This window comes from Pristiophorus japonicus, chromosome 15 (assembly GCF_044704955.1).
Source record: "Pristiophorus japonicus isolate sPriJap1 chromosome 15, sPriJap1.hap1, whole genome shotgun sequence".
NCBI lineage: Eukaryota > Metazoa > Chordata > Chondrichthyes > Pristiophoridae > Pristiophorus > Pristiophorus japonicus.
The window spans coordinates 7,661,633-7,733,478 of NC_091991.1; the positions used below are offsets into that span (position 1 = coordinate 7,661,633).

At 50.3% G+C, this 71,846-nt stretch overlaps 1 long non-coding RNA gene across 1 annotated transcript; it reads left to right on the forward strand.

Moving 5' to 3' along the window:
• Nucleotides 1–17,053: 17,053 nt before the first annotated feature.
• LOC139281380 (uncharacterized) lies at nucleotides 17,054–35,976 on the forward strand. Its single transcript, XR_011596867.1, has 3 exons — nucleotides 17,054–17,084; nucleotides 26,486–26,562; nucleotides 34,693–35,976. It is a non-coding gene; the product is annotated as an uncharacterized lncRNA (long non-coding RNA).
• The last annotated feature ends 35,870 nt before the right edge of the window (nucleotides 35,977–71,846 follow it).

Below are 71,846 nucleotides of genomic sequence, written 5' to 3' on the forward strand. Positions count from 1 at the left end.
TGTCAGGCTGACCGGTCTATAATTCCCTGTTTTCTCTCTCCCTCCTTTTTTAAACCCAATATCAAATAGCTGAAAAAGACTTGAAAAAAACTATACAGAACCATTTAATAGTTTCATTGCTGTACAGTTTCTTAGTAAACTAAATAGCAAGCTCTCTACTCGGAACTCCTACATGGCAAGCGTTCCCCAGGTGGGCAGAGGAAACGTTACAGGGACACCCTCAAAGCCTCCCTGATAAAGTGCAACATCCCCACTGACACCTGGGGGTCCCTGGCCAAAGACCACCCTAAGTGGAGGAAGTGCATCCGGGAGGGCGCTGAGCACCTCGAGTCTCGTCGCCGAGAGCGTGCAGAAAACAAGCGCAGGCAGCAGAAGGAGCGAGCGACAAACCAGTCCCACCCACCCCTTCCCTCAACGACTATCTATCTGTCCCACCTGTGACAGGGACTGTGGCTCTCGTATTGGACTGTTCAGCCACCTGAGAACTCACTTTTAGAGTGGAAGCAAGTCTTCCTTGATTTCAGGGGACTGTCTATGATGATGAAACTGGAATCGCGCCATGTCCACCTGGGGGCGGGGGGGAGGGTTTGTGGGGGGGGGGAGGGTTTGTGGGCGGGGCCTCTTCCGGACGAATTGAATCTTGTGTCGGCCTAAAAGATCGCGGAAGACACGAACCTGAGTATTTTTGGACAAAATTCACCCACGGGTAAAATTCCCCGATCTTGTCGCGCTGGTTCAGCCGTGGCTCAGTGGGCAACGCTCTCGCCTTGGAGTCAGAAGGTTGTGGGTTCAAGTCCCAATCCAGGGACTTGAGCACAAAAATCTAGGCTGACACTCCAGTGCAGCACTGAGGGAGCGCTGCACTGTCAGAGGTGCCGTCTTTCGGATGGGACGTTAAACCCAGTCTATTCTCTCAGGTGGACGTAAAAGAGCCCATGGCCACTACTTCGAAGAAGAGCAGGGGAGTTATCCCCCGGTGTCCTGGCCCAATAGTTATCCCTCACTCAACATCACTAAAACAGATTATCTGGTCATTATCATGTTGCTGTTTGTGGAAGCTTGCTATGCACAAATTTGTTGCCGTGTTTCCCACATTACAACAGCCCCGGGCTGGAGTGTCTAGCATGAGGTGGCACAGTCTCAGGATAAGGGGTCGGCCATTTAAGACAGAAATGAGGAGGAATTACTTCACTCAGAGAATTATGAATCTTTGGAATTCTCTGACCCAGAGGGCTGTGGATGCTGAGTCTCTGAATATATTCAGGGCTGGGATCAATAGATTTTTGGAGTCTAGGGGAATCAAGTGGTATGGAAATCGGGCAAGAAAGTGGAGTTGAGGTCAATGATCAGTCATGATCTTATTGAATGGCAGAGCAGGTTCAGTGGGCCACAGGGCCTACTCCTGGTCCTATTATGTTCTTATGTTCTTATTACAACTTGCGGATTCCATCCACTAAGGGGTACAATGGATATAATCTTCACTGCGTGACAACTACAAGAGAAATGCAGAGAACAGCACTAACTATTGTATGTGGTCTTCTTTGACGTCACAAAGGCCTTTGACACTCTCAACTGTGAGGGACTATGGAGCGCCCTCCTCCATATCAGCTGCCCCCTAAAGTATGTCACCATCCTCCAGCTGCTCGACAATGACATGGAAACCGTGAACTTGACCAATGGATCCACCACAGACCCAATCCATATCTGGACCAATCAGCCTCCAGTGCGCCAGCGCAGCCTTCGGTCACCTGAGGAAGAGAGTGTTCGAGGATGAGGCCCTCCAATCTGGCACCAAGCTTATGGTCTACAGGGCTGTAGTGATACCCGCTCTCCTGTATGGCTCAGCGATGTGGACCATATACAGTAGCACCTCAAATCGCTGCAGAAATACCACCGACGATATCTCCTCAAGATTCTGCCAATCCCCTGGGAGGACAGACACAACAACACCAGTGTCCTCGATCAGGCCAACGTCCCCAGCATCGAAGCACTGACCACACTTGACCAGCTCCGTTGGGGGGGGCCACTTTGTTCGCATGTCCGACACGAGACTGCCAAAGCAAGCGTTCTACTCGGAACTCCTACACGGCAAGCGAGCCCCAGTTGGGCAGAGGAAATGGTTCAAGGACACCTCAAAGCCTCCCTGATAAAGTGCACCATCCCCACCGACACCTGGGAGTCCCTGGCCAAAGACCGCCCGAAGTGGAGGAAGAGCATCCGGGATAGCGCTGAGCACCTCAAGTCTCGTCGCCGAGAGCATGCAGAAATCAAGCGCAGGCAGCGGAAGGAGCGTGCGGCAAACCAGTCCCACCCTCCCTTTCCTTCAACCACTGTCTGCCCCACCTGTGACAGAGACTGTAATTCCCGTATTGGACTGTTCAGTCACCTGAGAACTCACTTTTAGAGTGGAAGCAAGTCTTCCTCGCTTTCGAGGGACTGCCTTTGATGATGACAACAGTGACTACACTCCACAAGTACTCAATTGGTTGTAAAGCTCTTTAGAATGTCTGGTGGCCATAAAAGGCGCTATATAAATGCAGTCTTTCAGTTTTTGATATTTCTATGGTTGGTGAAGTGGGATTTTTAGAAACCCACCATAGTGCAATAAGTGTTGCAGTCTGGGAAATGTGTTCAGAAAAGTGGACAAGCCAGTAAGCGGGGGCAGTCTGGGTAAAGTGTTCTTGCCTGGCAACAACTCGCAAGGCCAATCACAAAGCAGTTTATCTGCAAGAGGATGTGGTGGCAAGTTTAACAAAGATAAACATTGAATAACAGGAAACATGGCTTGTGCTTCATAGCGAAAATGTAAAAAGCCCCCAATGTAAAGGGATTGATGACACGTTTTGGTTTTTGCTTTAAATACTGAGAGCTGCTAGCCAAAAACCGAGGCAACATTAACGGGTTGCGTGAACTCTATCCAAACTGCCGTTCTCCCTCGGCCAAGCTATAGGTATTTGAAAATAAACATATTTTTATTCTTTATCAGACTTGTGTATTGAGCCTTATTTTGGTTCCACAACAGATGGTATATTTTCTTTGTACTGGTTAGATTGAAGGAAGTTAGACGCACTCTGCTGTGACCCGAATTGCTTGTATTTTGCTTCAAATCGCGTGGATGCACCCTGATCTTTTATTACTCATTCACGGGATGTGGACATCGCTGGCAAGGCCGGCATTTATTGCCCATCCCTAATTGCCCCTTGAGAAGGTGGTGGTGAGCTGCCTTCTTGAATCGTTGCAGTCCGTGTGGTGAAGGTGCTCCCACAGTGCTGTTAGGGAGGGAGTTCCAGGATTGTGACCCAGCGACGATGAAGGAACGGCCGATATATTTCCAAGTCAGGATGGTGTGTGACTGGGAGGGGAACGTGGAGGTGATGGTGTTCCCATGCGCCTGCTGCCCTTGTGCTTCTAGGTGGTAGAGGTCGCGGGTTTGGGAGATGCTGCCGAAGAAGCCTTGGCGAGTTGCTGCAGTGCATCTTGTAGATGGTGCACACTGCAGCCACGGTGCGCCGGTGGTGGAGGGAGTGAATGTTGAAGGTGGTGGATGGGGTGCCGATCAAGCGGGCTGCTTTGTCCTGGATGGTGTCGAGCTTCTTGAGTATTGTTGGAGCTGCACTCACCCAGGCAAGTGGAGAGTATTCCATCACACTCCCGACTTGTGCCTTGTAGATGGTAGAAAGGTTTTGGGGAGTCAGGAGGTGAGACACTCACCGCAAAATACCCAGCCTCTGACCTGCTCTTGTAGCCATGGTATTTATGTGGCTGGTCCAGTTAAGTTTCTGGTCAATGGTGACCCCCAGGATGCTGATGGTGGGGGATTCGGCGATGGTAATGCCGTTGAAAGTCAAGGGATGGTGGTTAAACTCTCGTTTGTTGCAGATGGTCATTGCCTGGCACTTGTGTGGCACGAATGTTACTTGGCACTTATCAGCCCAAGCCTGAATGTCATCCAGGTCTTGCTGCATGCGGGCATGGACTGTTTCATTATCTGAGGAGTTCCAAATGAAACTGAACACTGTGCAGTCATCAGCGAACATCCTCACTTTTGACCTTATGATGGAGGGAAGGTCATTGATGAAGCAGCTGAAGATGGTTGGGCCGAGGACACTGTCCTGAGGAACTCTTGCAGCGATGTCCTGGGGCTGTGATGATTGACTTCCAACCACCACCACCATCTTCCTGTGTGCCAGGTTTGACTCTAGCCAGTGGAGAATTTCCCCATGATTCTCACTGACTTCAGTTTTACTAGGGCTCCTTAATACCACACTTGGTCAAATACTGCCTTGATGTCAAGGGCAGTCACTCTCACCTCACCTCTGGAATTCAGCTCTTGTGTCCATGTTTGGACCAAGGCTGTAATGAGGTCTGGAGCCGAGTGGTCCTGGCGGTACCCAAACTGAGCATCGGTGAGCAGGTTATTGGTGAGCAGGTTATTGGTGAGCAGGTTATTGGTGAGTAGGTTATTGGTGAGCAAGTGCTGCTTGATAGCACTGTTGACGATACCTTCCATTACTTTGTTGATGATTGAGAGTAGACTGATGGGGTGGTAATTGGCCGGATTGGATTTGTCCTGCTTTTTGTGGACAGAACATACCTGGGCAGTTTTTCACTTTGTCGGATAGATGCCAGTGTTGTAGCTGTACTGGAACAGCTTGGCTAGAGTCGGGGCTAATTCTGGAGCACAAGTCTTCAACACAACAGCCGGGATGTTGTTGGAGCCCATAGCCTTTGCTGTATCCAGTGCACTCAGCCGTTTCTTGATATCTCGTGGAGTGGATCGAATTGGCTGAAAACTCTCTTCTGTGATCGTGGGAACCTCAGGAGGAGGCCGTTATGGATCATCCACTCAGCGCTTCTGGCTCAAGATGGTTGCAAACCCTTCAGTCTGTTCTTTGGCACTCACGTGCTGGGCCCTGCCATCATTGAGGAGGAGATAGTTATGGAGCCTCCTCTTCCCGTTAGTTTAATTGTCCACCACCATTCACGACTGGATGTGGGCAGGACTGCAGAGCTATGACCTGATCCGTTGGTTGTGGGATCGCTTAGCTCTGTCTATAGCATGCTGCTTCTGCTGTTTAGCATGCATGTAGTCCTGTGTTGCAGCTTCCCCCAGGTTGGCACCTCATTTTTAGTTACGCCTGGTGCTGCTCCTGGCATGTTCCTCATTGAACCCGGGTTGGTCCCCCGGTTTGATGGTAAAGGTAGAGTGAGGGATATGCCGGTCCATGAGGTTACAGATTGTGGTGGAAAACAATTCTGCTGCTGCTGATGGCCCACAGCGCCTCATGGATGCCCAGTTTTGAGCTGCTAGATCTGTTCTGAATCTATCCCATTTAGCACGGTGGTAGTGCCACACAACATGATGGAGGGTGTCCTTAATGTGAAGATGGGACTTGGTCTCCACAATGACTGTACAGTGGTCACTGCTACCAATGCTGTCATGGACAGATGTGTCTGCGACAAGTAGATTGGAGAGGACGAGGTCAAGTCAGTTTTTCCCTCGTGTTGGTTCTCTCACCACCTGCTGCAGGCCCAGTCTGGCAGCTATGTCCGTCAGGACTCGGCCAGCTCGGTCAGTTGTGGTGCTGCCCAGCCACTCTTGGGGCTGGACATTGACGTCCCCCACCCAGAGTACATTCTGTGCCCTTGCTACTCTCAATGCTTCTTCCAAATGGTGTTCAACATGGAGGAGTACTGATTGATCAGCTGAGGGAGGGCAGTAGGTGGCAATCAGCAGGAGGTTTCCTTGCCCATGTTTGACCTAAAGCCATGAGACTTCATGGGGTCCAGAGTCATTGTTGAGGACTCCCAGGGCCACTCCCTCCCGACTGCATACCACTGTGCAGCCACCTCTGGACATACCCAGTGATGGTGATGGAGGAGTCTGGGACATTGCCTGACAGGTATGATTCTGAGAGTATGACAACGTCGGGCTGTTGCTTGACCAGTCTGTGGGACAGCTCTCCCAATTTTGGCACAAGTCCCCAGCTGTTGGTGAGGAGGACTTTGCCGGGTCGACTGGGCTGGGTGTGCCGTTGTCGTGTCTGCAGACGGTGCCGAGGTCAATGCCGGGTGGTCCGTCCGGTTTTATTATTCTTACTGCTCCTCGTAGCGGTCGTTTACAACTGAATGTCTCGCTGGACCATGTCAGAGGGCAGTTGAGAGTCAACCACATTGCTGTGGGTCTGGAGTCACCTATAGGCCAGACCGGGTAAGGCCATTAGTAAATCAGATGGGTTTTTACGACAATCCGATAGTTTCATGGTCACTGTTACTGATCCTAGCTTTTTATTCCAGATTTTTATTTCATTAACGGAATTTAAATTCTCTGTGCTGCTGTGGTGGGTATTGGTCCAGGCCTCTGGATTACTCGTCCCGTAACTTAACCACACTGCTACTGTTCCCGTTTTTTGGTGTCTTTATTTTAAACAGCGTCCCTGACAAACTTTGCTTGGAACTGTAGTTTGAAGCTCTGGCAAGGCTTCATGTAATTCAGCTGGGAGTCAGTGCCAATGTCAAGGTCTTGTGCTGCCTTATTTTTTTTTACAGCTTTCAGTTTGATAGACTGCCGTCATTACAAAGTAATCCTTAGCTGCGGGTTTCCGCCATTGATCCCAGTAGACCCATGTTTCATCAGAGTGAAAGGGAGACAGCCATAAATCACTGGCTTCAGGCCACTGAGACTTGAGTTGAGCATACGCATTGTAAATCTTTACAGTTCGCCCAAGAGTAGCGTAGTCTTCTTTCGGATGAGACGTTAAACCTGATAAAGTGCAACATCCCCACCGACACCTGGGAAGTCCCTGGCCCAAGACCGCCCTAAGTGGAGGAAGTGCATCCAGGAGGGCGCTGAGCACCTCGAGTCTCATCACCGAGAGCATGCAGAAATCAAATGCAGGCAGCGGAAGGAGCCTGCGGCAAACCAGTCCCACCCACCCCTTCCCTCAACAACTATCTGTCCCACCTGTGACAGGGACTGTGGTGTTCAGCCACCTGAGAACTCACTTCAGGACTGGAAGCCTCGATTCCAAGAGACTGCCTATGATGATGATGATAAACCCAGGCCCCCGTCTCCTCTCTCAGGTGGACGGGAAAGATCCCAACTATTTCAAAGAAGAAAAGTAAAGTTCGCCCCGGTGTCCTGGGGCCAATATTTATCCCTAAATTAGCATCACTAAAAACAGATTATCTGGCCATTATCACATTGCTGTCTGTGGGAGCTTGCTGTGCGCAAGTTGGTTGCTGCGTTTCCCACATTACAACAGTGACTGCACTCCAAAAAATACTTCATTAGCTGTAAAGTGCTTTGAGACCTCCGGTGGTCATGAAAGGTGATGCACGACATGATAAAAGTATATGGGATCTTTGGTGTTATTAATAGAGGCATTGAGAAACTTCTTCACCCAGAGAGTGGTGAAACTGTGGAATTCTCTACCACAGAAAGTTGTTGAGACCAATTCACTAAATATATTCAAAAAGGAGTTAGATGTAGCCCTTACTACTAGGGGGATCAAGGGGTATGGCGAGAAAGCAGGACTGAGGTACTGAAGTTGCATGTTCAGCCATGAACTCATTGAATGGTGGTGCAGGCTCGAAGGGCCGAATGGCCTACTCCTGCACCTATTTTCTATGTTTCTATGTTTCTATGAATACAACAGTAAGGAAGTTATGCTGAACCTTTATGAAACACTGGATAAACCCTAGCTTGGAGTATTGTGTCCAATTCTGGACACCATACTTTTAGAAGGATGTCAAGGCCTTAGAGAGGGTGCGGAAGAGATTTACTCGAATGGTACCAGGGATGAGGGTCTTCAGGTACGTGGAGAGACTGGAGAAGCTGGGGTTGTTCTCCCTGGAGCAGAGAAGATTAAGGGGAGAGTTAATCGAGGTGTTCAAAATTATGAGGTGTTTTGATAGAGTAGATCGGGAGAAACTGTTTCCAGTGGCAGGAGGGTCGGTAACCAGAGAGCTAAGATTTAAGATAATCGGCAAAAGAACCAGAGGGGGAGATGAGGAGAAATTATTTTACGCAGCGAATTGTTGTGATCGGGAACGCGCTGCCTGAAAGGGAGCAGATTCAATAGTAACTTTCAAAAGGGGAATTAGATAAATAGAAACTTTTACATTGACTATGGTGAAAGAACAGGGGAGTGGGACTAATGGGATCGCTCGTTCAAAGAGCTGGCATAGGCACGATGGGCCGAATGGCCTCCTTCTCTCCTGAATCATTCTCTGATTTTCCTGCAGCGGGGAGCTAGAGAAACCAGCCGGATTCCCCAAGTCCCAGTCCCCGCCGTCATTTCAACACAACGGGATGGTCAGCGAGACCGGCATCCCTGCTGGAGGAGGGCTGGGGATTTTCTATGGCCGTTTGAGAGGCAGGTACCTAGTGGTAGGACACCCCGCCCATCCTCATCCCCTTCCTCCCTCTTCCCCACTCCCTCCCCTCCCCGCCCTATCCCCCTATTCTCTTCCCCGTCCTCCCCTCACGGACCTTCCCGCCCTGTCCCATCCTCACTCATCCCCTCTCTGCGCCCCCACCCACCCTCCCCGCCCTGACCCATCTTCCCCACCACCGCCTCCCCACCTCCCATCCTCTTCCCTTCCCTCTCCCTTCCCTTCCCTTCCCCTCCTCCCCCTTCTAACCGCCTCCCCTTCCCCCCGCTCCCTGTTCCATCGCTGCTCACCTGACCCCGATTTCAAATGTTGCAAAAGCGGAAAATCAAGGCCTGCACCGGGCTCAAAGTGCCATGATACCCACATGTATAACTAGGCTCGAGGTGCATGATACCCACATGTATAACCAGGCACGAGGTGCATGATAGCCACATGTATAACCGGGCTCGGGGTGCATGATACCCACATGTATAACCAGGCTCGAGGTGCATGATACCCACATGTATAACCAGGCTCGAGGTGCCATGATACACACATGTATAACCCATGCGGTCAAAAGATTGGACACCTGCTTTAGCATATGGTTGTGGAGACTTATTAAATGATGATCCTGGAGAAGGGATGAGAGAGGGCGGCCAAGAAGGGCTGAGCGAGGCAGGGAGTCTGAGAGAGTGAGTGAGACAGGAGGGACTACTCTCTCTTCATGACCCAAGTGAAGCAAAGTACAACTGTGAGTGAGTGCAGGCTGGACTGCTTCTGTGACAGGTCTCTCAGATAGCGTTCCATCACATTACAGCAGACTCTTTATATACTCCCCTCCGCTTCATGTTGTATCCCAGAGCAATGTATCAATATTCATTCCACACAAGAGAAATGTAGAGTTGGAAAGCGAGGGCTAGATTTTCCACTTCACATCGCTGGGCTAGTGCCCATGTGTCGCCCAAAAAGGCCTGCTATCGCCCATTTTAACTGAAAAGTGGAAAGTTGGGTTGGCACATTGCTGGAAAATTGCTGGCACAACTTTCGGCTCACATCGCCGAGATCATCGCCCACACATCGCCCAGCGCAACTCTCGGCACATCGCCGGCACATCGCCGGGCTGATCGCTCACCGAGAACATCGCTGGAGAATAGTTGCTTTTCCCTGGCCTTCTGCACAGAACGCGGCACTGCCTTTGAAGATTGCCTGGTGATTTATAGTGAAGTTCTCTGCATCCATTACAGTTCAAATCAGTGGGGTCTATACCCTTGGAGCTGATCCACCCACATAGCAATAAAGTGGAGCAGGCAGGACCCGACACTCCCACTGCGCAAGCTGTATTGAAGGAGAGTGTAAGTTTTATAATATCGCCCTGATCGTCCCGGTCTAGTGACCTTTTCAAAGATCGCAGATATGGAATCACACTGTGTTTGGTGCGCTAGATCGCACTGAATGAAATATCCTCGACTTGATGATTCAGTGTGTGAGAAGCAAAAGAGTTTCTGTTTCCTATTGTAGTCACGTGTGTAATAATTGGTCAAACACATTAAACCACATGGAGGGTGGGGGTGGAATTCTGGGAGCGCCGCGTTTGGGGGCAGTAACCCTCACGGGGCGGGACTTTCTGCGCCCGGCGACCCGAATTGGGGTCACCGCCCCTGGAGACTAAGTGGAAGGCAATGTTGGGCGCTCCGCTTCCTCTAGGGGGGGCGCTACCCGGGCGAAGGTCAGAGCGCTACGCACGGCGCCATTGCTTTCCAAGGGCCCTCCCCTTCCGTTAACGGCTAATGTCGGAGCGCTACGCGTAGTGCTGCCGTGTTCCAAAGCCCCTCCCCTTCCGTTAGGGCCTTTGGCGAGCCTGCAATGTATCCCCCCCCCCCCCCCCACACCCCCCGGGAAGCAGGGTGCTGAGGCGGAGTCAATGGCACCGAAGGGGAGTGTCGGGCTCCACCATCGCAGCAAGCGTCCCGGCGGAAATGGACTCCGAGTCCGGCCCGGTCAGTCGGAGGGAGGCGCTGAATGGCATCGTGCACCTCCCCCTTTACGTTCTCTCCCCCCCCCCCGCCCCCCGCCGGCGGATTGTGGCCTGGTCACCGTCCCGCGAGTCCGGTGCTGCCATCGCACCGCGGACACCTCACGGGGCGCAGCCTAATTTCTGCCGCGGGGCGAAAGCGGGTGGCCGCGCACGGCAAGGGGAACATCGCCACCGGCTCAGCGGCCCAGGGCGCGACGTTTAATGGATTCCGGGAAAGGGCCAATTTCCCGCGGGGCAATCCCGGGAAGGGGTCCCCGCTGGTCGGTAAGGGGTCGGCGCATGTGCACCGCGGCGGAAAACGGGAGTAGCGGTCCCTGGGCACCGCTCCAAAACTGAGGAAGGTCAATTTCAAACTGGCGGCCTCTCCGCGGAAACTCGACGGCCAGTCCGTACCGGCCCACAGGCCTTACAGAAAGAGGCAATATCTGCCCCTTGTTTTCCAAGGGGTATGTGGCCTCCTTATTCTTCCTACAACAATTTACTAACTCACAGTTAGCGATAATGAAGTTAATTTGCCAATTTCATGCCCATTCTGCAAGTTTATAATGTCTTCTTGTTATTTGCCGTAGTCCTTCTCTGCATTAACTACATTCCCTTCCCCACCAATTTGGTATCATCCGTAAATATTGAAATTGTACTTCTGATTCTCGAGTCCAAATCATTCATGTAAATGATGAATAAGGGGTGGTCCCAGCACCGATCCCGATGCAGCACCTTTTGCCAGTCTGAGTAACTACCTTTAACCCCAACTCTATGGTTTCTGTTTTGTAGTCAGCAATGTAGTAAACATGGCTGCCAATTTGTGCACCATAAGCAGCAATGCAATAATGACTACCTGTTTCCGTTATGTTGATTGAGGGGAAAATATTGACCAGGACATCAGGGATAACTCTCCTGCTCTTCTTCAAAATAGTGCCGTGAGAACAGACGGGGCCTCGGTTTAACGTCTCATCCGAACGATGGCACATCCAACAGTGCGGCACTCCCTCAGTACTGCCCCTCCGACAGTGCGGCGCTCCCTCAGTACTGCCCCTCCGACAGTGCGGCGCTCCCTCAGTACTGCCCCTCCGACAGTGCGGCACTCCCTCAGTACTGCCCCTCCGACAGTGCGGCGCTCCCTCAGTACTGCCCCTCCGACAGTGCGGCGCTCCCTCAGTACTGCCCCCTCCGACAGTGCGGCACTCCCTCAATATTGCCCCTCTGACAGTGCGGCGCTCCCTCAGTACTGCCCCTCCGACAGTGCGGCGCTCCCTCAGTACTGCCCCTCCGACAGTGCGGCACTCCCTCAGTACTGCCCCTCCGACAGTGCGGCGCTCCCTCAGTACTGCCCCTCCGACAGTGCGGCGCTCCCTCAGCACTGCCCCCTCCGACAGTGCGGCGCTCCCTCAGTACTGCCCCCTCCGACAGTGCGGCGCTCCCTCAGTACTGCCCCCTCCGACAGTGCGGCGCTCCCTCAGTACTGCCCCTCCGACAGTGCGGCGCTCCCTCAGTACTGCCCCTCCGACAGTGCGGCGCTCCCTCAGTACTGCCCCTCCGACAGTGCGGCGCTCCCTCAGTACTGCCCCTCCGACAGTGCGGCGCTCCCTCAGTACTGCCCCTCCGACAGTGCGGCGCTCCCTCAGTACTGCCCCTCCGACAGTGCGGCGCTCCCTCAGCACTGCACTGGAGTCTCAGCCTAGGTTTTTGTGCTCAAGTCCCTGGAGTGGGACTTGAACCCAGAGGCGAGAGTGCCACCCACTGAGCCACGGCTGACACTTTGATAGACGATAAAGGAAGGGGACGCAGTGAGATCAAACAGACAAGAAACCAATAAGCAGAGGGGATGGAGAAGGGAAGATGAGATCCTGAGACCGAGAGAGTAGAGAGAGTAGAGAGAGGAGAGGGAGAATGAGCGCACAATAGGGCAGGCAACCACCTCACGGTAACAGACCTATCAGGTAGGACAAATGGTACATACAGGAAGTGGGGTATAGGTCACCTTGGGTGATAGGAACTCGGTGCAGCGCGATGGGCCGAATGGCCTCCTCCTGTGCTGTACTATTCTATGATTCTATGAAACATAGGAACAGGAGGAGGCCATTTTAGCCCCTCGAGCCTGTTCCGCCATTCAATGGGATCGTGGCTGATCTGTGACCTAACTCAATATACCCACCTTTATCCCATAACCCTTAATACCTTTGGTTAACAGAACTCTCTCAATCACAGATACACAATTAACAATTGATCAATTGCCGTTTGCGGAAGAGAGTTCCAAACTTCTGCCACCCTTTGTGTGTAGAAGTGTTTCCTAACTTCACCCCTGAAAGGCCTGGCTCTAATGTTTAGGCTCTGTCCCCTAGTCCGAGATCCAGGAATGATCTTGGAATCACACCCAGCCCCATGGGTTATCGGGCAGGTAACTGCAGAAGGTGCTTATTACACTGCAGCTCAATCCTGTTCAAATAGCTTTTAATATTTTTAGGCCTAGTTCCAATTAGAAACAAGTTTTTTTTAAATGGGACCAGCAATCCAAACCTTATCTCATACGAGGGTGTCATTGTATTGAAACCCATTTAATCGCGGTCTTTAAAATCCATAGGGCAGATACAAAGCAAAACTATTTCCTCTGGTGGGGGGAGTCTAGAACTAGGAGATGTAATCTTAAAATTAAAGCTAGGCTGTTCAAGAGTGAAATCAGGATACAACTCTTTATTGTATTTGTTCCTGGGATGTGGGCGTTGCTGGCAAGGCTGGCATTTATTGCCCATCCCTAATTGCCCCTTGAGAAGGTGGTGGTGAGCTGCCTTCTTGAACCGCTGCAGTCCGTGTGGTGAAGGTGCTGTTAGGGAGGGAGTTCCAGGATTGTGACCCAGCGACGATGAAGGAACGGCCGATATATTTCCAGGTCAGGATGGTGTGTGACTGGGAGGGGAACGTGGAGGTGGTGGTGTTCCCATGCGCCTGCTGCCCTTGTCCTTCTAGGTGGTAGAGGTCGCGGGTTTGGGAGGTGCTGCCGAAGAAGCCTTGGCGAGTTGCTGCAGTGCATCTTGTAGATGGTACACACTGCAGCCAGGGGGCGCCGGTGGTGGAGGGAGTGAATGTTGAAGGTGGTGGATGGGATGCCAATCAAGCGGCTGCTTTGTCCTGGATGGTGTCGAGCTTCTTGAGTGTTGTTGGAACTGCAACTCATCCAGGCAACTGGAGAGTATTCCATCACACTCCTGACTTGTGCCTTGTGGATGGTGGGAAGGCTTTGGGGAGTCAGGAGGTGAGACACTCGGCGCAGAATGGCGGAACAGGTTTGAGGGGCTGAATGGCCTCCTGTTCCTATGTACTGTGGCACCACCTTTAAACGTGTGCGAGACGCAAATCGAGCTAATGGAAGGTGGGGCACCCCTGCCAACTGGGGTATTGGGCTGTCCGTCTCTGCTGCAAAAACACAAAATACTGGCAACACTCAGCGGGTCTGGCAGCATCGGTCGGGACCGGAGGAGTTCATGTTTCGCGCGTGGACCTTTCATCAGAACTGGAGCTACAGGTTTTTGCTCTCAGTTCCTGTTTTTAGACCCGCCGCTCTGCGAGAATGTGAATTAATACAAAGGGACGATTCAGGAAACAACCCGAGAGCACTAAAGGCCCTGAGGGGGGAAAGAGAGAGAGAGGGTGGTTGGGGGGTGGGGGAAGGGTGGAGAAGAGAGAGGGGGCGGGGAGGGAGGAAGGGGGACGAGGGAAGGGGGAAGAGGGGGGGGAAGGGGAAGAGAGATGGTGGGGAAAGAGAGGGGGCGGAGGGAAGAGAGAGAGAGGGAGAGGGGAAGGAGGGGAGAGGGGAAGGAGAGGAGAGGGGGGAGGGGAGAGGAGGGGGTGGAGGGGTGGGGTGTGGGGGATGGGTGGAGAAGAGAGAGGGGGGGAGGGAGGAAGGGGGAAGAGGGAAGGGGGGAGCGAAGAAGGGGGAAGGAGGGGAGAGTGGAAGGAGGGGAGAGTGGAAGGAGGGGAGAGTGGAAGGAGAGAGGGGGAGGGGATGGAGGGGCAGGATGTGGGGGATGGGAGAGGGGAAGGGAGAGGGGAGGGTCGGGGGAGGAGGGAAAGGGGGGGGGGGTTACCCTTTTCCGCTCCATTGACGTCCAAGGCCTGTCTGATGCAGCTGTCAGTTGGGCCTGTAATTGGGCAACCAGCTTGCCCCTCCCTCACCTCCATTTCACTACCCATGGCGAGTCCGGTGCGGCTGGAGTGGGCTCAAAACCCCGCACTCGTCTTCATTCCACCTCCTCCAGGTGAATTTGCTCCGATTGGGCTGGCTAAGCCCGCCCTCCGAGGTTCCCGGCCAATTAAAAGGATGCGGGTCAGCCGGTTTCCTTAAAGGGGCCATGTCCACATTCACTTTGGCCGTTGCGCTGACAGTGTTCTACAGGATTGAGGTGCCGCAAACAGACACGCACTGCACAGAGGCTGCACCCAGGCTCTCCCATGGCTCCCTCCATATGCTAATAGACCTTGTATGCTTAAAGCCTTTACAGACCCTAGAGAGAGAGTGGGGGAAGGAGGGAAAATGGGTCAGAGGGTCGGTCGTTTTTTGTTTTGTATCTGAGCTCAGATTACATCCGTGTCCCAGGGCTGAGAGGCCGTTTGAGGATGTAACTGGTAGAGTGGACAAGGGAGAACCGGTGGATGTGGTGTATTTGGACTTTCAAAAGGTCCCACACAAGAGATTAGTGTGCAAAATTAAAGCTCATGGTATTGGGGGTAATGTACTGACGTGGATAGAGAACTGGTTGGCAGACAGGAAGCAGAGAGTCGGGATAAACGGGTCCTTTTCAGAATGGCAGGCAATGACTAGTGGGGTACCGCAGGGCTCAGTGCTGGGACCCCAGCTATTTACAATATACATTAATGATTTGGATGAAGGAATTGAGTGTAATATCTCCAAGTTTGCAGACAACACTAAGCTGGGTGGCGGTGTGAGCTGTGAGGAGGATGCTAAAAGGCTGCACAGTGACTTGGACAGGTTAGGCGAGTGGGCAAATACATGGCAGATGCAGTATAATGTGGATAAATGTGAGGTTATCCACTTTGAGGACAAAAACACGAAGGCAGAATATTATCTGAATGGCGGCAGATTAGGAAAAGGGGAGGGGCAGCGAGACCTGGGTGTCATGGTACATCAGTCATTGAAGGTTGGCATGCAGGTACAGCAGGCGGTGAAGAAGGCAAATGGTATGTTGGCCTTCATAGCTAGAGGATTTGAGTATAAGAGCAGGGAGGTCTTAATGCAGTTGTACAGGGCCTTGGTGAGGCCTCACCTGGAATATTGTGTTCAGTTTTGGTCTCCGAATCTGAGGAAGGACGTTCTTGCTATTGAGGGAGTGCAGCGAAGGTTCACCAGACTGATTCCAGGGATGGCAGGACTGACATATGAGGAGAGACTGGATCGACTGGGCCTGTATTCACTGGAGTTTAGAAGGATGAGAGGGGGTCTCATAGAAACATATAAAATTCTGACGGGACTGGACAGGTTAGATGCGGGAAGAATGTTCCCGCTGTTGGGTAAGTCCAGAACCAGGGGACATAGTCTAAGGATAAGGGGTAAGCCATTTAGGACTGAGATGAGGAGAAATTTCTTCATTCAGAGAGTTGTTAACCTGTGGAATTCCCTGCCGCAGAGAGTTGTTAATGCCAGTTCATTGGATGTATTCAAGAGGGAGTTAGATATGGCCCTTATTGCTAACGGGATCAAGGGGTATGGAGAGAAATCAGGAAAGGGGTACTGAGGTGAATGATCAGCCATGATCTTATTGAATGTTGGTGCAGGCTCGAAGAGCCAAATGGCCTACTCCTGCACCTATTTTCTATGTTTCTATGTTTCTATATTTTCGTGAAGCTAATGCCAGAACGATGCTACTCGCTCACCAGCTCTTGGATTTCCACAGATTTGCCCCACGCCTGAAGTTGGGCACTGTTTACCCGTAAATACCATCATCATCGGCAGTCCCTCGGAATCGAGGAAGACTTGCTTCCACTCTAAAAGTGAGTTCTTAGGTGGCTGAACAGTCCAATACAGGAATTACAGTCTCTGTCACAGGTGGGACAGACAGTGGTTGAGGGAAGGGGAGGGTGGGACTGGTTTGCCGCACGCTCCTTCCGCTGCCTGTGCTTGGTTTCTGCATGCTCTCGGTGACGAGACTCGAGGTGCTCAGCGCCCTCCCGGATGCATTTCCCCCACTTAGGGCGATCTTTGGCCAGTAAATAACCCGTAAATAACGTGAGTGCCAATTACCCTCACTGTTATTTCAGCACCAAAACCTGGCCTGTTAGAATGGAATTGTTATTTTTATACTGTGTGTCCAATTGGACGTGTATATTTATTTTGAACCCATTGTTTGATTATTGCACTGGCGGTGACCCAGGGCACTTATTACAATAATATACCCCGACTACTCAAATGGGAAAAAACCTTCCACACTCCAGAAATGCACCCTGACCTCTTAAACATGAGTCGCTTGTCCTCCCTAAACCGGAGCTCTCTGGTGACATCCCAGTGACGCTCAGCTCTCCGCCCTCGCAGGTTGGTTGGCTGCCAACTTTGATAAGACAGCTCACAGCTTGCAACAAGGAAGTAAAAGTTACTGAGAGGTTGTGCAGGGAGAAGGAGAGCGTGTGGGAGAGGTCGGGATGACTTCGCACAGAGAATCACAGTGTGGTGAGTGGAGTTTGGGGTTTGGGCAGGTGGGGTGGTTTGGGGAGGTGGGGTGATTGGGGTTTGGGGTTGGGGGAGGTGGGGTTTGGGCTGTTTGGGGGGGTGGGGTTTGGGGAGGTGGGGTTTGGGGAGTTGAGTTGGGGTTTGGGGAGGTGAGGTTTGGGGAGTTGGGGTTGGGGGAGGTGGGGTTTGGGGAGGTGGGGTGAGTGGGGTTTGGGGAGGTGGGGTGATTGGGATTTGGGGTTTGGGGAGGTGCAGTGAGTGGGGTTTGGTGGGGTGGGGTTTGGGGTTTGGGGGGGTGGGGTTTTGGGGGGTGGGGTTTGGGGAGGTGGGGGGGTTGGGGAGGCGGGTCGCTCCCCCCATTCTCACACGGGGCAATGGGGACCAAATCTGAGCTGATAATTCCGGGCCAGCGATCAGTGTCACTTTCCTCCTGCCCTGCCCTTGGGCGCCGAAGCTCATTTCAGGGGCTTGGGTTTTCTCAGCGGTTGGACCTTGGGGATGTCAGACCCGGGCAGGGTAGCTCAGTCCTGCCCCCATCCCATGGGGAGGGTTGGGTTGGGCTGGGTGAGGTAAAGGTCCCCCTTTCACTCTGTCCCCTCTCTCTGTGTCCCCAATAATGAGGAGTCCATTGACCAATTGGTACTCCCCCACTCCGGGGTCCCTATTCCCACCTTGGCCCAAGTTATCCAGCACCCTCACAGAGGGCTTTCCCGAATCTCCCATCTCCCCCACTCCCACAACGCAACACGAAAGTGATGGGAAGTTGCTGAGCGGACAGACTGGGCGGCAGGTAAAATAACAAGGTGTATTTACCGGAGCGATGGTCTGTTGGAAGGTTTCCCTTGGGCATTTCTCTCACTGCCTCTCTGTGTGTGTTATTTTACATCGAGTGTACAGCACAGGAACCGGCCATTCGGCCCATCGAGTCTGTGCCGGTGTTTGTGCTCCATACCAGCCTCCTCCCATCCCTCTGCATCTCACCCCATCGCCATATCTGTCTATTCCTTTCTCCCTCATGTGTTTATCCAGCTTCCCCTTAAATGCAACATTATAATTGCCAGTAGTGATTCCTTTAAATGGGAGAGGTAAATATGAATTAAAAATGAGAGGATGGAATGGGGTGTCCAGATAGAGACAGAGTGAGGGGAGAGCAAGCGAGAGAGAGAGAGAGAGAGAGATAGACAGCATGTGTGACATAACGAGACACACAGAGGGAGAGAGAGAAAGGAGAAAGACAAAAGGGGAGAGAAAGTGCAAGGGACAGCATGGAAGAGAGAGACATAGCGATAAGGCACTGACTTGTATTTAGCAAGTCCTTCACACAAAATGCTTCCCCTGCAAGGAATTACTCGCCAGTGCAATGACTTGTCACACAAGGAAAAAGCAGCAGCTGTTTTGTGCACTGGAAGATCTCACAAAAAACTCTCACTGCTGGTCGGCTTTAGAATGTTCTCATTTATGTTCTTAACAAAAATGCGCAGAGAGGAATTCAGTTTGAGTGGAAAAGGTTGTTGTATCTTAATATTCTTATGAATGACTCCACGAGGTCTAGTATTGTACTTGAGCTGTTGTGACCTTAGTCCCATTTATTGTAACTCCAGAGTGAGGCACAAGCATGGTGGGCAGCCTTTTATACTGGGCCCTGCACACCTGTGCAGGTGACCCTCAGGTCTCCCACCGCAGTGCCCTCTGGTGGCACACCTTTTGTGACTATACAGTTAGTATGCATGGTCTACATACATGACAAAGGTCTACTGCTCCTTGGGCAACCCCCACCCTGAGAGGGGCAATACCGCTCCTGGGGTTCAAGAAGGTGAGAAGATACAAGGGGCATGTGCTCCCAATTGTTGATTCACGTCAACTACGCCTCAATTATAAAATTCTCATCCTTGTTTTCAATTCCCTCTGTTGCCTCGCCCCTCCCTATCTCTGTAATCTCCTCTACCTCTACAAGCCCCCGAGATCTCTGCGGTCTCCGAATTCTGACCTCTTACGCATCCCCTGATTTTCTTCGCTCCAACGTTGGCGGCCATGCCTTCAACTGCCTCGGCCCTAAACGACAAGGACGAGGTCAGGGAACTAGTAATGGAGAACATGGAGATGGCAGAAACTCTGAACAAATATTTTGTATCAGTTTTTATGGTAGAGGAAACTAACAGTATTCCAACAGTGGATAGTCAAGGGGCTATAGGGGGGGAGGAACTTAACACAATCACAATCACTAAGGAGGTGGTACTCAGTAAGTTAATGGGACTAAAGATGGATAAATCCCCTGGACCTGATGGCTTGCATCCTAGGATCTTAAGAGAAGGAGCGGCAGGGATAGTGGACGCATTGGTTGTAATTTACCAAAATTCCCTGGATTCTGGGGCGGTCCCAGCAGAGTCAGGATAAATGGTTCATTCTCGGGTTGGCAATTAGTAAGCAGTGGGGTGCCGCAGGGATCAGTGCTGGGACCCCAACTATTTACAATCTATATTAACGACTTGGAGAAAGGGACGGAATGTAACGTAGGCAAGCTTGCTGATGATACAAAGATGGGAGGAAGGGCAATGTGCGAAGAGGACACAAAAAATCTGCAAAAGGACATAGACAGGCTAAGTGAGTGAGCAAAAATTTGGCAGATGGAGTATAATGTTGGAAAGAAAACAAATCAAAGAGCAAGTTATTATTTAAATGGAGAAAGATTGCAAAGTGCTGCAGTACAGCAGGACCTGGGGGTACTTTTGCATGAAACACAAAAGGTTAGTATGCAGGTACAGCAAGTGATCAGGAAGGCCAATGGAATCTTGGCCCAAAGGGGATGGATTATAAAAGTAGGGAAGTCTTGCTACAGTTGTACAGGGTATTGGTGAGGCCACACCTAGAGTACTGCGTGCCGTTTTGGTTTCCATATTTACGAAAGGATATACTTGCTTTGGAGGCAGTTCAGAGAAGGTTCATGAGGTTGATTCCAGAGATGAGGGGGTTGACTTATGAGGAAAGGTTGAGCTTCTATTCATTGGAATTCAGAAGAATGAGAGGTGATCTTATCAAAACGTATAAGATTATGAGGGGGTTTGTCAAGGTGGATGCAGAGAGGATGTTTCCACTGATGGGGGAGACTAGAACTAGGGGGCATGATCTGAGAATAAGGGGCTGCCCATTTAAAACTGAGAGGAGGAGGAATTTCTTCTCTCAGAGGGTTGTAAATCTGTGGAATTCGCTGCCTCAGAGAGCTGTGGAAGCTGGGACATTGAATAAATTTAAGACAGAAATAGACAGTTTCTTAACCGATAAGGGAATAAGGGGTTATGGGGAGCGGGCAGGGAAGTGGAGCTGAGTCCATGATTAGATCAGTCATGATCATATTAAATGGTGGAGCAGGCTCGAGGGGCCTACTCCTGCTCCTATTTCTTATGTTCTTATAAACTCTGGAACTCCCTGCCTAAAGCGCTCCGCCTTTCTACCTCTCTTTCCTCCTTTAAGACCTCCTTAAAACCTACCTCTATGATTGTCACCTGTCCTTATTTCTCCTGAAGTGGCCCTGTGTCATATTCTGTCTGGTAACACACCTCGGAAGCGCCTTGGGACATTTTGCTATGTTAAAGGCACGATATAAATGCAAGGTGGTGGTGTTGTTATAGGAGCTGGAATGTGTCCATAGGTAAGCGGAGCACACAACCCTGAGGGGGATGGAATCAGAGTGTGGCTGTTGTGTTTCCAGCACGAACTGACAGGATTTCTTCACCCTTGCCGATACTTAGCTGGAGGCAGTCCTGCCTTCTCCGTGCTTTGACGTCAGATAGCCCAGTGACAGTTTGTGGAGTCAAGGGTGGTAACTGAGAGATCAAGCTGGGTCTCAGTAAACATGTTGAATCTGACCCAGTGCTTGAGGACAACATCACTGAGAGACATCATGCATATGTCAAATAGCGTGTGGCCGGCAATAGAAGCTTTGTGGCACATTGGAGGGGACTGTACAGGTGTGGGAGAAGAGGGCCAAGGATAAAACCTTGGGGTTCACACCAGAGGGGACTGTACAGGTGTGGGAGAAGAGGACCATTGCAGGCGAAGATCTGGCTGCATTCAGGCACGAGGACTGGGAAGAGCACTGTTATAATGTAAACCTGTAAATACCTTGTTTATCCACCAGAGGGCTCATCCTCTGGAGTCCCAAGGGATCCTACAATCCCTTGGGAGCACCTGTATATAAGGAGGCCTCACAGGCTGGAGAGGCACTCTGGAGACCTGTAATAAAGGACTATGGTCACACCATACTTTGAGCTTGCAGTATCTGGTCAGATTCTTTATTCAAGACATAAGAAACATGATGAATTGGAATGGGGACAGTAGGGATTGTCTGGAAGAGTAGGAGATACCAGAGGAAGTAGAGGGGGCAGTCTCTGCACGATCCTGCAACTCCCCTGGGAGGACAGATGCACCAATGTTGGCGTCCTCGATCAGGCCAACATCCCCAGTATTGAAGCACTGACCATACTTGATTAGCTCCGCTGGGCAGGCCACATTGTTCGCATGCCCGACACAAGACTCCCAAAGCAAGCGCTCTACTCTGAACGCCTTCACGGAAAACGAGCCAAAGGTGGGCAGAGGAAACGTTACAAGGACACCCTCAAAGCCTCCCTGATAAAGTGCGACATCCCCACCGACACCTGGGAGTACCTGGCCAAAGACCGCCCTAAGTGGAGGAAGTGCATCCGAGAGGATGCTGAGCACCTCGAGTCTTGTAGGGGGTGGTGTGTGGGGTCAGTTTGCCTTCCCTGACCCAGAGCAGTTGCGAGTCGCTCCCACGCCCACTTCTCGAGCCTGGATTTATTAATCAGGGTGTGATAAAGTACAGCAGATAACTGTTTTGTACAAAGAAGGTACGGATTTTATTCAAGAAAGCAAATAACACAAATATTCCAGTAAAACTGTAAAATCTTACAAAAGGTTCTAAACAATGGGGAATATTTTATTGCAGGTAATATATACACAACAGAAATACCTCCCACCTCCCACTTACTATCTAGCTAAGTTAGACTCTAGGGCAACAGGGACAATGCTCACCAATACTTCCTTTGATACTTAGGGTTGTTTCGCGGTTTCAAGGTTCTTTGGTTATTGCCGGTTTGCCTTGCCGTATCCCGGATGTGGCAGAAGACCTCTGCTGCATATTGAAAGCCAGTTGGGGCGAGTTCTTTCTCCGATGTCGTGATGTTTCTTCCTGCGTTTTCTTGCCGCGTGCTCTCGATCTTGTAGTTCCCAAGTGCTTGGTCAGAAAAGTTCTTTCTGTGATGGTCAGAATAGAGATAGCTCTCTTGGTACGATAGGCCCTTAATTATACTCTGAGAGGCTGTTTAATCTTCGCTCCAAATCTAACGTTTCTTTTGTTTAAGTTTTGCTGTCCAGCTAGCTGAAACTTGATTAAGTTTTTAATCTGGCGTTGATAGATTTTTCTGAGTTGATGAGCTCTTGCCCAGTGTGATAGCACTGCTTGTTGCTTCGGGAAGTCTGGCCTGAGCCAGATATTTCTATGCCTATTGAAAAGATGTTGGAATGTGTATGTGACATTTGGGCCCTGCGGGTGGGGTGGATAATGTGGTCGATTGTTAAAATGTAAACGTCTTCTAGGGGCAGGTTTCGAGGGTAAACAGTTCCCAGACAATTTGATTAGCTCCAATGTCCAAACTGGCCTTTTAGAGATTGACCCCACCCCTTTTCTTGCAGACCCAACATTCACCTTTTAAAAATCCCAAACTTGGTTAAAACTCGGAGATTTCTTCCATGGGCATTTTAGGATCCCAAACTTTCTGTTTGATAGTCCCAAATCGAATTTCCTTTTCAATGAGTCCAAATATTGGGGGGGTTTCCACGGATTTTGGAATCTTGCAGTCTCATCGCCGAGAGCATGCAGAAATCAAGCGCAGGCAGTGGAAAGAGCGTGCGGCAAACCAGTCCCACCCACCCCTTCCCTCAACAACTATCTGTCCCACCTGTGACAGGGACTGTGGCTCTCGTATTGGACTGTTCAGCCACCTAAGGACTCATTTTAAGAGTCAAAGCAAGTCTTCCTCGATTCCGAGAGACTGCCTATGATGATGACGAGGGGTGGCAGATATGAACCAAGAGATGGTCAGACAGAGTGAGAGAGGAGTTTGGGTCCGATGCAGTAGTAAATAAATACACAAGTGTAGATGCAAAGTGGAAATCTTGAATTGCAGTAACGCAATGGGCGAAGTTATAAATGGTCATGGGGACAGAGCACAAGAGACAGTTGGCCAGAAATCCAGGGACAGCCTGAAAGTTGGAGTCTAAATTCTGACTGGTAATTGAAAAAGCACCGGGCCTGGCAAACAGGGAGCACCTGGAGCCGAATTGTTGGGAGCCCAGGTCCCATGATGTGATTAGACTCTCGCCTTTGTCCGAAAAGCCGAGAGCTTGCCCGGGGGACCTAGAGCTGGGGCCTGTTGGAGTTTGAGGCCGGAGGTCTGACTGATGGTTGAGATTTAAGACCTAGCCATCCATTAAAGTCAAGGGCTCGCCAATAGTCAAGGTCTGGGTTTGCAGGCAGATGAGGACCCGGAAATACATGTCCTGTAAAACACAGCTTAACACACCTTGCAAACCTGCAAACCTCCACCACCTAGAAGGACGAGGGCAGCAGGAGCATGCGAACACCATCATGTTCTCCTCTACATCACACACACCATCCTGACTTGGCAATATTCAGGCCATTCCTTCATCATCGCTGGGTCACAATCCTGGAACCCCCAACCTCACAGCACTGTGGGAGCATCTTCACCATACTGACTGCAGCGGTTCAAGAAGGCGGCTCACCACCAATTAGAGATGGGCAATAAATGCTGGCCTTGCCAGCGACGCCCACAACCCGAGTATGTAAAAATCCATCATTGCAAAATGGTAAACAATGGTAATAAAACTTGGAAACAAATTGTTATCACTTGTTCAATTATATTCACGCTTAGCGATAATCCAACTGCATTTCTTGCTGATGACGTCACCTTGAATTAGAACTGAGATCATTGTCAGTCGGTCACAGATGAAGCTCAGAAAGAGCTGTAGTTTTAAGACCTAGCGTTGGCTTCAGCTCAGTCCTCCACATTGCAGGGCTGCACAGTTCAGTTCCTCAGCTCCTATCTTGTAATGTTCTGGAGGTGGGACGAAGCAGAATGTGACCATGTGGAGCATTGACGGTGCTCCGAGGGCAAGGTACACCTGACAGTGGGCACAGGGGGGGGAAGAGGCACTTTGGTCCAATTGATGGTATTGATTCCCAATGTGATAGGGCATTTACTGCACTTGCTTCTCCCCTTCCGGTCATACAACCATTGCATCATAGAACGATACAACACAAGAGGAGGCCATGCGGCCAATCATGCCTGTGCTGCCTCTTTGATAGAGCGATCCAATTAGTCCCACTCCCCCGCTCTTTCCCCATAAGCCCAGAAAATCTTTCCTTTTCAAGTATTTATCCAAGTTACTATTGAATCTGCTTCCAACGCCCTTTCAGGCAGCGCGTTCCAGATCACAACAACTAAAGAAATCATCCCTCATGGATCGGTGCTGGGACCACAACTGTTTACAATATACATAGATGACCTGGAAGAGGGGACAGAGTGTAGTGTAACAAAATTTGCAGATGACACAAAGATTAGTGGGAAAGCGGGTTGTGTGGAGGACACAGAGAGGCTGCAAAGAGATTTAGATAGGTTAAGCGAATGGGCGAAGGTTTGGCAGATGGAATACAATGTTGGAAAATGTGAGGTCATCCACCTTGGGGAAAAAAAACAGTAAAAGGGAATATTATTTGAATGGGGAGAAATTACAACATGCTGCGGTGCAGAGGGACCTGGGGGGGTCCTTGTGCATGAATCCCAAAAAGTTAGTTTGCAGGTGCAGCAGGTAATCAGGAAGGTGAATGGAATGTTGGCCTTCATTGCGAGAGGGATGGAGTACAAAAGCAGGGAGGTCCTGCTGCAACTGTACAGAGTATTGGTGAGGCCGCACCTGGAGTACTGCGTGCAGTTTTGGTCACCTAACTTAAGGAAGGATATACTAGCTTTGGAGGGGGTACAGAGATGATTCACTAGGCTGATTCCGGAGATGAGGGGGTTACCTTATGATGATAGATTGAGTAGACTGGGTCTTTACTCGTTGGAGTTCAGAAGGATGAGGGGTGATCTTATAGAAACATTAAAAATAATTAAAGGGATAGACAAGATGGAGGCAGAGAGGTTGTTTCCACTGGTCGGGAGACTAGAACTAGGGGGCACAGCCTCAAAATACGGGGGAGCCAATTTAAAACCGAGTTGAGAAGGAATTTCTTCTCCCAGAGGGTTGTGAATCTGTGGAATTCTCTGCCCAGGGAAGCAGTTGAGGCTAGCTCATTGAATGTATTCAAGTCACAGATAGATAGATTTTTAACCAATAAGGGAATTAAGGGTTATGGGGAGCGGGCGGGTAAGTGGAGCTGAGTCCACGGCCAGATCAGCCATGATCTTATTGAATGGCGGAGCAGGCTCGAGGGGCTCGATGGCCTACTCCTGTTCCTAATTCTTATGTTCTTATGTTGCTTCTGCTTGTTTTGCCAACCACCTCCAATCTATGCCCTCTGGTTACCAACTCTCCCGTCACTGGAAACAGTTTCTCCTTACTGACTCTATCAAAACCCATCAATATTTTGACCGTCACTATCACACCTTCCCTGCCCAAAGGAGAACAGCCTCAGGTTCTCCAGTCTCTCCACGTAACTGAAGTCTATCAGCCCTGGTACCATTCCAGTAAACCTCCTCCGCACCCTCTCTAAGGCCTTGACATCCTTTCTGAAGTGCGGAGCCCAGAATTAGCCACAAGACTCCAGCTGGGGCCTAACCAGTATTTTATCAAGGTTCAGCATAACTTCCTTGCTCTTGGGGGGGCTCTGTGCTTCTGTGTATAAAGCCCAGGTTGCCATTTGCCTCTTTAACATCCTTCTCGACTTGTGCTCAATAAGCTCCATCGGCTCCCCTCTCCTCCCGTCCCAATATGCTGAATTCAAACTCTTCCATCTTCATTGACCAACTCCCTCCAGGACTTCGCCCCTCCTGACATTTGCTGTCTTCAGGCCTATTGAAGGGTGGAAGATGCCAGTGCGTGAGTTCTTTTCACCTGGGGTGGCTATTGCACACTGGCTACCACACATGTGACAGAGACTGTAATTCCCGTACTGGACTGTTCAGTCAACCGAGAACTCACTTTTAGAGTGGAAGAAGGTGATCTTCAGGCCTATGTGCCAACGCTTGGTCCTTCTTGGTTAGTTTAAGGTGGGTTTTTATTTGAACTGTTCAAAGACCCTTTGGTTCATCCTGGCCAGTGATTATAAAATCTGTATTTTTCTCACGCAATGTTTAATCTTCCAGGATGTGTGGGCCAATATCAACGGTACGTATGGCAGTTCGCAGGAATCCATGGTAAATGGTATGACTACAAAACACGGGTAAGGAATGGTTTCACAGAATCATAGAATAATACAGCAGACAAGGAGGCCATTCGGCCCATCAAGTCTGCGCCGGCTCTTTCGAAGAGCAACCAGTCAGTCCCACTCCCCCCGCTCTTTCCCCATATCCCGGCAATTTTTTTCTCCTTCAAGCATTTATCCAATTCCCTTTTGAAAGCCACGATTGAGTCTGCCTCCACCACCCTCTCAGGCAGCGCATTCCAGATCCTAACCACTCGCTGCGTAAAAAGATTTTTCCTCATGTCGCCTCTGGTTCTTCTACCGATCACCTTAAATCTGTGAATGGTGACAGATTAGGAAAAGGGGAGGTGCAACGAGACCTGGGTGTCATGGTACATCAGTCATTGAAGGTTAGCATGCAGGTACAGCAGGCGGTTAAGAAAGCAAATGGCATGTTGGCCTTCATAGCGAGGGGATTTGAGTACAGGGGCAGGGAGGTGTTACTACAGTTGTACAGGGCCTTGGTGCGGCCACACCTGGAGTATTGTGTACAGTTTTGGTCTCCTAACTTGAGGAAGGACGTTCTTGCTATTGAGGGAGTGCAGCGAAGGTTCACCAGACTGATTCCCGGGATGGCGGGACTGACATATCAAGAAAGACTGGATCAACTGGGCTTGTATTCACTGGAGTTCAGAAGAATGAGAGGGGATCTCATAGAAACGTTTGAAATTCTGACGGGTTTAGACAGTTTAGATGCAGGTAGAATGTTCCCAATGTTGGGGAAGTCCAGAACCAGGGGTCACAGTCTAAGGATAAGGGCTAAGCCATTTAGGACCGAGATGAGGAGAAACTTCTTCACCCAGAGAGTGGTGAACCTGTGGAATTCTCTACCACAGAAAGTTGTTGAGGCCAATTCACTAAATATATTCAAAAGGGAGTTAGATGAAGTCCTTACTACTCGGGGAATCAAGGGGTATGGTGAGAAAGCAGGAATGGGGTACTGAAGTTGCATGTTCAGCCATGAACTCATTGAATGGCGGTGCAGGCTCGAAGGGCCGAATGGCCTACTGTTGCACCTATTTTCGATGTTTCTATGTATCCTCTGGTTCTCGACCTTTCCACCACTGGAAACAGTTTCTTTTTTTTTACTCGCTCCAAACCCTTCGTGATTTTATACACCTCTCAAATCTCCTTTTAGCCTTCTGTTTTCTAAGGGGAACAACCTCAGCTTCTCCAGTCTATCCACGTAACTCCAATCCCTCATCCCCAGAACCGTTTCAGTAAATCTCTTCTGCACCCTCTCCAAAGCCTTCATGGCCTTCCTAAAGTGCAGTGCCCAGAATTGGATACAACACTCCAGCTGGGCCCGAACTAGTGTTTTATAAAGGTTTAGCACAACTTCTTTTTTTATTCTATATCTCTATTTATGAAGCCCGGGATCGCATATACTTTAGTAACTGCTTTGTTAACCTATCTGCCAACTGCAAAGACCTCCAGGTCTTTCTGTTCTTGTACCCCCTTTAATGTTATATCATTCAGCTTTGTTTCGTGAACAAAGATCGTGTTTTATGAAAGTTGTGATCAGTAAGAGCTCAAACACCATCTGCCGGTGCACAGACTCAATCCTGGTGATCAGAAGGTGCAAAGACAACTCCCTGGTTTTGCCCGACTGCCCGTGTGGATCAGGCCCCTGTGGGGCATGATACGTCAGTCAGAACTTGGGGTGAGCAGGCTCGGCCCCGAACTGGGGAGATATTGAGCAGTCCGTACCCCCCCTCGCTGGAGCTCAGTCCAGCACTTCCCCTCTCCACCCCCCCCACCCCCCATCACCCGACAACACCTCGAAAACAAAGGGCTGAAAGTCAGCAAACCGTGCTCGCTTTCTCCTGATCCACGCGACTGGCAGTCAGGATTCCTGCTGTCGGACAATTGACCTTCGTGAGTTCAAGTCGACTCTGCTTGTTGGCTGTCCTTCCCCGAGAGGCAGCTGAATCCACCAATCATATGGGAGGTAGGCGGTTCGGCAACTGAATCCACCATCATCATCATAGGCGGTCCCTCGTATCAAAAAGGATGAGTTCACAGGTGTTTCAATGAAGGACCTAATATTCCAGATCCTGAACTACATCCTTAAGGGTGGAAGATACCTGTGTGTGGATTTTTTTAACGTGGGGTGGCCGTTGCCCACCAGCCACCACACGGGCTTGACAGAGCGAGGTCTTGGTCCAGTGGCAAGGGTTATCCAAGATGACTGGAGACCTGCTCTGCTGCACGGACCTAGTGCGCCCACATATCACACTGAATCCACCAATCATATGGGACCGTAGGCGGCACCATCACCAAACCTGCAGTTGACCTTCTGACCAGACGCGGGTGGAGAGCCTGAAACTTGCCAGCCCTGGGACGAACTGATTGGGCAGCCAGCCAGTCGGAAGCAGACCAGGTTAGGTGAGGCGGGGAGAGCTTGCAGCACACTCTTTGATCCAGCGGCCTTTGGCTATTCCAAGTTTTCTGACGTTCTTCTATATCTCACAGTGCGGAACGAACACTGTCTGCTCGGTAACCAGTGCGGACATCGAAGCTCAATACAGGTCGGGTGTTATGCTCCTCCTGTACCATGTGGGAACTCAGGGACACTTCCGGTGTCCCTGACGACTACGTGTGCAGGAAGTGTATCCACCTCCAGCTCCTGACTGTCCGCGTTGCGGAGTTGGAGCTGAGGGTGGATTCGCTCTGGAGCATCCACGATGCTGAGAATGATGTGAGTATCACGTGTAGTGAGTTGGTCTTACCGCAGGGAAAGGGTCCACAGCCAGCTAGGGAATGGAAGACCAGCAGGAAGAGTAGTGCAAGGAAGGTAGTGCAGGGGTCCCCTGCGGTCATCCCCCTGCAAAACAGATACACTGTTTTGAGTACTGTTGAGGGGGATGACTCATCAGGGGAGGGCAGCAGCAGCCAAGTTCATGGCACCGTGGCTGGCTCTGCTGCACAGGAGGGCAAGAAAAAGAGTGGGACAGCAATAGTGATAGGGGATTCAATGGTGAGGGGAATAGATAAGCGTTTCTGCGGCCGCGACCGAGACTCCAGGATGGTATGTTGCCTCCCTGGTGCAAGGGTCAAGGATGTCTCGGAGCGGGTGCAGGACATTCTGAAATGGGAGGGAGAACAGCCAGTTGTCATGGTGCACATTGGTACCAACGATATAGGTAAAAAAAGGGATGAGGTCCTACGAAACGAATTTAAGGAGCTAGGAGCTAAATTAAAAAGTAGGACCTCAAAAGTAGTAATCTCGGGATTGCTACCAGTGCCACGTGATAGTCAGAGTAGGAATTGCAGGATAGCGCAGATGAATACGTGGCTTGAGCAGTGGTGCAGCAGGGAGGGATTCAAATTCCTGGGGCATTGGGACCGGTTCTGGGGGAGGTGGGACCAGTACAAACCGGACGGTCTGCACCTGGGCAGGACCGGAACCAATGTCCTAGGGGGAGTGTTTGCTAGTGCTGTTGGGGAGGATTTAAACTAATATGGCAGGGGGATGGGAACCAATGCAGGGAGACAGAGGGAAACAAAAAGGAGGCAAAAGCAAAAGACAGAAAGGAGATGAGGAAAAGTGGAGGGTGGAGAAACCCAAGGCAAAGAACAAAAAGGGCCACTGTACAGCAAAATTCTAAAAGGACAAAGGGTGTTAAAAAAAACAAGCCTGAAGGCTTTGTGTCTTAATGCAAGGAGTATCCGCAATAAGGTGGATGAATTAATTGTGCAAATAGATGTTAATAAATATGATGTGATTGGGATTACGGAGACGTGGCTCCAGGATGATCAGGGCTGGGAACTCAACATTCAGGGGTATTCAACATTCAGGAAGGATAGAATAAAAGGAAAAGGAGGTGGGGTAGCATTGTTGGTTAAAGAGGAGATTAATGCAATAGTTAGGAAAGACATTAGCTTGGATGATGTGGAATCTATATGGGTAGAGCTGCAGAACATCAAAGGGCAAAAAACGTTAGTAGGAGTTGTGTACAGACCTCCAAACAGTAATAGGGATGTTGGGGAGGGCATCAAACAGGAAATTAGGGGTGCATGCAATAAAGGTGTAGCAGTTATAATGGGTGACTTTAATATGCACATAGATTGGGCTAGCCAAACTGGAAGCAATACGGTGGAGGAGGATTTCCTGGAGTGCATAAGGGATGGTTTTCTAGACCAATATGTTGAGGAACCAACTAGGGGGGAGGCCATCTTAGACTGGGTGTTGTGTAATGAGAGAGGATTAATTAGCAATCTCATTGTGCGAGGCCCCTTGGGGAAGAGTGACCATAATATGGTGGAATTCTGCATTAGGATGGAGAATGAAACAGTTAATTCAGAGACCATGGTCCAGAACTTAAAGAAGGGTAACTTTGAAGGTATGAGGCGTGAATTGGCTAGGATAGATTGGCGAATGATACTTAGGGGGTTGACTATGGATGGGCAATGGCAGACATTTAGAGACCGCATGGATGAATTACAACAATTGTACATTCCTGTCTGGCGTAAAAATAAAAAAGGGAAGGTGGCTCAACCGTGGCTATCTAGGGAAATCAGGGATAGTATTAAAGCCAAGGAAGTGGCATACAAATTGGCCAGAAATAGCAGCGAACCTGGGGACTGGGAGAAATTTAGAACTCAGCAGAGGAGGACAAAGGGTTTGATTAGGGCAGGGAAAATGGAGTACGAGAAGAAGCTTGCAGGGAACATTAAGGTGGATTGCAAAAGTTTCTATAGGTATGTAAAGAGAAAAAGGTTAGTAAAGACAAACGTAGGTCCCCTGCAGTCAGAATCAGGGGAAGTCATAACGGGGAACAAAGAAATGGCAGACCAATTGAACAAGTACTTTGGTTCGGTATTCACTAAGGAGGATACAAACAACCTTCCGGATATAAAAGGGGTCAGAGGGTCTAGTAAGGAGGGGGAACTGAGGGAAATCTTTATTAGTCGGGAAATTGTGTTGGGGAAATTGATGGGATTGAAGGCCGATAAATCCCCAGGGCCTGATGGACTGCATCCCAGAGTACTTAAGGAGGTGGCCTTGGAAATAGCGGATGCATTGACAGTCATTTTCCAACATTCCATTGACTCTGGATTAGTTCCTATGGAGTGGAGGGTAGCCAATGTAACCCCACTTTTTAAAAAAGGAGGGAGAGAGAAAACAGGGAATTATAGACCGGTCAGCCTGACCTCAGTAGTGGGTAAAATGATGGAATCAATTATTAAGGATTGTCATAGCAGTGCATCTGGAAAATGGTGACATGATAGGTCCAAGTCAGCATGGATTTGTGAAAGGGAAATCATGCTTGACAAATCTTCTGGAATTTTTTGAGGATGTTTCCAGTAAAGTGGACAAAGGAGAACCAGTTGATGTGGTATATTTGGACTTTCAGAAGGCTTTCGACAAGGTCCCACACAAGAGATTAATGTGCAAAGTTAAAGCACATGGGATTGGGGGTAGTGTGCTGACGTGGATTGAGAACTGGTTGTCAGACAGGAAGCAAAGAGTAGGAGTAAACGGGTACTTTTCAGAATGGCAGGCAGTGACTAGTGGGGTGCCGCAAGGCTCTGTGCTGGGGCCCCAGCTGTTTACATTGTACATTAATGATTTAGACGAGGGATTAAATGCAGTATCTCCAAATTTGCGGATGACACTAAGTTGGGTGGCAGTGTGAGCTGCGAGGAGGATGCTATGAGGCTGCAGAGTGACTTGGATAGGTTAGGTGAGTGGGCAAATGCATGGCAGATGAAGTATAATGTGGATAAATGTGAGGTTATCCACTTTGATGGTAAAAACAGAGAGACAGACTATTATCTGAATGGTGACAGATTAGGAAAAGGGAAGGTGCAACGAGACCTGGGTGTCATGGTACATCAGTCATTGAAGGTTAGCATGCAGGTACAGCAGGCGGTTAAGAAAGCAAATGGCATGTTGGCCTTCATAGCGAGGGGATTTGAATACAGGGGCAGGGAGGTGTTGCTACAGTTGTACAGGGCCTTGGTGCGGCCACACCTGGAGTATTGTGTACAGTTTTGGTCTCCTAACTTGAGGAAGGACATTCTTGCTATTGAGGGAGTGCAGCGAAGGTTCACCAGACTGATTCCCAGGATGGCGGGACTGACCTATCAAGAAAGACTGGATCAACTGGGCTTGTATTCACTGGAGTTCAGAAGAATGAGAGGGGACCTCATAGAAACGTTTAAAATTCTGACGGGTTTAGACAGGTTGGATGCAGGAAGAATGTTCCCAATGTTGGGGAAGTCCAGAACCAGGGGTCACAGTCTGAGGATAAGGGGTAAGCCATTTCGGACCGAGATGAGGAGAAACTTCTTCACCCAGAGAGTGGTGAACCTGTGGAATTCTCTACCACAGAAAGTAGTTGAGGCCAATTCACTAAATATATTCAAAAGGGAGTTAGATGAAGTCCTTACTACTCGGGGGATCAAGGGTTATGGTGAGAAAGCAGGAAGGGGGTACTGAAGTTTCATGTTCAGCCATGAACTCATTGAATGGCGGTGCAGGCTAGAAGGGCTGAATGGCCTGCTCCTGCACCTATTTTCTATGTTTCTATGTTTCTAACCGATGTGGGTGCATGACGTTTTATGTTAATAACAGCAAGTACCGGCTGGACTTCTCGGGTAAGTGCTACTCTTGGTTGGACCAAATGTTGCTACTGAACGAGGTTCCTGTGTTGTAACTTCCCTGTCTTTCTGTGTTTGCCCATTGACCAACTAGACTCACCAGAGGGCAGGTTGGTAGAGCCAAGGCTGGGTGCACCCACAAGTGAGCGTAACCAGCTAGAACTATGCACACCCCTCACCGCTTGTCCAGCCGGGATCAGCCTGCCCATCAAACCGTGGCTTGCAGGGTCGCCTGGACCGTGGTGGGGAAACTCCCCGACCCATGGGGGTTCAGAGACTCTTAAAGATGGGAGCGTTTCTCTGGGGGTGGTTTCAGGCTGAGAGCATTTCAGGTTATATCCGGCCAGTGTCCAGCAGTGAGCCAGGCTAGTTGGTCAATCATTGACAGCGCCCTGGAGTCCTGCAGGACCTAGAATCTTACAGCACCGACGGAGGCCATTCAGTCCGCTGTGCCTGTGATGGCCCTTTGAAAGAACTGTCCCATTTAGTCCCACACCCTAGTTCTTTCCCCATAACCCTGAAAATTAGTCCTCTTCAAATACTTGTCCAATTTAGCACAATGCTCATTGGCACCCAATTCCCATTCCCTCACTGAGGGTTGACATTGTGCCAAATGTCTGTTGCCAAGCACCTCTCTGTGGAGCGACCTCAACTCCAAAGAGACCCCCCCACCCCCCCAGGAGGAGAGAGAGGTAAAGGGACGTTGATCTCATAACTACACCATTCTGCCATCCTGCGTGAATTCCCATCACTCTTCTGGTTTGATCAAACATCCTTCTAATCATTTCAAAAGCGCAAGTGAGAATTGTAACCCTATAACTGTAGTGTCTCATACAGTTAGTTCTTTTGTCAGTTTCAAAAACTTAAAACTCAAAGAGGGGTAGATCTGCGCGCTCGTGTAAAATGGGTGATAGCGAATCAGCAACCTTCCTCGATTTTATTTTCCGTTGAAGTCAATGTCAAATAAAAATTGGGAGGGTTGAGAGGTGCTGTCGAAGAGGCCTTGGCGAGTTGCTGCAGTGCATCTTGTAGATGGTGCACACTGCAGCCACGGTGCGCCGGTGGTGGAGGGAGTGAATGTTGAAGGTGGTGGATGGGGAGCCAATCAAGCGGCTGCTTTGTCCTGGATGGTGTCGAGCTTCCTGAGTGTTGTTGGAGCTGCTCTCATCCAGGCAAGTGGCGAGTATTCCATCACACTCCTGACTTGTGCCTTGTAGATGGTGGAAAGGCTTTGGGGAGTCAGGAGGTGAGACTCTCGCCACAGAAAGATAGCCACAGTATTTATGTGGCTGGTCCAGTTGAGTTTGTGGTCAATGGTGACCCCCAGGATGTTGATATTGAGGGGAATCGGCGATGGTAATGCCGGTGAATGTCAAGGGGAGGTGGATAGACTCTCTCTTGTTGGAGATGGTCATTGCCTGGCACTTGTTTGGCGCAAATGTTAGCTCCAGTTCGAATTTTAAGATTAAACGACTTAACGTTTTCATTTTAATTTCTCAGCCATGACACAGACGCATCTGTCTACCCGTGTGACACGCAGTGTCCGACGGGTTCTCCTCTCACAGTAAGCTGCCACGTAGAGAGGAACTGCCTCAGTCTGATGACCCACACCACTGCTATTCAACCTGGGGAGGAACAGACGGAAACGGGTTAACGACAATATTCGGAAAGTTTCCGGCTCATCAGCTGATTCCCGGAGCGTCGACACTGTGATCCGACTAAGCGACACTCGCCGTGTCTTTTATTAATCTGCTGATTGCTTTACAAATCTTTAAACTGCCAAACTTACACCACTGCTCTCCTTCAACCGTAATAAGCAACATTTTGAATAGAAACTGGAAAAATCTAGCTAAGAAATTTTGGGGTGAGACGTTAAACCGAGGCCCCGTCTGCTCTCTCAGGTGGATATAAAAAATTACATGGCACTATTTTGAAGAAGAGCAGGGGAGTTATCCCCAGTGTCCTGGGCCAATACTTATCCCTCAACCAACATCACTAAAAATAGATGATCTGACCATTATCACATGGCTGTTTGTGGGAGCTTGCTGTGCGCTAATTGGCTGCCGCGTTTCCCACATTACAACAGTGACTACATTCCAAAAAGTACTTCATTGGCTGTAAAGCGCTTTGGGACGTCCTGAGGCCGTGAAAGGCGCTATATAAATACAAGTTATTTTTTATCCTTAAAACCCAACCCTTTCACCAAGCGTTTGGTCACTTGTCCTGATGTCTCCTTCTTGGGCCGGTTTCTGTCTGATTCCGCCTCTGTGAAGCGTCTTGCGATGTTTTACTGTGTTAAAGCTACTGTATAAATGCAAATTTTTGTTGTAGATGCTTACGCCAGACTTGTGTGAAGAAAAAGAGAGTCGCTCGCGCACAGTCGGCATACACGCTCGCACACACATTTATCGACGGGCAGAAAGCGGGGGGGCAGTAATTCAGCCGCCCGGTATATGGGCTGCCGTCTCGTGCGCTGCTAGCGGTGCCAACCCTCCAGGTAGTGCCGGAGTCCCCGTGAGTTAAATACAGGCCAGGACGCCAGGTTTCCTTCTCTAAAGGGCATCAGTGAACCAATCAACACAGTCCGAGCGCTTCATGGGCACCTTTACATCAGTTCATCCACTTCCAGATGTTTCAAACTAAATTCAGTTTCTCAAACTGCCAGGGTGGAGATTGGAATGGGATTATTGACCCAGGACTCTGGGATACTCGTCCAGTTATATAACCTCGACACTATTGTACCCCTACTGCCAGGGGGGAGATTGAAATGGGATTATTGGACCAAGACTCGTCCAGTAACATAACCATGACACTATTGTATCCCTACTATATTACCCCACGAAGGCTGTGGAGTAAATGTCGAGATGGTGTATAGTTCATCAAAAGCATTAGCACCAAGGGCTAGAGATGGGTGACAGTGTGGGTGATGTAATCTCGGAGTTTCACATTAACATTAATTCTCACCGTTTTAGTACCTCAACCAATCAGCTGTATCTGAAACTGTCGACAATGGGAATCTTTTTGCTTTTGCTTGAATTAACTTCATTTCTGGGTGTTTTGTATCTGTGAATGAACTTAAAATAAGTGCTTTAACTTTGTACATTAATCTCCTGTGTGGGACCTTGTCGAAAGCCTTCTAAAAGTCCAAATCCACCACATCAACTGGTTCTCCCTTGTCCACTCTACTGGAAACATCCTCAAAAAATGGTGCTGGTCACGTCTCCCTGTCTCTGTGATACACAGAATCATAGAATCTTACAGCACAGAAGGTGGCCATTCGGCCCATCACGCCTGTGAAAGATCTGTCTAATTAGTCCCACTCCCCAGCTCTTTCCCCGTAACCCTGCAAATCAGTCCTCTTCCAGTACATGTCCAATGGCCTTTTGAATCTGCTTCCACCGCCCTTTCAGATGGTGCATTCCCGATCGCAACAACCCTCTGTGTGAAAAACATATCTCCTTATTTCTCCTCTAGTTCTTTTGCCAATGATTTTAAATCTCTGACCTCTGGTTACTGACCACTTGCTGGAGGAATTCAGGACATTTGCAAAATACCATCAGACTGCAGCTAAAAACATTTCTAGGACATTCTCCCCACCAATATAAATCACAAAAGTCCCTGCTAGTTCCTTCGTAAACATTCCCTTCCTCCACCACCGGCGCACCGTGGCTGCAGTGTGCACCATCTACAAGATGCACTGCAGCAACTCGCCAAGGCTTCTTCCACAGCACCTCCCAAACCCGCGACCTCCACCACCTAGAAGGACAAGGGCAGCAGGCGCATGGGAACACCACCACCTCCACGTTCCCCTCCCAGTCACACACCATCCTGACTTGGAAATATATCGGCCGTTCCTTCATCGTCGCTGGGTCACAATCCTGGAACTCCCTCCCTAACAGCACTGTGGGAGTATGTTCACCTCATGGTCCAAGGAGATAATGAGAGTTCAGAGCAAATATGTTCCCACCAAGAAAAAGGGTGGGACTCTCAAGTCTAGAGCCCCTGGGTGTCGAGAGGAATACAGGGTGGGATATGTGGAAGAATAGAAGCTCATGTCAGATACTGAGGGCTCAATACTGCAGCAAGCCGAGAGGGGTATAGAAAGTGCAGGGGTGAAATTAAAAGGGAAATTAGGAAAATAAAGAGAGAGCATGAAAAGATATTGGCAAGTAACATTAAGGAAAACCCAAAGATGTTTTTATAAATACATAAAGAACAAGAGGATAACTAAAGAAAGAGTCCTCATCATCATAGGCAGTCCCTCGGAATCGAGGAAGACTTGCTTCCACTCCTGAAGTGAGTTCTTTGGTGGCTGAACAGACCAATACGAGAGTCACAGACTCTGTCACAGATGGGACAGACAGTGGTTGAGGGAAGGGGTGGGTGGGGAGTCTGGTTTGCCGCACGCTCCTTCCGCTGCCTGCGCTTGATTTCTGCACGCTCTCGGCGACGAGACCCGAGGTGCTCAGCGCCCTCCCGGATGCTCTTCCTCCACTTAGGGCGGTCTTTGGCCAGGGACTCCCAGGTGTCGGTGGGGATGTTGCACTTTATCAGGGAGGCTTTGAGGGTGTCCTTGTAACGTTTCCGCTGCCCACCTTTGGCTCGTTTGCCGTGAATGAGCTCCGCATCGAGCCTGTTAGAGACCAAAAAGAAAGCTTGTGTTTGGAGGCAGAAGATATGGGTATGGTTTTTAATGAATTCTTTGCGTCTGTCTTCAAAAAAAGAGAGGGACGATGCAGACATTGTAGTTAAGGAGAAGGAATGTGAAATATTAGATGAGATAAACATAGTGAGAGAGGAAGTATTAAAGGGTTTCACATCTTTGAAAGTGGATAAATCTACGGGGTGGGGTGGGGAGAGGGGCTATCGGCTCCCTGGGAAATTGCCCAGGAGTTTGTGCCCCGAACTGATGATGATGACATCGCCGTGCCTGGCGACCCCTCAGTGCTGCACGCTGGCCCTTCTCTGCTGCACGGGGGAAATTACAGGGGAGTTCGCCAGCGCCCCGACTCTCGGCTCGGCTCCGCTGACGGCTTCCGAGCGTGGTCCGGGCCACCATCGACAGCCCGGGATTCCGTCTTGGGTGCTGGTCTGCTGGTCCGGTCCCGCGCTGCCCTGGTGGCCCCCGCCAGAAGCCAGGCAGAGTGCGCAGCGGCCACGTCCCCTTTAAGTGAAGGGGAGGGGCGTCGAAGCGCGTCGGTGCAACGGTGGAGCGTCCGCGTAGCGCTTCATTCCCCGCCCGAGTAGGGCCCCGGGACCCGTCCCCACCCTTCCCCCCCCCAAAAGGAAGTGGAGCGGGCGAGATTGTGTTCCACTTCCTTTGAGGGGCGGTAAGGGCAATTCAGTGGTGGGGGCGGGAGTTCTGTGCCGGGAGCAGGAAGTCCCGGCCCCAACTGATTACCGCCCCCAATTGGGGTGCAGGGCAGTTCCAACCCCAATAAATGGTACAACACTGAGAAGTGTAGAGGAACAGCGAGACCTTGGAGTGCAGGTCGACAGATCCCTGCAGGTAGCAGGCCGGGTGGATAAGGTGGTTAAGAAGGCATACGGGATGCTTGCCTTTATTAGCCAAGGCATAGAATACCAGAGCAGGGAGGGTTATGCTCTAGTTTGGCCACAGCTGGAGTACTGCGTGCAGTTCTGGTCACCGCAATACAGGAAAGATGTGATTGCACTAAAGAAGGTGCAGAGGAGATTTACGAGGATGTTGCCGGGGCTGGAGAATTTTAGTTATTCGGAAAGGTTGGATAGGCTGTGCGTAAATTGGCTGCTGCGATTCCTTCATTACAAGGGGAGGACACAAAATATCTGCAAAGGGACATAGACAGGTTAAGTGAGTGGGCAAAAATTTGGCAGATGGAGTACAATGTGGGCAAATGTGAGATTATCCACTTCGGCAGAAAGATCAGAAAAGCAAATTATAATTTAAATGGAGAAAAATTGCAAAGTGCTGCAGTACAGAGGAACCTGGGGGTCCTTTTGCAATGAAACACAAAAAGTTTGTATGCAAGTATAGCAAGTGATCAGGGAGGCAAATGGAATTTTGGCCTTTATTGCAAGGGGGATAGAGTATAAAAGCAGAGAAGTCCTGCTACAGCTGTACACCTGGAGTACTGCGTACAGTTTTGGTCTCAGTATCTAAGGAACGATATACTTGCATTGGAGGTTGTTCAGAGAAGGTTCACTAGGTTGATTCCGGAGATGAGGGAGTTGACTTATGAGGAAAGGTTGAGTAGGTTGGGCCTCTACTCATTGGAGTTCTGAAGAATGAGAGGTGATCATATCGAAACATAAGATAATGAAGGGGCTCGACAGAATGCAGAGAGGATATTTCCACTCATAGGGGAAACTAAAACTAGGGGGCATAATCTCAGAATAAGGGGCCGCCCATTTAAAACTGAGATGAGGAGGAATTTCTTCTCTGAGGGTTGTAAATCTGTGGAATTCTCTGCCCCAGAGAGCTGTGGAGGCTGGGTCATTGAATATATTTAAGGTGGAGATAGACAGATTTTTGAGCGATAAGGGAGTGAAGGGTTATGGGGAGCGGGCAGGGAAGTGGAGCTGAGTCCATGATCAGATCAGCCATGATCTTATTGAATGGCGGAGCAGGCTCGAGGAGCCAAATGGCCTACTCCTGCCCCTATTTCTTATGTTCTTAGAGTAACTATACTTCAAAAAGTACTTTATTGGCTGTAAAGCATTTTTGGACGTCCAGAGGTCGTGAACGGCGCTATACAAATGCAAGTCTTTTATGATCTTATTTAATGGCAGAGCAGCCTCAAGGGGATGTATGGCCTACCCCTGCTCCTCACGCTTATGTTTTATATTGTTATCAGCAGGAATGTCCATTGCAGTAATCACGCTGCCTGTTTACTGACAGGGAGCATTTTTCATTTCAATTATTATTTACTTTGGCCATCGATGGAATAATTGACAAGGGCCTTGTAGACTTGTCGAGGATAACGTACGACTCAGCTTAAAAGAGGAGACTTATGGACAGGTGTGCTTGCTGCCCAGGTATTGTTTTGGGGAAGACCATGTCTTACTCCACACACTGTCTCTCACACGAGGAAGGCCATTCGACCTATCCAGCTATTAAAGGATATAGAGGCACTGGGCCCAAGCCAGGGTGTCCCTGGAGATGGAGCACGCAGTGTCCCACCGGTACGCTCGTGGCCTTCCGTGAGAGGTGGGCGCCGGAGGGACTGGAGTGCATCATCACCCCCGGCAACCAAATTTTAATTTGAACCACTATATCTAAAGTTTAATTTGTTTACGTTTGTCGGTTTTAGTGCGCCCCCTTTTAGCCAGGGGGCACTTGTATAATTTGTGTTTTTGGTGCCCTCAAAAAAACAAAAAAACAAGGGGACACTTGACTGAAAGCTTTTTGAGTGTGACCCCCGCCACCCTTGAACCAGGGGGCACTTGTTTACAGATGCAACAAAAATACTTGTAGAGACCACGTTTCCAACAGTGGGTTGACAATGAACTAAAGGGTCATCAATATAAGATAATCACTGATAAATCCAATCGAGAATTCAGGAGAAACTTCTTTACTCAGAGAAAGTCGAACTCACTACCACAGGGATTGGTTGAGGCGAATATTATAGATGTGTTTAAGGGGAAGGTAAAGGGAGAAAGGAATAGAGGGATATGTTGATGGGGTGAGATGAAGAGGGGTGGGAGGAGGCTCGAGTGGAGTATAAACACCGGCATGGACTCGATGGGCCGAATGGCCTGCTTCTGTGCCGTACATTCCATGTAAGCCTATGTAAGGCTGGGTTTATTTTCTTTGGAGCAGAGGAGGCTGAGGGCAGATTTAATTGAGGTGTGTAAAATTATGAGGAGCCGAGATAGAGCAGATAGGAAGGACCTATTTCCCTTAGCAGAAGAGTCAATAACCAGGGGGGCAGTGATTTAAAGTAGTTGGTGGAAGGATTAGAGGGGAGTTGAGGAGAATTTATTTCACCCAGAGGGTGGCAGGGGTCTGAAACTCACTGCCTATGCCGAATGAGTGTTTTTGCCGGATGAGGGGAGGTCAGTGGCCGGAGGTCGGGGGCGGTGGGGTGGGGTGGGGAGGGAGGAGGTCGGTGCCCCGGGCAGGCCGAGTATTGGCGCGGCCCCAAAAAGTCGGGGTGGAGGTCGGTGGCGTTCTGCACAAGCGCCTCCGGCCTCCGGAATCATGACGAACGAGGGGTGGTCCCGGATAAGGGAGTCCCGGATAAGGGGGTCCAATTTGTATTCAATAATAGCCTTGTGGTTCTCTACAAAGCCTGGGACCAAAAGATAAAATTCTGCAAGCGCTCAGGACGTCAGTCAGCATATATGAAGAGAACAGATTCACATTAGAACCTGTTCCCTTTGCATATTATCAAGGGCATTTACAAACCCAAACTTTCATCAGAATTCCAATAGCCATCATCTCCTTTGAAACTGCATCCAGATCTGTACCATGTTGAGAAACCTTATTTATAAATAGAAAAGTGTCTGATCCCAAAGATGATTGAAAGCCCATCAGTCACATTGCAAAACTAACACTGTTGTTAGAAGCAGCTGGGTGACTAACTTGGAAAATAAATCCTTTCTCTTTTTGAGTTTATTGGCATTGTCTGCCATGCAATAAATACTGTGGCAACAAGAGCGGGTCAGAGGCTGGGTATTCTGCGGCGAGTGTCTCACCTCCTGACTCCCCAAAGCCTTTCCACCATCTACAAGGCACAAGTCAGGAGTGTGATGGAACACTCTCCACTTGCCTGGATGAGTGCAGCTCCAACAAACACTCAAAAAGCTCAACACTATCGAGGACAAAGCAGGTACCGCTTGATCGGCCCCCCATCCACCACCTTCAACACTCACTCCCTCCACCACCGGCGCCCCCTGGCTGCAGTGTGCACCATCTACAAGATGCACTGCAGCAACTCGCCAAGGCTTCTTCGGCAGCACCTCCCAAACCCGCGACCTCTACCACCTAGAAGGACAAGGGCAGCAGGCGCATGGGAACACCACCACCTCCACGTTCCCCTCCCAGTCACACACCATCCTGACTGGGAAATATATCGGCCGTTCCTTCATCGTCGCTGGGTCACAATCCTGGAACTCCCTCCCTAACAGCACTGTGGGAGCACCTCCACCACACGGACTGCAGCGGTTCAAGAAGGCGGCTCACCACCACCTTCTCCAGGGGCAATTAGGGATGGGCAATAAATGCCGGCCTTGCCAGCGACGCCCACATCCCAGGAACAATTAAAAAAAAAATCAGTTCTCACTTCTCTGCTCGTGGCTCGTTCCGTTTATATTTTTCTATTCCCTTTCTCATCATCACAAGCTTCCCTTTTGCTAAAGAACATAAGAACGTAAGAATAAGGAGCAGGAGTTGGCCATTCGGCCCCTTGAGCCTGCTCCGCCAATTAATAAGATCACGGCTGATCTTTGACCTCAACTCCACTTTCCCACCCAATCCCCATATTCCTTCATTCCTCTAGACTCCAAAAATCTATCGATCTCAGCCTTGAATATACTCAATGCTGAGCTTCCTCGTTTTCTGGTCATATTTTAAAACTGCTCCTTGCAAAGTCACATTTCGAAGTCTGACGTTCAAAAGACAGCACCTATAGAATGTTTCCCCAACGAGTTTCCTCATTCTCCCTAACTTCAGGGGCGATCGAATTGAACTTCTGATCAGCAAAGGACATGTACAAATTCTGAACCAACTTCTTCTCCATTTGTGCACAAGCCTGTTCATTTTAAACAACCTCCCCAATCGATCATTCAGCAAAGTCCGGCAAATGTGTGTTTTATTTTATGAAAAAAAATTGGTCCTAAGTGACCCTCTCCTTGTTATAAACTTCTTTACTGGTACTGAAAGAAAGAACTTGCATTTATATAGCACCTTTAATGACCTCAGGACGTCCCAAAGCATTTTACAGCCAATTAAGTACTTTTTGAAGTGCAGTCACTGTTGTAATGTAGGGAACACGGCAGTCAATTCGCGTACCTGATCTTCACTGGACTATCATACTGAGTAATGTTGGCTACAGCATACATCATCATCATAGGCAGTCCCTCGGAATCGAGGAAGACTTGCTTCCACTCTTAAAATGAGTCCTTAGGTGGCTGAACAGTCCAATACGAGAACCACAGTCCCCGTCACACGTGGGACAGATAGTCGTTGAGGGAAAGGGTGGGTGGGACTGTTTTGCCGCACACTCCTTCCGCTGCCTGCGCTTGTTTTCTGCATGCTCTCGGCGATGAGACTCGAGGTGCTCAGCGCTCTCCCGGATGCACTTCCTCCACTTAGGGCGGTCGTTGGCCAGGGACTCCCAGGTGTCGGTGGGGATGTTGCACTTTATCAGGGAGGCTTTGAGGGTGTCCTTGAAATGTTTCCTCTGCCCACCTTGGGCTCGCTTGCCGTGAAGGAGTTCCGAGTAGCGTGCTTGCTTTGGGAGTCTCGTGTCGGGCATGCGGACAATGTGGCCTGCCCAGCGGAGCTGATCAAGTGTGGTCAGTGCTTCAATGCTGGGGATGTTGGCCTGGTCGAGGACGCTAATGTTGGTGCGTCTGTCCTCCCAGGGGATTTGTAGGATCTTGCGGAGACATCGTTGGTGGTATTTCTCCAGCGCTAATATCAACAAGCCAAACCCCGAGAGTGGCAGCACACCATAATAACCAGGTTTTCAGTAACTACAAACAGTTTGTCTGCTCAATGCCCAACCATAGATTTTTGTTGCGTATGGGTGTTAAGGGCTAGGGAACCAAAATGAAGTTAAGATACAGATCTGCCTTGATCTCATTGCATGGCGGGACAGGCTCGAGGGGGGCTGAATGGCCTCCTCCTGTTCCCGACACAATCACAATGCACAGCCCAGTGTGAACATCGCAGAGCAACTCCCGGTGGCAGGAAGAGTGACACGATTCTGTAGTGCTGCCACGATAATCGGCTCGTCAGTCTATTGCGTAGCAACTGTGGCAAGGCAGTAATTTAAAAATGATTACAGTGATCACAGTGTCACAGGAAAATATCACGAAGATTCAAATCACTTTACTTGACAGGTAACAGAAATGTCTTCAAGGAACTTTTATTCTATAACGGCGGTGGCAATTATGTTGGCTTTCCAGGGGCAAGCCAGCAGGGATGTAATCTGCGGACAACATCGGAACAGTATGGACATGGACTGGCAAAATCGTGCACTCCATGCCAACAAATAACAGGTGTGATCGCCCAATTCAGAGACTCGATGTTGTGAGCAATGTAGTTCCCTGGCCCTTGACGCCATCCCTCTCCCTGGCCACCGTGCGAGGCTGAATCAGACTGTTCGCAACCTTCCTCTCTGACCCCGAGCTGACCTTTCCGACCCCATCTCTTCTCCACCACCATGCCCACCTACGTAACATCGCCTCAGCTCATCTGCTGCTGAAACCCTCATCTGTGCCTTTGTTATCTCAAGACTTGACTATTCCAACACTCTCCTGGCTGGCCTCCCTAGTTATACCCGCCATAAACTGGAGGCCATCCAAAACTTCGCAACCCGCGTCCTAACTCGCACCAAGTCCCGCTCACCCAGCACCCCCTGTGCTTGCTGACCTACACCTTGATTTCAAAATTCTCATCCTTATTTCCAAATACTCCATGGCCTCGCCCTTCCCTATCTCTGTAATCTCCTCCAGCCCCACAACCCCCTTCGAGATGTCTGCGCTCCTCAAATTCTGCTCTCTTGAGCATCCCTGATTATAATCACTCAACCATTGGTGGCCGTGCCTTCAGCTGCCTGGGTCCCAAGCTCTGGAACTCCCTCCCTAAACCTCTCCGCCTCTCAACCTCTCTTTACTCTTTCAAGACACTCCTTAAAACCTACCTCTTTGATCAAGCTTTTGTCCAAGACATCTGCCCTAATGTCAGCCCTGAGCTTGAGCACAGAACTGGGAGTTTGGCAAACTGAGTGATCCATGAGCAGAGGGAGTAATTTAGTGAACGCAGGAATTGGTGGAGAGGAGAAGTTCACTGGTAGGTATAAGCTAAGTTAGGTAAGTAATCATCAGATTGTATTTTGTCTTCGTCTTGTGACATGAAAGGAAGTGTTTCCTCTCCTCCTCTCCTCCTCTTCTCCTCTTCTCCTCTTCTCCTCTTCTCCTCTTCTCCTCTTCTCCTCTTCTCCTCTTCTCCTCCTCTTCTCCTCTTCTCCTCTTCTCCTCCTCTTCTCCTCTTCTCCTCCTCTTCTCCTCTTCTCCTCCTCTTCTCCTCTTCTCCTCCTCTTCTCCTCTTCTCCTCTTCTCCTCCTCTTCTCCTCCTCTTCTCTTCTCCTCTTCTCTTCTCTTCTCTTCTCCTCTTCTCCTCTTCTCCTCTTCTCCTCTTCTCCTCTTCTCCTCTTCTCCTCTTCTCCTCTTCTCCTCTTCTCCTCTTCTCCTCTTCTCCTCTTCTCCTCTTCTCCTCCTCTCCTCCTCTCTCTCTGGATGGTTGGTATTGTAGTAGGCCCCTTCCTCCTCTTCCTGGGGTGATGTACAAGGTTCAAGGCCTCCAAGCAGGAGCAAAAGCAGGGAGCTCCTTCCCTCACTGCTCTGGTCAGTGTCTGTTATCAGTTAACAGCTCACAGCTGTAAGTGGTTGCTTGAGCAGGTGGTCAGACAGTGAGCCGGAAGCTGATTAAGCACTTGTAGATTGTTTGACTCTCCAAGGGTCTCTATTAAGCATTAGTTTACAAAAGCAGAGAACTTGGAGTCAGAGCTGGGAGATTTACAAGCAGAGTGGTGAACTGGGTGAGCGCAGGAATCGGTGTAAGGCGGTGGAGAGGTCTGACTGACAAGGAGGCGTGGAGCCACAGAACCCAAGGTCCCGAAGTTACCAGACACGAGAGCGGACACGAGACAGCGAGAGGAGCGGCTGTAGATAACCGTCGGCACAAGAGGATGTGCGCATGTCTAGGAGCGAGGTAAGTGACGTCAGCGCAAGGGAAGGAGCTGATTGGTGCGTAATTGGTGATTGTGTTTTGGTAAGTTATAAGTTTATTACTGTTGAGTTACTTAATAAAAGAAGTTTGTTAATAGTTGAATAAAGCAAATGGTATGTTGGCCTTTATTGCAAAAGGATTTGAGTAAAGGGGGGGGTGAAATTGCCCCGCGCCCCGTGTGGCGATGGTAATATTCCGGGACATTTATTGCCCGTACTGGAAGTTCAGCCCCAGCGTGGAATTTGCGATTCCACCCCTTAATGGAGGTGTAGCGCGATCGTGGGGCATTGTGTCTGCAGGGGCTTGTTGGAGCCCAGCGCTCTGCCGGCAATGTCGGAGGGTGCTGGGCTCCGGCACGCCCCTGCACAGACGTGAAGCCCCTCCGATAGTGCTACTCAGATGCTCCGCGTAGCACTGATGCGGCAGGATGCCCCTCCCTTCAATTAAAGGGGAAGGCCGCTGCACGCTCCGCAGTCCCTTCGGCGGCCACCAGGGACAGTCCCTGCCAGCCCGACAGCCCTGCACCCATAGCGGGGTGTCGCGCTGCAGGATGGTGGCCCGGTCTAAAGGTGCTCGTCAGGGCACCATTGTCGGGCCGACCGAAAAATATGGCGGCCCATGGCGCCAATGGCCTCCCCTTTAAGGGGTGCCCTGACGACGGATGTCTGTGAAGCTGGCGGTGCCATTGGCCAGCACCATTCCCCCCCCCCCACCTCTCGCCACCTGCAAACCTCAGGGGCAATTTCCCCGGAGGTACGATCGCCCCCTTCCCCCAGGTGATAACCTCTTTGTGCCTCATTAGTGCCCCCCGGAGGCTCTAATGGTGTTAGCAAAATGGGCAATTTCTCCCCCAAAATGTCTTGCAGCAACTATATCGGGCCCTGGCGAGACCGCACCTGGAGTATTGTGCACAGTTTGGGTCTCCTTACCTAAGGAAGGATATACTTGCCATAGAGGGAGTGCAATGAAAGTTCACCAGACTGATTCCTAGGACAATCCCCCCCATCCTAAGAGGCGAGATTGATTAGACTAGTGGAAGCAAGTCTTCCTCGATTCCGAGGGACTGCCTATGATGATGATATTCTCTCGAGTTTAGAAAAATGAGGGGTGATCGCATTGAAACATACCAGATTCTTACAGGGCTTGACAGGGTAGATGCAGGGAGGATGTTTCTGCTGCTGGAGAGTCTAGAACCAGGGGTCACAGTCTCAGAATAAGAGGTCGGCCATTTAGGATTGAGATGAGGAGAAACCTCTTCACTCAGGAGGTGGTGAATCTTTGGAATTCTCTGTCCCACAGGGCTGGGACAGCTCAGTCGTCGAGTATATTCAAGGCTGAGATCGATAGAATTTTGAATATTAAGTGATATGGGGATCGGGCGGGAAAGTGGAGTTGAGGTCGAAGATCAGCCATGATCTCATTGAATGGCGGAGCAGGCTCAAGGGGCCGAATGGCCGACTCCTGCTCCCAATTCTTATGTTCTTCTTGTGTCCAGGTTCGTGAGAACACCCCATACTCGTGGGTCATTATGTTAATTGGAGGAAAGAGAATCAGTTTCAGAAGCTGCTGTTTGGTTGCAGAGTGATGGTCTTTGCTGCCTTCTCGAGTTATTGGTCTTATTGATGGCTCAAGGGGCTGAATGGCCTATTCCTTAATTTTTTACAAGACCACCCCCCCCTCCCCACCCCCCACCCAGGGCTCCGCGGTGAATTGTCGTTTGCACCGCCTTGTGGGGTGAGTGGCTGGGGTGTCGTGGCCGCCATCTTTTTTCAGTCGGCCTGACAATGCTAGTTGTTCAGGCAGCCGGGCCGCCAACATGCAGACCGGCATCTCCCCCTGGCCCAGCCCACACCCTCCCCGGTGGGTGCCACTAAAGAGGCCGCAGAGCTCACAGCGGCCCCCTCCCCTCTAAAAGAAGGGGAGGAGGTGCATCGTTTAAGCGTGCGTGCGACGTGGCTTGCCCGCATCGTGCTGAGGTCATCGCGCCCTGCCAACATCGCCCGGCCCAGAACTCCCACCCCGACGCGGAATTAGGCGGTGCGCCCCCTCTCCCCCCCCCCCCCCCGCCTCCCCCCACCCCCCCCCTCCACTAAAAGGAGACGGACGCTGTCTCCGGCTCTCTGCTTCCTTTGGTGCGGGGTGGGGAGGTTCCCGGGATGGTAGCGCGGTGTTGAGGCCAGCGCTACGCGGATGCTCCATGTACCACTGACGCAGCGTTATAACGCCCCTCCCCTACACCAATGGGGAGGTCCGCTGCACATTCTGCAGGCCTTTTGGTGGCCGCCACTGGGCCACCAGGGACATGATCGACCGGCCCGGCACCCAAATAAATGGAGTGCGGGGCTGCGTGATAGTGGCCCGGCCCAGCCCGGCGGCGCTAACGGGGCTATAAGAAGGAGCAATTTCCCCCGCCCCCCCCAACCACCTGCCAAGCCCCAGTTGTCAGCTGTGGCTCAGTGGGTAGCACCCTTGCCTCTGAGTCAGAGGTTCGTTGGCTCAAAGTTCCGCTCTTGAGCACATAATCATACTGGCACGCCAGGTGCCATCTCTCGATGAGACATTAAACCGAGGCCCAGTCTGCTCTCTCAGGTGGACATAAAAGATCCCATGGCATTATTGTGAAAAAGGGAAAGGAAGGGGAGTTATCACCGGTGTTCTGGCCAATATTCATCCCTCAATCAACGGGGCCAAGTTTCGGCCTGAGTTGCTCCTGTTTTTTTTTGGAGCAACTGGTTTAGAACGGAGTATCTTAGAAATTTGAATTCTCGGCATTTAGTTTGCTCCAGTTCGAGTCAGTTAGAACAGTTTCACTTTGGAACTGAATTTTATTTTCAAAAGGGGGCGAGTCCGGCCACTTACGCCTGTTTTCAAAGTTTCGTCAGTGAAAACTTACTCCAAACTAATTTAGAATGGAGTAAGTGAAGATTTTTGTACGTTCGCAAAATCCTTGTCTACACTTTAGAAAATCAGGCGTAGTTACAAATCTAGGGAATGGTGTGGGGGGGGGGGGGGGGGAGTTTAAAGGGAAGTTTACAAACATTAAACACTTCAGTTTTACAAATAAAGAGCCATCATCAATAATAAATGATAAATACATCAATAAATCAACCAATAAATCAATCAAAAAAAAATTAATTAAAACATTTAAAAAAATTTAAAAATCAATAAATAAAACATTTTCCACTTACCGACTGCAGCACCGGGAGTCCTCCAACAGCGTGCTGGGATGCCCCCCTCAGTGTGTCTCTGTCAGTGTCTCTATCTCTCTGTCTGTCTGTGTCTGTGTTTCTGACAGCGAGGGGAGTGGGAGGAGGGGGTGGGAGGGGGAGGAAGGAGGAGGGAGGTAGAGGGGAGTGGGGTGGGGTTAGTGGGGGATGGGGGTAGAGGGGGGTGAGGGGTGGGGGGGGAGAAGGGAGAGAGGAGGGAGGGAGAGAAGGAGAGAGGAGGGAAGGAGAGAGAGGAGGGAGGGAGAGAAGGAGAGAGAGGAGGGAGGGAGAGAAGGAGAGAGGAGGGAAGGAGAGAGGAGGGAGGGAGGGAAGGAGAGAGGAGGGAGGGAGGGAAGGAGAGAGGAGGGAGGGAGGGAGGGAAGGAGAGAGGAGGGAGGGAGGGAAGGAGAGAGGAGGGAGGGAGGGAAGGAGAGAGGAGGGAGGGAGGTAAGGAGAGAGGAGGGAACGAGAGGAGGGAGGGAGGGAAGGAGGGGGGGGAAGGGAGAGAAGGAGGCTGAATGGCCAGGCCCAAGATGTCGGGCTGGATTTACAGGTAGGTGGCGTCGGGTCCTGGTGGGGGGGGTTGCAGAGGTCCGGGGGAGGGGGGAGAGCAGGGGTCGGGTCGGGGTCCGGTCGGTGGGAGGAGCCTTATTCACGCAGCCCCATTGAGGCCATTCGGCCAGGGTTAGGGGCTGCGTGCTTCGGGCCCCTCCCACAGTTTTGGGCGCCTGGAGCTACTGCACATGCGCGCCCACTGTAGTGCGCCTGTGCAGAGGTCCCGGCACTGTTTTCAGCGCAGGGACCTAGCAACGCCCCCTACAGCTTGTGCTGCGCCGCGCCCAGCTCTAGAGGGTCTGCAGGGAGCCGGAGAATAGGTAAGTTTTTTTTAGGCGCACTTTCTGGCGCGGAAAACTGACGTCCAGGTCCGGGCTGCGCCGTTTTAGGCGCGGCCCGAAACTTGGGCCCAACATCAGTATAAATGGATGATCTGGTCATTGTCACATTGTTTGTGGGAGCTTGCTGTGCGCCGCGTTTCTGACATTACAACAGTGACTACACTTTTTTTTTTAAAAAGCTACTTCATTGGCTGTAAAGCGCTTTGGGTCGTCCTGAGGTCAGGAAAGGCGCTATATAAATGCAAGAACTTTCCTTCAGGACCAGTAAAGAAGTTTATAACCAGGAGAGGGCCACTGGGGAACAATTGCTTTTATATTTAAAAAAAACGAAACACGCATTTGCTGGACTTTACTCCCTGACCCTCCTACCTGACCTTTGTACCCAGGGAACTGGGTGGTTCCCCCACAGCGGGAAAAATCACGAAGCTTAGGCCTGTAGTGCTGTCAACTGAGCCAAACAGGCCATTTTCTTCTGAGTTATACTGTTCAGTTAAAGGATTATTCTGGGTGTTCAGTCTCTTCCTGCAAGGTAAAAGACTTGCATTCCCCAAATAGTCTGCTGTGCATTATTAACTTTTGCTGCCATCTAGTGTTGAATATCAAAACTTTTCTTGTATTAATTTTTCTGAAGTCTATGTACAAATACTGTCGGAGTTCCCTCTGAGATCTCTGCGTTCCTCCAATTCTGCCCTCTTCAGCATCCCTGATTATAATCGCTCCACCATCGGTGGCCGTGCCTTCAGCTGCCTGGGTCCCAAGCTCTGGAACTCCCTCCCTAAACCTCTTCACCTCCCTATCCATCTTTAAGCCCCTCCTTAAAACCTCCCTCTTTGACCAAGCTTTAGGTCATCGGCCCTAATATCTCCTTGTGTGGCTCAGTGTTAAAATAACGCTGCTTTGAAACGCCGTGGGGCATTTTACCTCGTTAAACGTGCAATATAAATATAAGCTGTTTTTGTTGTTGTGGTTATTTTAACATTTAAAGTGCATACTATCCATATTTCGGACGATTGGAGGACTGCCAATGCAGTTTAAGAAGGAATAAAGGGATAGGCCTGTAATTACTCAGCCTGTCAGCCTAACCTCAGTGGTGGGAACATTATTGGAAAAAGTCCTGAAAGACAGGATAAATCTGCATTTGGAAAGGCAAGGATTATTTAGGGATAGTCAGCACTGATTTGTTAAGGGAAGATTATGTTTGACTAACTTGACTGAATTTTTTGAGGAGGTAACCAAGAGGGTCGATGAGGGTAGTGCGTACGATGTAGTGTATAAGGACTTTAGCAATGGCTTTTGTTGAGGTCCCACATGGTCGACTGGTCATGAAGGTTAAAGCCCATGGGATCCAGGGCAAAGTGGCAAGTTGGATCCAAAATTGGCTTGGAGGTAGGAAGCAAAGGGTAATGATTGATGGATGTTTTTGTGACTGGAAGGATGTTTTCAGTGGGGTTCCGCAGGGCTCAGTACTGGGTCCCTTGCTTTTTGTGTATATCTCAACGATTTTAGATTTGAATATAGGGAGTATGATTAAGAAGTTTGTAGACGACACTAAAATTGGCTGTGTGGTTGATAATGAAGAGGAAAGTCATGGGCTGCAGGAGGATATCAATCTACTGGTCAGGTGGGCAGAGCAGTGGCAAATGGAATTTAATTCAGAGAAGTGTGAGGTGATGCACATTGGGAGGGCTAATAAGGAAAGGGTATATACATTAAGCGGTAGGCCACTTAATAGTGTAGATGAACAAAGGGACCTTGGAATGCTTGTTCACAGATCCCTGAAAGTAGCAGGCCAGGTGGTTAAGAAGGCATATGGAATGCTTGCCTTTATTGGCCGAGGCATACAATATAAGAGCAGGGAGGTTATGCTTGGATTGTATAATACTTTGGTTAGGCCACAGCTGGAATACTGCGTGCAGTTCTGGTCGCCGTATTATAGGAAGGACGTGATTGCACTGGAAAGGGTGCAGAGGAGATTTACTAGGATGTTACCTGGAATGGAGAACCTTAGTTATGAGGACCGATTGGATAGGCTGGGTTTGTTCTCATTGGAACAGAGGAGGTTGAGAGAAGACCTCATTGAGGTGTACAAAATATTAAGGGGCCTGGACATAGTGGATAGTAAGGGTCTATTTCCATTAGTGGAGGGATCTATTATGAGGGGTCAAAATTTTAAGGTGGTTGGTGGAAGGTTTAGAGGGAATTTTGGGGGAGGGGGGGCTTCTTTACGCAGAGGGTTGTGGGGATCTGGAACTCGCTGCCTGGAAGAGTGGTGGATGCAGAAACCCTCACCACTTTTAGGAGATGGTTGGATGGGCACTTAAAGTGCAGTAACCTGCAGGGTTACGGACCTAGAGCTGGTAATTGGGATTAGATTGGATGGCCTTTTGTTGGACGGTGCAGATATAATGGTAAGTACTGCAGGGAATAGAATACGGCCAGGGTGATCTCCTGGACTAGTTTCGATCGCCTGGATGGGTTGGAGAGGAATTTTCCCAGATTTTTTTCTCCCTAAATTGGCCTGGGTTTTTATCTGGTTTTTGCCTCTCCCAGGAGATCACATGGCTCCGGTTGGGGTGGAGTGTAGAATGTTTCAGTATAAGGGGTGTCACAGTTGTGTGAGGCGGACTGGTTGGGCTGGATGCTCTTTGCCTTTCCGTCATTGTTCATAGGTTTATATGTAACCTTCAGGGCTGCTGACCGAGGGCCGTGTGGCTCTTTGTCGGCCGGCGCGGACACGATGGGCCGAAAAGACCTCCTTCTGCGCTGTAAATTTCTATGTTTCTATCAGATCACCCCTCTGCCTTCTCTTTTCTAGAGTTAGGAGCCCCAGCCCCTTCGCTTGTTCCCGATAGTTACAACCTCAGTCCTGGTATCATCCTTGTAAAGTTCTCGTGCACCTTTCCAGTGGTTCTATATCGTTTTTATAATATGAAGATGAGGGGGGAGGTGTTGGGCTACTTTGCGCCCCCCCCCCCCACCTCCTTCCCGGGGGCACTTACGGGGCACAAATGAATTTGCGACCGGACGCAGCGAGATCCACGCCTCACATTGAATTCGGCCGGGTGTTTAACGGCGGCAGTTACACATGGCAGTCTGTTGTGCCCAACACAGGTTACAAATGGCGCTCTGCTATGTAACGGCAACGGTTACACCTGGCGCTCTGCTGTGCCCGACGATGCTGACATCATCACCGTGCGCAGCGCTCCGGGAAAAAGTTGTCCGCCTCGCCCTGGTTTAGCGCCTGGCGCTGACGATCACGGCTTCAGCAGGTCGGGTTTCAGTCGGATGTCGGCTGGACGCGCGCTATTTAAAGGCTCCAGCACTGAAAAAAAGCGGCTTTTCCGATCTGTCAAGCTGGAGCTCAACATGATCGGGTGTGAGGACACGGGGAGGATTGCAGGATTTACCCAGCAAATTTCCTCCAAGCCCTTGCGCCTGAAAAAGCAGGCGCGTAGTCAACTTTTACAGGCGAAAGTGTTTAAAACATAAACACAATAAAATTAAATTAAATAAACACTTTATTATTTAAAAACTCTGCCCACTAAGGTAAGTTTATTTTTAACCCGAATTACAAAACTTTTTTTAAAAATCGGAAAAATATTGCTTTTTTTTTTTCCTAAGGCATTTATTAACTTTAATTTCAATTAATTTTAATTGTGAGGTGTGTTTTTTTTCTCCCCCATTAATAGCAATGGGAACTAGTAGATACGGAGTTCCCGTTGCTATTAATGGGAAAGCTGTGGATTACTGTATCTGATTGGCTGAGCAGTCACACGTGACTGCACCTTCTTTACGGGAACATGGAGGACGGGAGCGCGCGGGAAGAGAAGGCCTCCCCACCGGAATACCACGCTCTCCCCGGGAGGCAATTTCCCGCGGGATGCCTCCGACTAGAATTTCCACCCCAATGGCTATCATCTGAGTGCATGGCCATCACCCTTGATGTGAACGCCATCCCATCAAGGTCCTCATCTGAGACCTGTGCAGCAGAACTTGCACGTGAACTTGCCCTCCGGGGAGCTAGTCCCCGAGCCACTCTTTCCCCTGGGCCTTGCTGCAGCCCGCTTGTCCCTGGTGCATCACCCAGTGCAGACCCCTCTAGCAAGATTGTCTCTAACGATCGCGCAGAGCCAGTCTCCGAGGTGGGGTGCCCGCGGGTGAGGAGGCAGTGACCCAGTGCCTTGCATCCTCCTCCTCGTCTCCTTCCTCACTCTCTCTGGGGACTCGGGGGTCAGGCTGGTCACCTGCTGGCTGATTATCTGAAAGTGTAAAGGCACAAGACTCGTGTTAAGGTGAGAGCAGGAATGGAGCAAGGAAGGCGGACAGTATCAGGAGCTGGAAAGTGATGAAGCTTCGGGTGCGAGGGGAAGTGAGATGAGAAAAGGAGAGAGGATAAAGATACCGTTGTTGTCCCCAGTGGGGTCGGCATCACCGATGACCATGGTGCCCACCACCTGCGGGCCAATGAGCTGCAGCACTTGCTCCTCCAGGTTGGAGCTGAGGGCCCCGCCCCGCTCCTCCCCCGCTTGTCTCCTGCTGCTCTCTCCTGTTGTGTACCATCTTGACCTGCAAAAAAAAAAAAGGAATGTATGTGTCAGAGTCCAGCTATGTGTCTGGGAGATAATTCTTCCCAGCACTGACCCTGTGGACGCAGGCAGTGGATCAGCCATCACTGACCCTCTCCACATCTCCCCCAGAAAGTCTGTTCATTTGCGAACAAGGCCCTTGCCATCCATGAGCTTATCGTGGATGATGGTATCGACATCATGGCCCTGATGGAAACCTGGCTGAGGGGTGATGACACCATACCCGTGAATGAAGTGTCCCAGCCCGGCTGTACCTTCCACCACTTGGCCCTCTCAGTCTGCCGTGGTGGCGGTGTGGCTCTCATCAGCAAATCACACCTTGGTCTGTCCCCCCTACTCCTCCGGCACTTTCTCCTCCTTTGAGCATCTCATCTTATTCCACCCCTCTCACCTCTCATTTAAAATTCTCGTTCTCCACCACCCAACCAAGTAGCATAACAATGTTATTACCGGGATATCCTCACTGCTTTCGTCCCTCTGCCTCTGCACTGAACGACTTCTCGTCCTCGGTGATTTCAACCTCCATCTCAATTCATCATGCTCTCTCTCCTCCTGAGTTCACTAACCTCCTGTCCTCCCTCAATCTCTCCCATGTAAACTCCCCAACCCATATCCACGGCCATCCCCTTGACCTGGCCATCTCTCGTGGCCTTGCTATTCCCATCGTGTCAATCGCAAATAAGGCCATCTCTGACCACTTCCTCGTATCGCTCTCCACCCACATCCACCTTACCACGCCTCCCCCCCAAAAAAAACTACCTCCTTCTGTGTCTGCCCCTGAAAAGCTCTCTCCTGACTCTCTTACAACTGTGCTTATGAATTTCCAACTGTTGTGTATGGAGAATGAGCTCAGTGTTCAGTCTGACTCTAAGTATAGTGTGACCTTAGTCTTTTATTTCAAGTCCCCAGAGTGCCTCTCCAACCTGTGAAGCCTCCTTAAATACCTGTGCTCCCAAGGGATTATGGGACTCCAGGGGATGAGCCCTCTGGTGGCTGTACAGAGTAAATACAAGTCCACATATATAACAACACTCTCTCCCCCATGACCGCCCCCCCCCCCCCCGCCCCGCCCAAAGTCAATAGTATAACTATTTACAATGTGAGTCGATCTGGGGCCCTTCTTGCCCTGGTTGATCGTCTCGGTGTTGTTGAATCATTTGTTGGGCCCTGCAGGGCTGATGTGGATGATGGGTTCTGCTTCGTGGTCAACCGTGGTGCCGGTTGCCACTGGTGTATATGTTGGGGGATCAAAAAAGGTAGGGTCCAGGGTGGGTTTGCTCAGGATAGTCCGTGAATCTGAGTTTGATTTGGTCCAAGTGTTTGCGGTGAATGAATTCATTTGAAAGTTTGACCCGAAACACCCTACTTCCCTCTTTGGCCACAACATTGCCGGGAAGCTACTTGGGACCGTGTCCATAATTTAATACAAATACAGGATCATTGATTTCAATCTCGTGTGACACATTTGCGCTATCATGGTATGCACTTTGTTGAAGCTGCCTGCTCTCTACCTGTTCATGTAGATCAGGGTGAACTAACGAGAGCCTTGTCTTAAGTGCTCTTTTCATGAGCAGTTCAGCAGGTGGTATCCCAGTGAGTGAGTGGGGTCTCGTGCGGTAGCTAAGCAGGACTCGGGATAGGCGAGTCTGCAGTGACCCTTCAGTTACCCTCTTCAAGCCTTGCTTGATGGTTTGCACTGCTCTCTCTGCCTAACCATTGGACGCTAGTTTAAACGGGGCAGATGTGACATGTTTGATCCCGTTACGGATTATAAATTCTTTGAACTCAGCACTGGTAAAACATGGCCCGTTGTCGCTCACCAGGACATCGGGTAGGCCGTGCGCGGCAAACATGGCCCGCAGGCTTTCAGTAGTGGCAGCGGACGTGCTAGCCGACATTATCTCACATTCAATCCACTTGGAGTACGTGTCTACAACTACGAGGAACATTTTACCCAAGAACGGACCTGCATAGTCGACGTGTACCCTAGACCACGGGTTTGAGGGCCAAGGCCATAAACTTAGCGGCGCCTCCCTGGGTACATTGCTTAACTGCGAGCATGTGTTACATCTGTGAACGCAGGACTCTAAGTTCGATTTGATACCGGGCCACCACACGTGGGATCTGGCTATCGCTTTCATCATTATGATGCCTGGGTGAATACTGTGGAGGTCATTGATGAAGGTGTCTCTGCCCTTCTTGGGGACCACTACTCGATTGCCCCACAGAAGGCAGTCTGCCTGTATAGACATTTCATCTTTGCGCTGCTGGAACGGCTTTACCTCTTCCTGCATTTCCACTGGGACACTGGACCAACTCCCGTGAAGCACACAGCTTTTGACTAGAGATAACAAGGGGTCCTGGCTTGTCCAGTTTTGATCTGCCGGGCAGTGACGGGTAATTGCTCACTTTCAAATGCTTCCATAACCATGGCTAGATCTGCGGGCTGTGCCATTTACACCCCCGTGGTGGGCAATGGCAGCCTACTGAGAGCATCGGCGCAGTTTTCTGTGCCTGGCCTGTGGCGGATGGCGTAGTTGTATGCAGACAACGTGAGCGCCCATCTCTGGATGTGTGCCGATGCATTGGTATTTATCCCTTTACTCTCAGAAAACAGGGATATAAGTGGCTTATGGTCAGTTTCCAATTTGAATTTTAGCCCAAACAGGTATTGATGCATTTTCTTTACCCCATATACACACGCTAACGCTTCTTTTTCAATCACGCTGTAGGCTCTCTCAGCCTTAGACAGACTCCTGGATGCATAAGCAAACCGGTTGCAGTTTCCCGAAATCATTAGCTTGTTGCAATACATACCTGACGCCATATGACGACGCATCACATGCTAGTACCAAGCAATTTGTTTGAGCATAACAATTTTCTTGCTTTTACAAATGCATTTTCTTGTCTTTAGCCCTAAACCCACTCACCCCCTTTTCGTAGTAAGACATGCAGTGGTTCAAACAGTGTACTGAAACCCAGTAAGAAGTTACCAAAGTAGTTCAGGAGTCCCAAAAATGACCGCAGCTCCGTCACGTTCTGTGACCTTGGTGCGTTCTCGATTGCCTCCGTCTTCACGTTGGTGGGCCTGATGCCATCCGCCACAATCCTCCTTCCGAAGAACTCCACTTCAGGTGCCAGGAAAACTCACTTTGAGCATTTTAACCTGAGCCCCAAGTGGTTGAGTCGACTAAGAACTTCCTCCAGTTCTGCAGGTGCTCGACTGTGTTCTGACCTGTGACCAAGATGTCGTCCTGGAAGACCACAGCATGCGGGACCGACTTCAGTAAGCTTTCCATGTTTCTCTGGAATAGCGCCGCCAAACTGATCGGATTCCAAATGGGCATCTGTTATCAACAAAGACCTTTGTGTGTGTTGAGGCAAGTGAGGGCCTTTGATGATTCCTCCAGTTGCTGTGTCATGTAGGCTGAAGTCAGATCCAGCTTTGTGAATGACTTTCCTCCCGCCAGCGTTGCAAAGAGGTCGTTGGCCTTTGGTAGTGGTTATTGGTCCTGCAGGGAGAAGCGATTGATAGTTACTTTGTAATCGCCACAGATTCTGACAGTGCCGTCTCCCTTGAGGACTGGGACAATAGGACTGGCCCACTTGCTGAACTCGATCGGTGAAATGATGTCCTCCCTTTGCAGCCGGTCTAGCTCGATCTCTACCCTTTCTCTCAACATGTATGGTACTGCTCTCGCCTTGTGATGGATGGGCCGCGCCCCCAGAATTAGGTGGATCTGCACTTTTGCTCCTTGGAATTTCCCGATGCCTGGTTCGAACAGCGAAGGAAAATTGTTTAAGACCTGGGCACACGAAGTTTCGTCAATGGGCAATAGCGCTCGGACGTCATCCGAGTGCCAGCGTACATTTCCCAGCCAGCTCCTGCCAAACAGGATGGGACCATCGACCCAGAGTGTTAGCTTGTGCACCGTTCCATCGTAGGAGACTTTTATGGTAGCATTGCCAATTACAGCAATCCGTTCTTTCGTGTAAGTTCTTAGTTTCGTGCGAACTGGAGTTAAGACTGGCCTTGAGGCCTTGTTGCACCACAACCTTTCAAGTCTTTTTGCCCATGATGGACTGGCTCCCGCCCGTATCCAGTTCCATTGACACTGGGAGTCCATTTAGTTCACTATTCAGCATTATTGGGGGACAATTCGTGGTGAATGTGTGCACCCCATGTACCTCTGCCTCCTCTACCTGAGGTTCTGGTTCATTGTGATCCTCCGTGGATCTGTCCTCCTCTGCAATATGGTGGTTTGCAGGTTTAACAGGCTTTGCAGCTCGCCTGCACACTCGTTGGAGGTGTCCCAGTGTTTCACAGCCCTTGAAAACGTACTCTTTGAATCGGCTTGAATGGAAACGATGATCACCCCCGCAGCGCCAACAAGGTGTTAATGGCCTTGCATTTATCACCCTTGATGGTGGACTCTGAGAGATCTGCGGACGTGAAACTGCAGGTATGTGACCTGCCATGTATGTTACGATTCGAAACCATCGCTTTGTTCGCAGTACCCGTAGCAGCACTTGTGTGCTGAGAGATTTGCTTCATATTGTCACTGGTGGCAATGAACGCCTGGGTTATCGCTATGGCCTTACACAAGGTTGGGGGCTCTACAGTCAAAAGTTTGCGAAGTATTGTTTCGTGGCCAATGCCAAGTACAAAAAAGTCTGAGCATGTGCTCCAAATGTCCTGCAAGGCGTCTTAGCTCGGCGACATAACTCGCCACTTCCTGGCCTTCAGGCCTTTTGTCGGTGTAGAACCGGTACCTCGCCATCATAATGCTTTCCTTTGGGTTCAAATGTTCTCTGACCAGTGTGCACATGATTTCTCCATGGGTTCCACTGGAGTGAGCAGATTCTTCATGAGGCCATACGTTGGTGCCCCACAGACAGTGAGGAGGATCGCCCTTCGTTTGGCAGCGCTCTCTTCCCCATCTAGCTCGTTGGTCGAGTCGCTCCACAAAAGAATCCCAATCATCTCCCTCTGAGAATTTCTCCAGGATGCCCACTGTTCTCTGCATCTTTGGGTTCGTTGTCTGTATCTCGTCGCCAGTTGTTGTGTGTGGAGAAAGAGTCAGACTGAGCTCAAAGTAAAGTGTGACCTTAGTCTTTTATTGCAAGTCTCCAGAGTGCCTCTCCAACCTGTGAAGCCTCCTTAAATACCTGTGCTCCAAGGGATTGGGGGATCCCTTGGGACTCCAGGGGACGAGCCCTCTGGTGGCTGTACAGAGTAAATACAAGCCCACATATATAACATCAACTGTCCAATCTTTGGCCCTCCATTCACCATGAGATTTCTGTAGCTACCGATCTGTTCAACCACACCCTCCCCACCACCTTTGATGCCCTAGTCCCTGTTAAAACAATTGGGAGTGAGTTCCAGACCCCCGGAGGGTGGTGGGGGTCTGGAACTCACGGCCTGAAAGGATGGTAGAGGCAGAAACCCTCACCACATTTTAAAAAGTACTTGGACGTGCACCTGAAGTGCTGTAACCTACAGGGCTACGGACCAAGAGCTGGAAAGTGGGATTAGGCTGGATAGCTCTGCGGGCGCAGATATGATTGACTGAATCGTCTCCTTCTGTGCCCTAAATTTCTATGATACTCCATTTGAATAGCTCTTGGTCGGCCAGCGTGGACCCGATGGGCTAAAATGGCCTCCTTCCGTGCTGTAAATTTCTTTGATTCTATGAAATTCTGTTGCTCCCCAGTGGGGGGGGCGGTAACATCCGGGAGGCAGGACATTCAGCATCAGGTGTGGAAGTCCCGCCCCGCTTGCAACAATTCAGGTTACGGCCCCGTGGGAGGAAGTGGAGTGCAAAATAACCACTTCCTTTCTGGGGTGGTAGTGGGGCGGATCGTGAGCGGGGCTCAGCGCTACGCACCGGGCCATAGGAGGGGCTCTCCCCTTCATTTAAAGGAGCGGGCCCATGCTGCAAGCTCTGCAGGGATGAAACGGGCCTCCCAGGACCACCGGGGAGCAGAGGTTGCCGTGCCAACAGCCTGGCATTCGAGCAGAGCGGCCGGGTTGAACGATCGCAGCATGGACCCGCGATCAGGGCGCCGAAGAAAAGATGCACTTTTTTTTTTTTTTCATGGCATCCGCCTCCCCTTTAAGTCGCGCCTGGCGTCCAATCTCCTCCCGGCTGTCTGACGCTCCCCATTCGTTTGTCCCCTCCAGGCACTGTGCGGAGATGCTTTCCACTGCAGTCAATAAGAGGACAATCTGCCCCTCCATGGTCCATGGAATCAGGGGTACGGTTGCACAATGGTTGTTACTGGAGCAGTAATAAGTGCACAAGGAGCAGGAGTCGGCCACCTGGCCCCTCGAGCCTGCTCCGCCATTTAATACGATCATGGCTGATCCGATCATCGACTCAGCTCCACTTCCCCGCCCGCTCCCCATAACCCTTTACTCCTGTCATGTATGTAGACCATGTATAGTAACTGCATAGTCATGTAAGGTGTGCCACCAGAGGGCACTGTGGTGGGAGACCTGAGGGTCACCTGCATAGGTGTGCAGGGCCCAGTATAAAAGACTGCCCACCATGCTTGTGTCTCACTCTGGAGTTACAATAAATGGGACTGAGGTCACAACAGCTCAAGTACAGTACTAGACCTCGTGGAGTCATTCATAAGAGTATTAAAGACCTAACCACTCCCTTATCACTCAAAAATCTGTCTGTCTCCACCTTAAATATATTCAATGACCCAGCCTCCACAGCTTTCTGGGGCAGAGAATTCCACAGATTTACAACCCTCAAAAGAAATTTCTCCTCATCTCAGTTCTAATTGGGCGGCCCCTTATTATGCTCCCTAGTTCTAGTCTCCCCCATGAGTGGAAACATCCTCTCTGCATCCACCTTGTCAAGCCCCCTCAATCTTATAAGTTTCGATAAGATCACCTCTCATTCTTCTGAATTCCAATGAGTAGAGACCCAACCTACTCAACCTATCTTAAGTCACCCCCTCATCCCTGGAATCAACCTAGTGAACCTTATCTGAACTGCCTCCAAAGCAAGTGTATCCTTTTGTAAATATGGAAACCAGAACTATCGTGTTCCTAACACAGATGAGACTGCACACAGTGTCTTTAAGACACTCCAGAGTGAGGAAGAGGCCTTAGGGGCCGGCTTATATACAGTGCTCCCAAGGGATGCTGGGATCCATTGGGACTTCAGGGGATGAGCTCCCTGGTGGCGGAACATGGGAGTGCATGCTTTACAGATGCACAACATCACATTTCCCCCCCCAAAGTCAAAGTGAAAACTATTTACAAGGTGAGGCGGTCGGGAGCCTTTCTTTTCCTGGTGGACCGCCTCGGTGCAACTGTCTGTTCTGGTGTGTTGGTTGTGCCCTCGCTGGGCTGGTGTGTTGTTGGCCCTGCAGGGCTGCTAGGTGAGCCTGGCCTGGCTGGGTTGTTGGGCGTGATGGGTTCGATTTCCTGGTCCGGCGTGGTGTCGTTGATCCTTTGGGTGTGTGTTGTGGGCTCGAAAAAGGTGGTGTCTGCTGTGGGTTGTTCAGGGCAGTCTGTGAACCGCAGCCTCGTTTGGTCCAGGTGCTTTCTGCAAATTTGTCCATTGTCTAGTTTGACTACAAACACCCTACTCCCTTCTTTAGCTATCACCGTGCCCACGATCCATTTGGGACCATGTCCATAGTTTAGCACATACACAGGGTCATTCAGATCAATTTCCCGTGACACAGTGGCGTGACCATCGTTTACATTTTGTTGCTGCCGCCTGCTCTCTACCTGATCATGCAGGTTGAGGTGAACCAGCGAGAGTCTGGTTTTAAGTGTCCTTTTCATGAGTAGCTCAGCCGGGGGCACCTCTGAGTGAGTGGGGTCTCGTGCGGTAGCTGAGCAGTACTCGGGACAGGCGGGTTTGGAGTGAGCCTTCTGTGACTCGTTTAAGGCTCTGTTTGATGGTTTGTACTGCCCGCTCTGCCTGCCCATTGGAGGCTGGTTTAAACGGGGCCGAGGTGACATGTTTGATCCCATTGCGGGTCATGAATTCTTTACATTCGGCACTGGTGAAACATGGCCCGTTGTCACTGACCAGTATGTCAGGCAGGCCGTGGGTGGCAAACATGGCCCTCAGGCTTTCAATGGTGGCGGTGGCGGTGCTTCCCGACATTATTTCACATTCAATCCATTTTGAAAAAGCACCCACCACCACCAGGAACATTTACCGAGAAACGGGCCCGCATAGTCGACATGGATCCTCGACCATGGTCTGGAGGGCCAGGACCACAAACTTAGTGGTGTCTCTCTGGGCGCGTTGCTCAACTGAGCACACACTGCATTGCCGTACACAGGGCTCTAAGTCAGAGTCGATACCGGGCCACCACACGTGGGATCTGGCTATCGCTTTCGTCATTACTATACCTGGGTGCGTGCTGTGGAGATCCGAGATGAACATCTCCCTGCCCTTTTTGGGTAGCACTACGCGGTTACCCCACAACAGGCAGTCTGCCTGAATGGACAGCTCGTCCTTTCACCGCTGGAAGGGTTTGATTGGCTCTTGCATTTCAATGGGGATGCTGGCCCAGCTCCCATGCAGTACACAGTTTTTTTTACTAGGGACAGCAGAGGATCTTGGCTGGTCCAAGTCCTAACCTGGCAGGCCGTGACAGGTGATTTATCATTTTAAAACACTTCCATGACCATCAACAAGTCTGCGGGCTGCGCCACCATCAACAAGTTTACAGGCTGCGCCATTTCCATCCCCGTGGTGGGCAATGGTAGCTGACTGAGAGCATCCGCACAGTTCTCGGTGCCTGGCCTGTGGCGGATGGTATAGTTATATGCTGATAGCGCGAGTGCCCACCTTTTGTATGCAGGCTGAGGCATTGGTATTTATCCTTGTTTTCAGCGAACAGGGATGTGAGGGGGCTCGTGATTGGTTTCTAGCTCAAATTTGAGGCCAAACAGGTACTGATGCATTTTCTTTACCCCGAACACAAACGCTAATGCCTCTTTCTCAGTCATGCTGTAGCCCCTCTCGGTCTTAGACAAGCTCCTGGAGGCATAGGCGACAGGTTACAATTTGCCCGCAACGTTAGCTTGTTGTAATACACACCCGACTCCGTACGATGACGCGTCACATGCTAGCACAAGTCTTTTACACGGGTTATACAATACAAGCAGCTTGTTGGAGCATAAAATGTTTCTGGCTTTCTCAAAAGCAATTACTTGTTTTTTTTTAAACCCATACCCAGTTCTCACCTTTGCGCAATAACACATGTAGGGTCTCTAAAAGGATGCTTAACCCCGGTAGGAAGTTACCAAAATAGTTGAGTCCCAGGAACGACCGCAGCTCCGTGACGTTCTGTGGCCTGGGCAGGTTCCTGATAGCGTCTGTCTTGGCGTCTGTGGGCCGAATGCCGTCCGCCGTGATCTTTCTCCCCAAAAACTCCACTTCTGTTGCCATGAAGACGCATTTCGACCTCTTCAGCCACAGCCCTACGCGATCCAGTCGCTGGAGGACCTCCTCCAGGTTTTGTAGGTGCTCGACGGTGTCCCGACCCGTGACCAATATGTCCTCCTGAAAAACCACCGTGCGTGGTACCGACTTGAGTAGGCTCTCCATGTTTCTCTGGAAGATCGCTGCAGCCGACCAAACTCCAAACGGGTATCTGTTGTAGATGAACAGTCCCTTGTGCGTGTTGATGCAGGTGAGGCCCTTCGAAGACTCCTCCAGCTCCTACGTCATGTAGGCCGAAGTCAGGTCGAGCTTGGTGAATGTCTTGCCTCCTGCCAGCGTCGCAAATAGGTCGTCTGCTTTAGGTAGCGGGTATTGGTCCTGTAGCGAGAAACGATTAATAGTTACTTTATAATCGCCGCAAATCCTGATCGTGCCATCACTTTTGAGTACTGGAACAATCGGGCTGGCCCACTCGCTGAATTCCACTGGGGAGATGATGCCCTCGCATTGCAGCCTATCCAACTCGATTTCCACTCTCTCCCTCATCATGTGAGGTACTGCTCGCGCCTTGTGGTGAATGGGTTGTGCCTCTGGGACCAAGTGGATCCGCACCTTCGCCACGGAAAAGTTTCCAATGTCTGGCTCAAAAAGGGAAGGAAATTTGTTAAGAACCTGGGTACATGAGGCCGCATCGACATGTGATAGCGCTTGGATGTCATCCCAATTCCAGCGGATTTTGCCCAGCCAGCTCCTTCCAAGCAGTGTGGGACCATCGCCCGGGACAATCCAGAGTGGCAGTTCGTGCACCGTGCCCTCGTAGGTGACCTTGACCATGGCGCTGCCCAGGACAGTGATAAGCTCTTTGGTGTACGTTCTCAGTTTCATGTGGACGGGGCTCTGGGCTGGTCTGAATGCCTTGTTGTATCACAGTCTCTCAAATATCTTTTTACCCATGATGGATTGGCTAGCACCAGTGTCCAGTTCCATGGCTACGGGTAAGCCATTCAATTTTACGTTTAGCATTATAGATGGACATTTCGTCAAATGTGTGCACCCCGTGTACTTCAGCATCTGCCTCCTCTCTCTGAGGCTCGAAATTGCTTTGATCCACCATGGACCGATCTTCCTCTGCCACGTGGTGGTTAGCAGGTTTTGCATAGCTTGCAGCTCGTTTGCAAGCTCGTTGGAGGTGCCCCATTGTTCCACAGCTCTTGCAAACATACCCTTCGAAGCGGCATGAATAGGCTGAATGGAAGCCTCCACAATGCCAACAAGGTGTGAATTGCCTTGCATTCATCCTTTGTTGGGGACTCTGAGTCATCTGGGTCACCTGAGGCCTGCTGGCAGTTGCAGACTCGTGGTTTCTGCCCTGTATATTTCTGCTCGCAAACACAGTTCCAGTTAATTTGTGAACATTGCTAGCACTTGTGTGCTGAGAGATTTGTTTGGTGTTATCACTGGTGGACATAGACGCCTGTGCTATCGCAATGGCCTTTACTAAGGGTCGGTGTCTCTACAGTCAAAAGTTTTCGTAGAATGGTCTCGTGGCCAATGCCCAGAACAAAAAGGTCTCTGAGCATTTGCTCCAGGTAGCCATCAAACTCATATTGTCCTGCAAGTCGCCTTAGCTCGGTGACGTAGCTCACCACTTCCTGACCTTCAGATCGCTGGTACATGTAGAACCGATAAAATGGACTGCAAAAGCTTCTATAGATATGTAAAGAGAAAAAAGTTAGTAAAGACAAATGTAGGTCCCCTGCAGTCAGAATCAGGGGAAGTCATAACTATGAACAAAGAAATGGCAGACCAATTGAACAAGTACTTTGGTTCGGTATTCACTAAGGAGGACACAAACAACCTTCCGGATATAAAAGAGGTCAGAGGGTCTAGTAAGAAGGAGGAACTGAGGGAAATCCTTATTAGTTGGGAAATTGTGTTGGGGAAATTGATGGGATTGAAGGCCGATAAATCCCCAGGGCCTGAAGGTCTGCATCCCAGAGTACTTAAGGATGTGGCCTTGGAAATAGCGGATGCATTGACAGTCATTTTCCAACATTCCATAGACTCTGGATCAGTTCCTATCGAGTGGAGGGTAGCCAATGTAGCCCCACTTTTTAAAAAAGGAGGGAGAGAAAACAGTTAATTATAGACCAGTCAGCCTGACATCGGTAGTGGGTAAAATGATGGAATCAATTATTAAGGATGTCATCGCAGCGCATTTGGAAAGAGGTGACATGATAGGTCCAAGTCAGCATGGATTGTGAAAGGGAAATCAGGCTTGACAAATCTTCTGGAATTTTTTGAGGATGTTTCCAGTAGAGTGGACAAGGGAGAACCAGTTGATGTGGTGTATTTGAACTTTCAGAAGGCTTTCGACAAGGTCCCACACAAGAGATTAATGTGCAAAGTTAAAGCACATAGGATTGGGGGCAGTGTGCTGACGTGGATAGGGAACTGGTTGGCAGACAGGAAGCAAAGAGTAGGAGTAAATGGGTACTTTTCAGAATGGCAGGCAGTGACTAGTGGGTTACCACGAGGTTCTGTGCTGGGGCCCCAGCTGTTTACATTGTACATTAATGATTTAGACGAGGGGATTAAATGTAGTATCTCCAAATTTGCAGTTGACACTAAGTTGGGTGGCAATGTGAGCTGCAAGGAGGATGCTATGAGGCTGCAGAGTGACTTGGATAGGTTAGGTGAGTGGGCAAATGCATGGTAGATGAAGTATAATGTGGATAAATGTGAGGTTATCCACTTTGGTGGTAAAAACAGAGAGACAGACTATTATCTGAATGGTGACAGATTAGGAAAAGGGGAGGTGCAACGAGACCTGGATGTCATGGTACATCAGTCATTGAAGGTTGGCATGCAGATACAGCAGACGGTTAAGAAAGCAAATGGCAAGTTGGCCTTCATAGCGAGGGGATTTGAGTATAGGGGCAGGGAGGTGTTACTACAGTTGTACAGGGCCTTGGTGAGGCCACACCTTGAATATTGTGTACAGTTTTGGTCTCCTAACTTGAGGAAGGACATTCTTGCTATTGAGGGAGTGCAGCGAAGGTTCACCAGACTGATTCCCGGGATGGCGGGACTGACATATCAAGAAAGACTGTATCAACTGGGCTTGTATTCACTGGAGTTCAGAAGAATGAGAGGGGATCTCATACAAACGTTTAAAATTCTGACGGGTTTAGACAGGTTGGATGCAGGAAGAATGTTCCCAATGTTGGGGAAGTCCAGAACCAGGGGACACAGTCTAAGGATAAGGGGTAAGCCATTTAGGACCGAGATGAGGAGAAACTTCTTCACCCAGAGATTGGTGAACCTGTAGCATTCTCTACCACAGAAAGCTGTTGAGGCCAATTCACTAAATATATTCAAAAAGGAGTTAGATGTAGTCCTTACTACTCGGGGGATCAAGGGGTATGGCGAGAAAGCAGGAATGGAGTACTGAAGTTGCATGTTCAGCCATGAACTCATTGAATGGCGGTGCAGGCTCGAAGGGCCGAATGGCCTACTCCTGCACCTATTTTCTATGTTTCTATGATACCTCACCATCAGCACGCTCTCCCTCGGGTTAAGATGCTCCCGAACCAGTGTATACAGCTCCTCATATGACTTATCTGTGGATTTCACCAGAGCCAGAAGATTCTTCATGAGACTATAGGTCGGTGCCCCGCAGACTGTGAGGAGGACCGCTCTCCTTTTTGCAGCGCTTCCTTCTCCGTCCAGCTCGTTGGCTACAAAGTACTCGTCTAGCCGTTCGACATAGGCTTCCCAGTCCTCACCCTCCGAGAACTTCTCCAGGATGCCCACAGTTTGCTGCATCTTAGTGTTGCAGCAAACTGTGTTCTCGTCACCAGTTATTGTGTTTCTCACACCGATGAGGCTGTACACAGGGAGGTTAAAGTAACAGTGACCTCAGTCTTTAATAAGATACTCCAGAGTAAGAACGGGCCTTAGGGGCCGGCTTATATACAGTGCTCCCTAGGGATGCTGCACGCAGTATTCAAGGTTCCATTGGCCTTTCTGATCACTTGCTGTAGCTACATGCTATCCTCATGTGTTTCATGCACAAGTACCTCCATTACCTGGTCTGGCCTATACGTGACTCCAGACCCCCGGCAATGTGGTTGGCTCCTAACTGCCCTCTGAAGTGACCCAGTGAAGGGCAATTCGGGATGGGCAATAAATGCTGGCCTTGCCAGCGATGCCACACATCCTGTGAATGAATTTTTAAAAATCAGCTTGCAATACCAGCTCTTAAACGGCAGGTGGCAGCAACAGACTCCGGATTACGTGAGAAGAAATAATTGTCGGGCGATGGGGAAAGAGCGGGGCGACTGGCACTGACTGGATCGCTCTTCGAAAGAGCCGACGCAGACTCGATGGGCCGAATGGCCTCCTTCTGTGTTTAATCTCCTTCTCCAGGTGTAGCAGTTTTATTTGGGTGGCTCATCCTTGCTTTCAAGTTTTATATTTTTCAAGTGTTTGAATACAGCTCCTGTTCCCATAGGTCACAGTATCAGAAAATAATCGCAGCTGGAGAGCAAAAACTCTGATTTCTGTGCCACCTGTGGCTCAGTGGGCAGCACATTCTCGTCACTGAGTCACAAGGTTGTGGGACTCGAGCACACAAATCTAGGCTGACGCTCCCAGTGCAGTGCTGAGGGAGTGCTGCACTGTCGGAGGTGCCGTCCTTCTGCTGAGACGTTAAACCGAGGCCCCGTCTGCCCCCTCGTGAATGTAAAAGATCTATTGTGAAGGAGAGCAGGGGGAGTTCTCCCCGGTGTCCTGGCCAATATTTATCCCTCAATCAACATCATTTAAAAAAAAACAGATAATCTGGTCATTTTCATATTGCTGTTTGTGGGAGCTTGCTGTGTGCAAATTGGTTGCTGCGTTTCCTACATTACAACAGTGACTACACTCCCCTGGGAGGATAGACGCACCATCATCAGTGTTCTCGATCAGGCCAGCATCGAAGCACTGACCACACTCTACCAGCTCCGTTGAGCAGGTCACATTGTTCGCATGCCCGACACGAAACTCCCAAAGCAAGCGCTCTACTCGGAACTCCTACAGGTGGGCAGAGGAAACGTTACAGGGACACCCTCAAAGCCTCCCTGATAAAGTGCAACATCCCCACTGACACCTGGGAGTCCCTGGCCAGAGACCGCCCTAAGTGGAGGAAGTGCATCCGGGAGGGCGCTGAGCACCTCGAGTCTCGTCACCAAGAGCATGCAGAAATCAAGCACAGGCAGCGGAAGGAGAGTGCGACAAACCTGTCCCACCCACCCTTTCCTTCAACCACTGTCCCACCTGTGTCAGAGACTGTAATTCCCGTATTGGACTGTTCAGTCACCTGAGAACTCACTTTGAGTGAAAGTAAGTCTTCCTCGATTTCGAGGGGCTGCCTATGATGGTAACATTCAAAGTACTTCATTGGCTGCAAAGCGCTTTGGAATGTCTCAGCCCAACTATTCCTTTCTCCCTCGTGTGTTTATCCAACTTCCCCTTAGTCAGTTTTGGCAGTGAAAAAATGTGTAAATTCCATGGGATCTTTTATGTCCATCTGAGGGAGCAGACAGGGCCTCAGTTTAATTTCTCATCCAAAAGACTGCCCCTCCGACAGTGCAGCGCTCCCTCAGTACTGCCCCTCCAACAGTGCAGCGCTCCCTCAGTACTGCCCCTCCGACAGTGCAGCGCTCCCTCAGTACTGCCCCTCCGACAGTGCGGCGCTCCCTCAGTACTGCCCCTCCGAAGTGCGGCGCTCCCTCAGTACTGCCCCTCCGACAGTGCAGCACTCCCTCAGTACTGCCCCTCCGAAGTGCGGCGCTCCCTCAGCACTGCCCCTCCGACAGTGCGGCGCTCCCTCAGTACTGCCCCTCCGACAGTGCGGCGCTCCCTCAGCACTGCCCCTCCAACAGTGCGGCGCTCCCTCAGTACTGCCCCTCCCTCAGTACTGCCCCTCCGACAGTGCGGCGCTCCCTCAGTTCTGCTCCTCCATCCAGTGCGGCGCTCCCTCAGCACTGCCCCTCCAACAGTGCGGCGCTCCCTCAGTACTGCCCCTCCGACAGTGCGGTGCTCCCTCAGTACTGCCCCTCCGACAGTGCGGCGCTCCCTCAGTTCTGCTCCTCCATCCAGTGCGGCGCTCCCTCAGTACTGCCCCTCCGACAGTGCGGCGCTCCCTCAGTACTGCCCCTCCGACAGTGCGGCGCTCCCTCAGTACTGCCCCTCCGACAGTGCGGCGCTCCCTCAGTACTGCCCCTCCGACAGTGCGGCTCGCCCTCAGTACTGCCCCTCCGACAGTGCGGCGCTCCCTCAGTACTGCCCCTCCGACAGTGCGGCGCTCCCTCAGTACTGCCCCTCCGACAGTGCAGAACTGCAGTGCACTGGGAGTGTCAGCCTAGATTTTTGTGCTTGTGTCTCTGGAGTGGGACTTGAACCCGCAATCTTCTGACTCCAAGGCAAATGTGCTGCCCACTGAGCCACGGCTGACACACGAAGGGCGGGAGGAGACTGGTGTGGAGCATAAACACTGGCACCGACCTGTTGGGCCGAATGGCCTGTTTCTGTGCTGTAAACTCTATGAGCCTGGACAATTAGTCAGCAAGCTATTGAATCATGAGGAGCCCTATCTGGGTCTGATCCTGCACTTTATGGCCACACACCTCTCTCGGGATGAAGAATTGGTGATTCGACTCACTGACTGTTTTGGTCCCTAGTTCAGGAATGCTGAGGTTAGTTGTAGCACCCCCTAGTGTTGGCGGATCGAGATTACATAGACCTCCACGTGGATTGAAGCTGATCCCCCTGCCCCGGCGTACACGTCATATTTCTTCGGCAGTACCTCCACCACCTAGAAGGACAAGAGCAGCAGGCGCATGGGAACACCACCACCTCCACGTTCCCCTCCAAGTCACACACCATCCTGACTTGGAAATATATCGGCCGTTCCTTCATCGTCGCTGGGTCACAATCCTGGAACTCCCTCCCTAACAGCACTGTGGGAGCACCTTCACCACACGGACTGCAGCGCTTCAAGAAGGCGGCTCACCACCACCTTCTCAAGGGGCAATTAGGGATGGGCAATAAATGCCGGCCTTGCCAGCGACGCCCACATCCCGTGAACTATTTTTTAAAAATTCCATACCTCGCTCTCGACAACATGAATTCTGTTTCCTTAATTGTTAATCTCTTCCTCCTTTTTAAATTTATTTTAAATAGCGAAGAATCAATTGATTTATCTCAGTCGATGATTTACAGAGTGATACGGAATGTATCTGTTTATTGGAGTTGGTGAATTAATTTATTTAATTAGAGCCATTAATTATTCATTTCAGCCAGTGAATTGATTACTTATTTAAGCCTCACCACTCGGTGCTTTGCGGTTTTATGGAAAGCGATTAACTTTTATTTATATATTGCGAGCACTTTGCAAAGTCATTATTTAGCAGCAATTAAATAAATGAGTGGCCCTTCAAATGTTGAGCAAGATCACTGTTACCTGAATCACGGGATCACCTGAAATGAGCTTCTGGCCACATATCCGCAGCATAACTAAGACCGCCTATTTCCACCTCCGTAAC